The sequence below is a fragment of the Lolium rigidum genome, chromosome 5 (genome assembly GCF_022539505.1).
Source record: "Lolium rigidum isolate FL_2022 chromosome 5, APGP_CSIRO_Lrig_0.1, whole genome shotgun sequence".
Lineage (NCBI taxonomy): Eukaryota > Viridiplantae > Streptophyta > Magnoliopsida > Poales > Poaceae > Lolium > Lolium rigidum.
In genome coordinates, this window is record NC_061512.1 from 96,169,214 (window position 1) to 96,234,198 (window position 64,985).

Below are 64,985 nucleotides of genomic sequence, written 5' to 3' on the forward strand. Positions count from 1 at the left end.
CCATTCCAACCGTCCATGACCGCGGACACGGCTATTCGAATAGATTTGACTCTGCAGAGTTTGCACACTTTCCCCATAAAAACCGATAAATCCGCCGGGATCAGCCCCGGATCATCATACGAAAGTATGCGAACTCGGATAATCGGTCATAGCCTTTCGCTTGTTTCCCTTAACCTGAGCCCTTCCCTGCGGGCTTAACCCTTCTCGGCACCCCGGTAGCATACCTCCTTTTTGAGCGTATCTCCGGCGCCACGACAGAAGACCCTCAGTAATTGTCCGGCTGCAAGTTAATGCAGTGTATTGCCTCCTTCAGAGCGCAACCCGGTGTCAGAGGTCATCGTGACCCTCCTAGAGAGTGGTGAAGGTATCTCATGTTAAATTCAACAAACTACGGACTAAGCCCGTACCCACTTTGGATATTGTGGTTGCGCTAGTAAATTGTCATGGGTGAGTACTTAGGCGCCAAAGTTTTCGTAATATCCCAACCACTTTCCCATCCCCATCATTTTTACCAAATCCTTTCCTTTCTCAAATTCTCACTTGGGCATAACATTATACCCAAGGTTTTTAACAAAAACTTTTACAACGAGGTAAAACCTTGAGGGTTTTCCCAACCTATAGTTTTATGAAGGAACTAAGAGACAACAAGGGCATGATGCTAGCCATCATACCACTACGGAGGTGACAAATGAGGTGTCAAGGGGGTCATACATACTTAGGATAAGCATGTATAGGGACAATATAAATAAGATAATTCATCAAGGGTCATGATGTAAATCATCATACCACTAAGGAGATGATAATATAGGTGGTCAAGGGGCATACATGCTTAGGGTAAGCATGCATACGCTCAACAAGGGGTTCAAGATACTCGAGAGTAAGTATGCATAACATAAACAAAGGGTTCAACATACTTGAGAGTAAGTATGCATGGCATCAACAAGGGGTTTAAGATACAACAAGGGCATGATGCTAACCACCATACCACTAAGGGGTGCAAAAAGGGTGTCAAGAGGTCGACACACCAAAATAAGTGGGCGTACCCATCACATTTAGAGGGTACACCAAGATCATGGTGTTGACAACCACCATTTACAAAAAGGGGTTTGTCGGCGAGGTGCCAAAAGAGTAAACATGCTCACGGTAAGCATGCTCCGACAACAAAAGTAGAAATCACACAAGATAGATCGAGAGACAATAATAATAACAAAGTAACCACCATATGTGATTCAATATTCAGAGATCAAGAGATGGCTTTCCTTGGTTGGCTTGTTTGTCCCTGGACTTCTCCAACTCCATCAAATAAGACTTCCAACAATATAAATAAAATATTCATCCGATTCCACTTCTTCTTCTTCTCCGAAATTGTTCGCATCTAACGCCGGAAAATATAAAAGGAACACAATCAACACATTGCACCAACTAAACAAACATGCAACAATCAGAAACTAACAACTCAACCAAGGGCTAACATACTAAAAACTTATAGATACTACAAAACAACTTTAAGAGTTTTTAATTTAGAAAACTCAATTTATTCACCTAATAAAGGCATGAGAGCCTCACAAATGAGCAATTGCCTCTTTGGGTATCACCATGGCATAAATTAATTATCCCCTGGTATATAACACCACAAAGAAGACAAGTGCAATGGTTAGGTATCGAAAGCATTCATATTTCATTTTTAAACATTTTTTTTAAGTAGGAAATCATTTTCCTAGTTTATTTGGCTAATAGCCACTATACAAAAATAGGAGGTAAACAATATGCTACACTCTTTTGAAAACTTAAGCAAAGCAATAGGACTAAGGTTAGGTTGCAGAGGTTTTGTTTTGCAAGAATAAAATATAGGTTGACCATTTTTAAATAAAAAGAGTTGGTTAAAGATTTTAAATAAACAAAAGTTTTGGTACAACATTTCATGCGATACACACATTAACACAAACAGTAACAAATATGCATGAACAGAGACTAACAAATTTTTTCCTAGATGGACAGTACTAAAACAAGACTAACCCAATTGGATTCATACAAAAACATTAATTTTTAAATTTTAGGAATTAGAAATACTAAACAATAACCAGTGATCATGTTTAATACCTTAAAAATCGTACAAAAATCTTAAAAATATGGGGCCAGTGGCATTGGAAAGATAATGAAATTTCTGATCTACTGCAATTGGTTTCATTCGATTTGGGATTGTATAACTCGAGTTATTTGCATTTGAACACCTCTGGTTTTAATACAAATTAACGGAATTCAAATTTGAAAAGGGGCGGGAAAAAGCTGGGCCGAGCGAGTGTGGAGTTTTGGGCCGGCCCAGGAGGATCTCTGGGTGGAGGTAGGAGAAAAAAAAACAAAGAAGGAAAAGAAAAGGGAGTGAGGGGCCCGTGTGGGCCAGGATGCATGCCGACGTGGCCGTTCGGCCATGCAGCCGCACGAGAGGATCGGGACGTCTTCGTCCTCTCGACCACGCACGCGCGGCGGACGGGAGAAGAAGGGCGAGCGGCCAGGGCTCACCTGCGAGTGGCGGCGGTCGTCGGCGGACTCCGGCGGGTGGTGGCGGGTCGAGGGCTTCCAGGCGCGGCTCGGTGGCGTCCTCCTTGGCTGCAGCTACTCCTCCCGGCGTTCTATGCTTGCAGCACCTCCCGGATAACGGCGACGGCGGCGGCTCCGGCGGTCCTGGGCAGTGGGAAAAGGGCGTGTTAGGGCGGCAGATGGTGGCGATTGAGATGGAAAAGAGGGGGAAGGAGGCCGTCGTCGGGGGAGGGCTCCATCTGCTCGCCATCCCTCACGGTGACAATGGTGGAGGAGCTCTCTCCGGCGAGCAGCGGCCAGAGAAGGTGCTGCAGGGCTCCTGGCGAGAGGTGGTAAGAGAGAGGGTGGAGTGGGAGATTTCTGTGTGGGAGAGGAGCGACAGAGGCGGGCTTTTTATAGCCGAGTCGGGAGCGACGGGTGGTGGCCGTGGCCAATGGCAGGGCGAGGCGTGCGGTGGCGGTGGCCAATGGAGGCGTACTTGCTGACGTTGGGGCGGTGCTGGGTGATGAAGTGAGGGCGCTGGCGTCAGCAGAGGGGGAAGCAAGCGCGGGAAGGGAGGGGGAGGTCGAGCGGGAGAGGGTTCTGCCTGCGAGCGCTAGCTTCTCCCTGGACTCGCTAGGTTTCGATACGGGGGGGCTGGGCTGGCCTTCTGTTGGGCTTGGGGAAGGGGAGAGGGGAGCCCAGGTGGTCCCTGAGCTGGGCCGGAGGTCAGAGAGAAGCAACAGGGGCGGGTGGTGTGTGGCATCAAGGCTTGGCCACGTTTTTGTGAAGGAAGAAGAGAGAAGGGAGAAGAGGGGGTAGTGTACCCCTAGGGTTTGGCAAAAACCCGAGATGGAAGGAGAGGGCGTGCAAAAAGAGAGGTGTCACGTGACCCACGGCCATATATGAAAGAAAAGAGAGAGGAAAGGGGAGAATGGGAAGGAGAGGGTGCATGGTGGTGTTGAACAAGTCCCCCATGTGCAAGACAAGGATTTTCAACAATATTAGCAAAGTTGGAAATTTTCAATTCAAAGGGAGAGAGGGTGGTTGATGGTGTCGAAGAAAGGTGTTGGTCCAAAATTTGGTGTGTACAGATTTTGAATGACCTCAATTAAAAAGGAGAAGGGAGAAAAGATATTATTTATTTGAAATTATCAAAAGACCATGTTGGTCCAACAAGGTTTGGAATTTTTAAGACAAGGTGAGGGGGAGATGGTGGTGATGTGCCCAAAATTTAAAGATAAAGTGAGGAGCAGAGGTGAATCAAAGGAACATTGTTGAAGTAGATCAAGCTACTTTTGCTAGGTGAGGTGGAAGATGATATAGAGAAGGTTATCAAAATGGTTAGGCCAAGTTCAAATTTTCTGGAAGAGATAGGTATACCAATGGAGATTGATTTGTTAGTCAAAAAGTAATTTTCCAAGGTCAATACTATATGGAGGTGTGACCTTGATTGATGGATATGTGAGTTGTCTTAAGGGCAAAGGCAATGCCATGGGTATTTGATCACAGATTCAAATACCATTGAATTTGGTGTCTATGGCTTTGATTTTTATAAGATTAAACAATTTGGCTCACTTTAAACATTTTAAAAAGAGGAGAGGGTTTTAGAAGAGTAGAATAATTCATGGAGGAAATAGGAAATATGGATCATTCCATTTTGTTTGAAGAAACCAAAACTACAAATAAAAGTTTTCACAAGATTTTAGAGTCACATAGGGTAAGCCATTTGGTAAATACTTTGGGTTAAAACAGAATATCTTTAGAAACCATTTTGTGATATTATGACCTAAGTGGTCATAGCCCAATTTCAAAGGAAAAAGGTTTTTGTCAAGATCTTTTGAATTAGGACTTTTGAGCCATAGATAAAACAAAAAGAGGGTTTTGAGGTTTAGGTAAAAAGGCTTAATTATTTTTAAATAGAATAGACTAAAGTAATACAAGAGTGACCATAGCTCCTCTATTTTTCTTGAGACTAGAAATTGTGTGTTGAGGTACTTTATGGGAAAACACCAAGCATAGGGTTTATGAAAGGAAAAGAATGTTTCAGGGTAACACATGTGTTTTATTTAGTGAGTTGTTAAGTTGTTTTAACACTAGAGGTGTTGTTCATTGGGATAGCTCGAGACAAAACTCAACAAGCAATTCAAGACAATTTATCTACCAACAGGTGAAAGCACTAAACAGATAGATCAAGGCAATTCATCTTAATTAGCATTTAGAAAAAGTTTTTGTTCCCCCTGATTTTTGCACTAAGGACAATTTAACATGGTTGAAAAAGTTGGGGTGTTACAGCTCTTCCACCCTTAAAATAATCTCGTCCCGAGATTACTAAGCGTAATACTAAGGGAGGTTTTAAAGTCAACTAAAGTTAGACTCATCTTCTTGTAGACATGAAGTTGTCGAGAAGGTCGTCGCTTCATCTTCTGAGAGACAAGGTAGATTTTAGCCGAGAGTAGGCTTCACGAAGAGGTTGACTACCCTATACGGTGTTAGATATGTAGCTTCTGAAAGATACTAGAGGGGTCCATGATTCTGGGAGAGTTAGTGTATCCCTATCGGTGCTTTAGCAAGGTTGAAAACTTTTTTAGAGTTAGCTTTAAATTTTAGTGAAAGACGAAGTCTTCCACCCTTAAAATTGTTCATAGGGGGGGTTCTGAAAAACTCTAAGCTTCGGCCACGGGTCTTGAAGGGCGCTTTTGAAGAGGTCTTCGGTCTCTCGTCGGGAGTTGAAACATCTTCAGGGGGCGAGGTGTAGTCCACAGCTTCAAGGGGAGTTAGCGCATCCCAAGTTCCCAACGATGTTTTAAAAAGGTTTAAAAAGTTAGGGTTAGCTCCAATTTTTAGTGGAAGATGAAGTCTTCCACCCTTAAGATTTTTCATTGGGCTTCCGGAAAAACTCAGAGCTTTTGCCTTGTAGTTCTGTATGGGGCTTCTGAAGAAGTCATCGATCTTCCGTACTCAGTTGAAGGATCTTCGGGGGAGACGTGCAGACCACAGCTTCAATAGGTAAACACGGTGTTTACCAAACCATAGGGCGCGCGGTAAGTTAGTAAGTGGATGAAATGCCTGGTCGGTATCCATATGAAGCAGCGACAAAGGTTGTCGAAGACAATCTTCAGCTTGAGGGTTGGTGCTGACTGACACCAGTTAAGTGAGTGGGTAAACTACACCTAATCTTGAGTCTTGAGGTATCTTCATGAGCTTCACTTGATGAGGACAAGATGAACCATGTGATATAGCTTGGCTTTGACGCTCTTGTTCTCTTAGCTTGTTAGACGGTGTGTTAGAGGGTAGTTTTCAAAAATTTATCCTTGAGGTTAGCGTGATTATGCTCTAAGGTTAGACTAAGTTAGTACGTCTTCTTGCAGAGGTGCAGTTACTCTTGAAGGTAGGGCTTCTGCTTTCTTGGCGTAGTAGAGATACTTCGGCTGATCTTGAAAGTAGTTAGCGTAGATAGGGGTTCGGATTAGTTTTTCTGACGGTTGAAAATCAACGGTTAACCGGGTTAACTTATCCAATTAACTAGCGGTTAGTATTTTAACGGCGAGGTAGATGATGGTGAAAACATCTTAGGGAGGCTTCCTACGCAGGGTTATCACACTAAGATTGTTTTTCAGACCTTAGGACCAAGATAATCATACAGACAACAAACAGATAAAAACACCCAAGGCAACACACAAGGAAACTACAAGCAATCATCACACCAGACAAGGTAACATGAGTACCCATGGATGCCTAATACGCAGGGGTAGCTCAATCAACGCGATTGAGTTTGTCCTATCCATCCTATAGGTTTGGGGTTGGTTACATATATTGATGTCTTCTTCTTGCTGATATCGACTTCAACATGGATTCTCGGAGCAGTTGGTAGTGAAGCGGGCCTGGTGTTGACTCGTTGATGTTGAGTTGGAGGCAAAAACTGCGTAGAACTGAGGGTCTCATCATCCCGAGGATGTGAGGTCTTGAGAGGGGTAGCTGTTGATGTACGCCCACAGTCGACATCTTCTGGTGGCTGGCCTAAAAATTACTAGTCAAGAACTTAGAACCTGATCCTTGACGACCGCAAAAAGGTGCAAGTCCACGGAGGAACAAGGTCAGCTCATTGACAGACTTTGGTGGAAACCATAGACATGATCTTATTATCCCTTTATGCATACGGATGATTTGACGTCCAACCTTCAATAGCTGTTGTTGGAGATACATCAGTCCTCCCGAGGGATTGATCCATCGTTGAGTTCGAGCTCCGGTCTGAGTTGGGGACATCATCCAATATGTAGGTTTGAAGTGGATGAGATAATAGAGTAAGAATTTTCAACCATTTTAATAAAGCGGAGGGATAAGAATTTAGAAATTTTGAAGAAACAAGAGGAGTAGAAGCTATGCTTCCGACTAAAGAAAGAACTTGTTTCTTAAATAGTTTTTCCAAGTACTTGTTTCCTAACTAACGTCCATGCTAACTAAGGTCTCCTACAGTCAGGATAGCTCTGATACCAGCTCTGTGGGGACCCCGGACTAGCTGTCCGAAATACCCTGTTATGTATACAGTTCACGATCCCATGATCAGTGCGCCGTGAACACATAACCGAACTGATATCAAATTACACCATCCTTTACAAAATGGAATAAGAAAATTACAATAAGGTCACATGACCATCTTTACATAATAGCCTCGAAGGGCCTAATCTAATCATCAGAGTAGCGGAATCACTTCAACCAGCATAGAGCCCAAGTCATCTGCCATAACCCTACAGGCAACTGACTGGGAAGACGTTCCTAGCTCGCATAGACGTCGTCAACTCCTTCATCCATCGAACTCCTTCATGTTTGGCCAAGTAAATAGCCATGGACAAAGCCGTGAGTACATTTGGAATTGTACTCGCAAACCATCAAGAAGGTACTTTGAAAGAGTGCAAGATAAGTGCTAATCTAGATGACAAGAGCTAATTTCTCTTGTGGAAATAGCATGTAGAAGAGAAGTAGTTTCTCTTGTGGATATAGCATAAGAAAGAGAAATAGTTTCTCTAGTGGATGTAGCATGAGAAAGAGAAATAGTTTCTCTTGTGGATGTAGCATCCTAACATCACAGTTGAAGGGGGACACTAAGGAGACCCTATGACATCTCTATATCTTTGTTGAAAAAGATACTTCAAAAGAGTTCTACAACATAAAACACTAGGAAGGGAGTAACCCAGTTTATTTCCTTTCGGACCATCTCCATATGGTCATCACAATTTTCCCGTACCTTCCCGGTACTCCGAAAACAAGTTCCTTCCTTTCCTTTGTCAAACACTTTCATAAAACAAAACTCTTTAGGCTAAGCAACAGCCATTCCAACCGTCCATGACCGCGGACACGGCTATTCGAATAGATTTGACTCTGCAGAGTTTGCACACTTTCCCCACAAAAACCGATAAATCCGCCGGGATCAGCCCCGGATCGTCATACGAAAGTATGCGAACTCGGATAATCGGTCATAGCCTTTCGCTTGTTTCCCTTAACCTGAGCCCTTCCCTGCGGGCTTAACCCTTCTCGGCACCCCGCGACATACCTCCTTTTTGAGCGTATCTCCGGCGCCACGACAGAAGACCCTCGGTAATCGTCCGGCTGCAAGTTAATGCGGTGTATTGCCTCCTTCGGAGCGCAACCCGGTGTCGAGAGGTCATCGTGACCCTCCTAGAGAGTGGTGAAGGTATCTCATGTTAAATTCAACAAACTACGGACTAAGCCCGTACCCACTTTGGATATTGTGGTTGCGCTAGTAAATTGTCATGGGTGAGTACTTAGGCGCCAAAGTTTTCGTAATATCCCAACCAGTTTCCCATCCCCATCATTTTTACCAAATCCTTTCCTTTCTCAAATTCTCACTTGGGCATAACATTATACCCAAGGTTTTTAACAAAAACTTTTACAACAAGGTAAAACCTTGAGGGTTTTCCCAACCTATAGTTTTATGAAGGAACTAAGAGACAACAAGGGCATGATGCTAGCCATCATACCACTACGGAGGTGACAAATGAGGTGTCAAGGGGGTCATACATACTTAGGATAAGCATGTATAGGGACAATATAAATAAGATAATTCATCAAGGGTCATGATGTAAATCATCATACCACTAAGGAGATGATAATATAGGTGGTCAAGGGGCATACATGCTTAGGGTAAGCATGCATACGATCAACAAGGGGTTCAAGATACTCGAGAGTAAGTATGCATAACATAAACAAAGGGTTCAACATACTTGGGAGTAAGTATGCATGGCATCAACAAGGGGTTTAAGATACAACAAGGGCATGATGCTAACCACCATACCACTAAGGGGTGCAAAAAGGGTGTCAAGAGGTCGACACACCAAAATAAGTGGGCGTACCCATCACATTTAGAGGGTACACCAAGATCATGGTGTTGACAACCACCATTTACAAAAAGGGTTTGTCGGCGAGGTGCCAAAAAGAGTAAACATGCTCACGGTAAGCATGCTCCGACAACAAAAGTAGAAATCACACAAGATAGATCGAGAGACAATAATAATAACAAAGTAACCACCATATGTGATTCAATATTCAGAGATCAAGAGATGGCTTGCCTTGGTTGGCTTGTTTGTCCCTGGACTTCTCCAACTCCATCAAATAAGACTTCCAACAATATAAATAAAATATTCATCCGATTCCACTTCTTCTTCTTCTTCGAAATTGTTCGCATCTAACGCCGGAAAATATAAAAGGAACACAATCAACACATTGCACCAACTAAACAAACATGCAACAATCAGAAACTAACAACTCAACCAAGGGCTAACATACTAAAAACTTATAGATACTACAAAACAACTTTAAGAGTTTTTAATTTATAAAACTCAATTTATTCACCTAATAAAGGCATGAGAGCCTCACAAATGAGCAATTGCCTCTTTGGGTATCACCATGGCATAAATTAATTATCCCCTGGTATATAACACCACAAAGAAGACAAGTGCAATGGTTAGGTATCAAAAGCATTCATATTTCATTTTTAAACATTTTTTTTAAAGTAGGAAATCATTTTCCTAGTTTATTTGGCTAATAGCCACTATACGAAAATAGGAGGTAAACAATATGCTACACTCTTTTGAAAACTTAAGCAAAACAATAGGACTAAGGTTAGGTTGCAGAGGTTTTGTTTTGCAAGAATAAAATATAGGTTGACCATTTTTAAATAAAAAGAGTTGGTTAAAGATTTTAAATAAACAAAAGTTTTGGTACAACATTTCATGCGATACACACATTAACACAAACAGTAACAAATATGCATGAACAGAGACTAACAAAAAATTTCCTAGATGGACAGTACTAAAACAAGACTAACCCAATTGGATTCATACAAAAACATTAATTTTTAAATTTTAGGAATTAGAAATACTAAACAATAACCAGTGATCATGTTTAATACCTTAAAAATCGTACAAAAATCCTAAAAATATGGGGCCAGTGGCATTGGAAAGATAATGAAATGTCTGATCTACTGCAATTGGTTTCATTCGATTTGGGATTGTATAACTCGAGTTATTTGCATTTGAACACCTCTGGTTTTAATACAAATTAACAGGAATTCAAATTTGAAAAGGGGCGGGAAAAACTGGGCCGAGCGAGTGTGGAGTTTTGGGCCGGCCCAGGAGGATCTCTGGGTGGAGGTAGGAGAAAAAAAAAACAAAGAAGGAAAAGAAAAGGGAGAGAGGGGCCCGTGTGGGCCAGGCTGCATGGGCCGACGTGGCCGTTCGGCCATGCAGCCGCACGAGAGGATCGGGACGTCTTCGTCCTCTCGACCACGCACGCACGCGCGGCGGACGGGAGAAGAAGGGCGAGCGGCCAGGGCTCACCTGCGAGTGGCGGCGGTCGTCGGCGGACTCCGGCGGGTGGTGGCGGGTCGAGGGCTTCCAGGCGCGTCTCGGTGGCGTCCTCCTTGGCTGCAGCTGCTCCTCCCGGCGTTCTATGCTTGCAGCACCTCCCGGATAACGGCGACGGCGGCGGCTCCGGCGGTCCTGGGCAGTGGGAAAAGGGCGTGTTAGGGCGGCAGATGGTGGCGAGTGAGATGGAAAAGAGGGGGAAGGAGGCCGTCGTCGGGGGAGGGCTCCATCTGCTCGCCATCCCTCACGGTGACAATGGTGGAGGAGCTCTCTCCGGCGAGCAGCGGCCAGAGGAGGTGCTGCAGGGCTCCTGGCGAGAGGTGGTAAGAGAGAGGGGTGGAGTGGGAGGTTTCTGTGAGGGAGAGGAGCGACAGAGGCGGGCTTTTTATAGCCGAGTCGGGAGCGACGGGTGGTGGCCGTGGCCAATGGCAGGGCGAGGCGTGCGGTGGCGGTGGCCAATGGAGGCGTACTTGCTGACGTTGGGGCGGTGCTGGGTGATGACGTGAGGGCGCTGGCGTCAGCAGAGGGGGAAGCAAGCGCGGGAAGGGAGGGGGAGGTCGAGCGGGAGAGGGTTCTGCCTGCGAGCGCTAGCTTCTCCCTGGACTCGCTAGGTTTCGATACGGGGGGGCTGGGCTGGCCTGCTGTTGGGCTTGGGGAAGGGGAGAGGGGAGCCCAGGTGGTCCCTAAGCTGGGCCCGAGGTCAGAGAGAAGCAACAGGGGCGGGTGGTGTGTGGCATCAAGGCTTGGCCACGTTTTTGTGAAGGAAGAAGAGAGAAGGGAGAAGAGGGGGTAGTGTACCCCTAGGGTTTGGCAAAAACCCGAGATGGAAGGAGAGGGCGTGCAAAAAGAGAGGTGTCACATGACCCACGGCCATATGAAAGAAAAGAGAGAGAAAAGGGGAGAATGGGAAGGAGAGGGTGCATGGTGGTGTTGAACAAGTCCCCCATGTGCAAGACAAGGATTTTCAACAATATAAGCAAAGTTGGAAATTTTCAATTCAAAGGGAGAGAGGGTGGTTGATGGTGTTGAAGAAAGGTGTTGGTCCAAAATTTGGTGTGGACAGATTTTGAATGACCTCAATTAAAAAGGAGAAGGAGAAAAGATATTATTTATTTGAAATTATCAAAAGACCATGTTGGTCCAACAAGGTTTGGAATTTTTAAGACAAGGTGAGGGGGAGATGGTGGTGATGTGCCCAAAATTTAAAGATAAAGTGAGGAGCAGAGGTGAATCAAAGGAACATTGTTGAAGTAGATCAAGCTACTTTTGCTAGGTGAGGTGGAAGATGATATAGAGAAGGTTATCAAAATGGTTAGGCCAAGTTCAAATTTTACGGAAGAGATAGGTATACCAATGGAGATTGATTTGTTAGTCAAAAAGTAATTTTCCAAGGTCAATACTATATGGAGGTGTGACCTTGATTGATGGATATGTGAGTTGTCTTAAGGGCAAAGGCAATGCCATGGGTATTTGATCACAGATTCAAATACCATTGAATTTGGTGTCTATGGCTTTGATTTTTATAAGATTAAACAATTTGGCTCACTTTAAACATTTTAAAAAGAGGAGAGGGTTTTAGAAGAGTAGAATAATTCATGGAGGAAATAGGAAATATGGATCATTCCATTTTGTTTGAAGAAACCAAAACTACAAATAAAAGTTTTCACAAGATTTTAGAGTCACATAGGGTAAGCCATTTGGTAAATACTTTGGGTTAAAACAGAATATCTTTAGAAACCATTTTGTGATATTATGACCTAAGTGGTCATAGCCCAATTTCAAAGGAAAAAGGTTTTTGTCAAGATCTTTTGAATTAGGACTTTTGAGCCATAGATAAAACAAAAAGAGGGTTTTGAGGTTTAGGTAAAAAGGCTTAATTATTTTTAAATAGAATAGACTAAAGTAATACAAGAGTGACCATAGCTCCTCTATTTTTCTTGAGACTAGAAATTGTGTGTTGAGGTACTTTATGGGAAAACACCAAGCATAGGGTTTAAGAAAGGAAAAGAATGTTTCAGGGTAACACATGTGTTTTATTTAGTGAGTTGTTAAGTTGTTTTAACACTAGAGGTGTTGTTCATTGGGATAGCTTGACACAAAACTCAACAAGCAATTCAAGACAATTTATCTACCAACAGGTGAAAGCACTAAACAGACAGATCAAGGCAATTCATCTTAATTAGCATTTAGAAAAAGTTTTTGTTCCCCCTGATTTTTGCACTAAGGACAATTTAACATGGTTGAAAAAGTTGGGGTGTTACACACAACACGAAGGAAGGCCTCACCTTCTTCCTCAAGAGAGCTCCACAAAGGTGCTCCCCCTTCTCCACTAAGGCACCGGTCGAGGCGGTGATTCCTTCACAAGGTTGGGGCGAGCTCCACACCACAAGGAGGCTCCCAACAATCCATGGAGCTAGTACAACACCAAGCTAGCCTCCATGGATGCACTTTCTCCAAAGTCCCACAATAGGAACTCTACCACCAAGATCCACTAAGGACTGCCACGAATTGGTGAAATTTCTCTCGGTAGAACGATAGATCAGGGTCTCCTCCACCACTCCTCAAAGTATGGGCAAGATTGATTGGGTAGGGAGAGAGATCCACTAAGTTTGAGCTCAGAAACAATGGAGGAGAGAGAGAGAGAAGAGCTGAAGCTGGCTGGAGAAGAAGGGGCCTTTATATAGGTCCCTCCAAATCCAACCGTTACCTGCTGTTTTTGCCTAAGCGGTACTACCGCTTCTGGAAGCGGTACTACCGCTCTGAGTTCGAATCCCCACTGAACTTGTCCACGTGGACACGTTGCGGTACTACCGCTTGCGGTACCGCTCGAGGTACCGCAGCAGGGTCCAGAGCTTACTGGACTCGAAGCGGTACCGAAGCGGTACCACAGCGGTACGACCGTAACGCGGGTACGGTACTTGAGCGGTACCGTGGGCGGTACTACCGCTCTCAAGCGGTACTACCGCTCATGGTACCGTAAAGGTACCGTAACGTGTTCTGTGGGACATTTCCATGTGCAATCCTCAGAGCGGTATCTCGGGCGGTACCAGTAAGGTAGCGGTACTACCGCTGCTGGTACCGGTAGTTCCGCTATGGCTAAAACAGCTTTTTCCTCTTTTCCTCTCCTACCATGTTAGCTCACGACACACACACAAAACCAGAAAACCTAAGATCTACGCTTCAGTCTTCCGGTCATAGTGTGTTCAGCGAGGGCACCGTACACCTACAAATCCATCAAAGATAATCTTTGTGCACGGTTAGAATTGTTCGAGTGTTGTTATCAAACACACAAAACAAGAGTCGTAGATCTTGCTCTTACAATCTCCCCCTTTTTGGTGTTTGATGACAACACACAAATTTGTAATAATTCATATGATATTATGATAAGGTATATGATTTGTAAGAGTAGAAGAAGCTCCCCCTAGATGTGTGCATATTTAGAATATGCATTTGAATACAAATGCACACATCCTAGAGAGAAACTCCCCCTAGATTCTACAAACCAAGCATAAGTGCGAAGAAGAACATATGACAAGATCATATAGCACAAGCACACTATGGAGGCAAGTATAAGTGCATATAGGAGAGTTTGGGTGAAACTTTTCATACCTTCGCCTTGAGAGAAAACCCAAACTCATAATAATAATAGCCTCCATAGAATTGATGTAGCCAATCAAGGATAAATAGTGAAGACCATTAAGCTACGAACGATTAAGTCTTAATACAAACCGGGGGATCGGGAGATCCACAAATAGAGTAGCAAGCACACAAATGAATAAAGTTCCAAATAACTAGGGGAAGATTTGATGCCAAGGCCGAAAGAACCAAAACGAAGCACCAAGCCCTTGGCATCCCCATGCAAATTCCCGTCCCTAATAGATCAACTTCTCCCCCTTTGGCATCGAGACACCAAAAAGGGAGAAGAAGCATACTAACGCCCCAAGGTGGATACTCATCATCCTCTTCATCATCATCATCGTCCTCATCTTCATCCTCCTCATCACCCTCGTTCTCAACATCTTCCTCCTCTTCTTCTTCGTCTTCATCATCATCGTCTCCATCTTGAGCAAGACCCTTGCCATGAGGTGGTGGAGAAGAACGAACAATGCGCTCGGGGATGGAGTCCTCGGAACTAGACCAAGTAAGCTTGGACTTCCACTCACCGGGAGGAGTGATGTTGTCCTCGGAGCCCTCGGAGACCGGGAGTTGCATGTGCCTCATCATGGCCTTTTGGCGTTGGCGAATCTTCTTGTTGTCGTGATGAGCTTGATACATCCTATCTTCGAGATCCCTCTTGAAGCAAAAGGACTTCTTGAAGCGAGCGGTGAGCTTGGCAAAGAGGCCCTTGGTCTTGACGGAGTTGGGCACATAGTCGGAGTCATCACTGTCGTTGTCGTCTTCGTCCTTGTCCTTGGGAGCTCCCTTGCCAAACCTTGGAGGATCATGTTTCTTGACAATGGGGCTCTTCTCCTTATGGATAGTGATGTTGGGGCGGCATTGCTCAAGAATATCTCCACGCCCAACTCGATCCCACTTTAGGCAAATGAGCCTCATGATGAAGGGCGCATATTGAGGGAGCTTGCAGAGGAAGGCACAATCACGCATCTCATGCCAAATGAAGTCCATGATATCCAATTGTTTCCCCCTACCTCTCATCTCATCGGTGCGTACGAGGAGGTTTACAAGAAAGCCATGCACTTCATCATGGTTGGTGTCTTTGGGGTTGAGGGTGCTGCGATAGATGCGGTTCATGATGTCGTAGACGGGAAGGAGGTTGTAAGCACTTCCACATAACATTCTCCCGGGAATGTAGAGGTTGGCCATCTTCTCTTTGGCCATAGGCTTGGCCTGGAGATGAATCTTGAAGAAGTTGTTGTCAAACTCGGGAAGTTCATATCCAATGCCTCTAGCAAACTCTTCCCATGTGGCTTCCATCACATACTCCCAAGTCATCCACTTCAAAGAGCGGAAACCATCCTCATCCTCAAGGAACACGACAGTGGCATAGAACTGGCAGATTATCTCTTTGGAGTAGTTGTGAGAGAAGGTCATCAAAGGAATAAGACCTTGTTCTTCGCATATCTCGAGTGCTTCCCCAAAATACTCGGGCTTGGCTTGGAGCTTGTCCATGTTGATGGAGAATTGAGGGCAACACCGGAATTCCTTTGACCCATAGACATCATTGTAAATCCTCTCTTGATCAGCATGGTAGAAGAAGGTGTTGGGGCAGAGACGAGAGTTCTTTGGCACAAGGTATGGATTGGCCCCTCTGACTTGCAAGAATTGGGCTTTCTTGAGTTCTTTCATAGACTTCTGAGGACCTTGGGCGGTCCTAGTTGCTGCCTCTCTCTGACGCTTGGTGGTTCTTGCCGGTACAATCTCCTCTTGCTCTTCTTCATCTCGTTGACGACGAGAGGATGGCTTAACCTTGCCACCACGGGTCCTAGGTGCTCCTGTGAATAGCAAAGGTTTGGGAGGGAATAGAGGATAAGTGCACAAGCTGAGAAATTAAGGATCAAAGAGGACACTAACAAGCAACATTGGTGAAACTAGTCAAAGCGGTAGTACCGCAATTTCGAACCGGTAGTACCGCTTGAACCGGTAGTACCGCCTGTGGATGAGCGGTACTACCGCTCAAGCTCAGCACATCGAAATCGAGATTGAGGACATGGCAAAGTAGATCATAGTCTCACACATTGTTGCTAGCTAGTATCCCCGCACATGTAGAGCTTCCAAGAGAGCTTTTCCACCATGAATCTCCATCAAACCCTAGCCTATCCATCTAGGGAGTTCAACACACCCTAGAGACAGAGATTAGGGTTCATACCGGAGGACATGGCGGAGAAGGAGGTGGGGAAGCTTCTCCATGGAGGAGATTTGGCCGGCGGCGGCTGGAAAAGGAGATCGGGGCCGATCTCCTCGAGTTCTTGAGCTTGGGGACGTTGTTGACTTGAGGAGGAAGGGGATTTGTGGTGGTTTGGGACGAATCCCGACCCAACCGGTACCTCTAGTCAAAAGCGCAAGCGGTAGTACCACTCGTAAAAGCGGTAGTACCGCTTACCGGTACTTACCCGGTACCTCGGGCGGTAGTACCGCTCTGGGGACAAAAGTACAGTTTTGTCAGATTACTGCCCAGAGCGGTAGTACCGACCTGAGATCCGGTAGTACCGGGCCCCAAACTCAAAGATACTCAGATTTTGGTGTAGACTTGTGCTTTTAGACTGAGTTGGCTTGAGGGATAGATCATGGCTTAGGATTAGATGATGGAACTGTTTAGGTACTACTCAACCAAGCTTGCAAGAACCAAAATGAAAATCCAAGCTTAGGTGAATCTCCCATGAAGAAAATGAAGAAAAGAGAACCGAAGGCAAATGAAGAAACCTAAAAAGAAAAAGAAAAGCTCCTCAAAGAGGAGATTGGTGGACGAAGCCACCGTGTAAGAGTTTAGTAGTGTGAGATCGCGTAGATGTATCTAGGATTCACGGCTATAACTCAACATGAAGCTCATTAGTCACTTAGTTGACGAAAAACATATGTTTCGAATTTCTTTGTGCATCATGGGAGGAGGGATAGCTCAATAATTTAAACCGCACTCCCCCTATATCCATGCGTGCTCTCCATCTAGACATGTAGCATGAAGGTGGTATGATGGCCACACTCAATGTAATGTCCGGATGAAGCGCACAAAGGTAGAGAAGCAAACCTTGACGACTATCGGTAGAGAGTGAGACCATCGTCTTGTTGGACTCATTTGGAAGAATTGTGACTTGGGGTTGCTATATCATTGGACCCCCTCATATCTTGCTCTTGAGAACGTCTTGTACTTTGCTTGAATTAAGAAAGGGTCTTGACGCATTAGCACCCCGGCGAGAATGGACCAAAGGATAGTTTCTTGTGAGGTCACTCGATCTTCATCATGGTTTAGGTCCTCGTCTTGACCCCGTTGCTGTTGATGTCGAACTTGAGGTTGTCGTAGAGATGATCTAGTACTTGGTTATCCAATGAAAGAGTCTTGGCCTTGTGGTGTAGATGGTTCCACATGGGTGGAACTTCGTCCTTCCCCGGTACACATAGAAGGTAGCTTTTGAGATTGGCGTGTGCCAACACTCATCCTTCCTATGGTAATCGGGGGAATTGCATCTACTTTCTCACAAGAAGCACTTCGCATCCTCCAAAGAACTATCATATCCATTGTTGCTTCTTCTTGCAATGATCATGTTCTAGAATTTGTATTGAGATTGCTTGAGAAACTTCATCATGGTTCATTGTCCTCAACACAAACCCTACAAGAACTCGATCTCTACACCAAGAAGCAAATTCCATTAGTCCTAGGCCGTGGCCTCTTGAAGAGACTAGCTCCACAAGAGAACCACTACATGTTCATAATAGTAGGTACAAAGACTCAAGAGTGTAATGCAATGAACAAGTAAAACAAATGAAAGAGTCTTGACAAGATAGGACTTGGTCACCACCTTGTCAAGGCTCCAATACCTTTAAGCTCGCTTGTGTTGACGCCATAAGAAGATATAGAGTGAGATATCACAAAGGCGACAACAACTTCTTTGCTTCCGGTCGAGAGAAATGTGGCTTCAATCTCCACCAATGAAGCACCACCGGAAGCAAAGACCTCCATGGATCAAGCTTTGGAGATAGGGACCCATTTTACAATGGGCCCTATCTTGATGCTCCTCTTTATCTTGATCCTCCTTCTTATCTTCTCTTTTGGCCTTATAGCCACTCCTCCTTCATTGCAAGAGGCATCATTGGACTTATCTCTATTTTCAATAACTCCTTCCAAGAATTGAGCTTGAATTTGGAGTCTTTCAATTTTGGACTTCAAGCGGTTGACTTCATGAACATCTTCCGGATGAGGATGAGTGTTGTCGAATTCTTGAGCCTCTTTCTCCTTGTTTACTCGGAAATGTTCCAACAAAGCTTCTTCTTGAAGAGAATTCATGGTCAAAAGTGAGCGCTTTTGTCTTTCCAAGGTGGCAATATCGTCTTCATGATTGCGACAAATATAGTCTTTTCTAGCCCGTTTATATTCCATCAAGGCTTCCTCATACATGGTCTTGATCACCATAAGCTTGTCATTTCTTCTCTCGAGGGTAGCAATTTTGTTCTCATGGTCACAACAAGTTTCCTTTCCTTTACTCAACCGAAAGTACTCCATCAAGGACTCATTTTGCCTATCATTTACTTCAACTAGCTTGGCCTTGTGTCTCTTTAGAGCGGCAATCTCTTCTATATGGTCGCAACATGACACCTTCTCTTTGCCCAAACGAAAGTACTCATCCAAAGCTTCCTCTTGGTGAGAGATGATATCCAAGAGTCTCGCATTATGTCTTCTCAACCAACCTAGAGCATAATCTTGATCCTTGATGAGTTGGGAGACGAAGTAATTGTTCGAATCTTCAAGAACCATGGCACTAGTTTCAAGAGACATGCGCATGCACCATTCTTCCTCATAAGCTTGGGTGAGAGAGATAATTTCCAACCCCGCTTCAACACGATCTTGAGCCACTTCAAGTTGAGTTACAAGTTCTTCATCATGAGTCTCCGAAGATACCTTTGCCATAAGACAATGGAAGTTGTTGACGATGAGGTTCTCGTTTGGAGAGTCGAGGAGGGAGTTGAAGGAAGTGGAGATGGCGATGGCGGCCACTTCCCTTTCCTCCTTGTTTTTGTGCTCTTCACCTTCATTGGAGGAATATTCCTCACTGACAATGAAAGCTCTAGTCTTCTTGGTGAAGGAGGCCTTGGAGTCACCGGAGTTGAAGAAAACTTTTGAGGGAGATTTGAACTTGCCCTTACGTACAAGCTTTCCACCATTTTCTTCCCTCCTCTCAAAGATACAATCGGCAACAAAGTGGCTTGTGTCGCCACAATTGTAACAAGTTTTCCCTCTTGGACTTGTTGAGGAGTATCTTGAGGAGTCATGAGGTGAGTATCTTCTTAACCTTGAGTCCCGTGTCTTGTTCCCACTCCAAAAGTTCTTGGCGGCAAGAGCCATGTTGTGACGCCCTGGAACCGGTATCCTGAGGATTCCAGCGAACCCGCCGAAATCCGCACGATATCGATTCAGAGACGCCCTCCGACACGACGTGCGCGACATATCACACACGTGATGCCAGAGGAATTAACACGAGCGGTAACATTACAACAGGATTACAATAGAGCCCACAAGATACATATATTACAACAACGACTCCAACGAGTCAAGATACAAATATACAATACAAAGATCTGAATCATACAGAAGAGCGAATACGTCCGAGTATGGACAAGATAAAAATTGGACTAAGAGTCCTGAAGATAACCAGTGGCGTCCATAACCCTGCCCAGGCCAAGCCGGAAGGGTAACCTTGCTAACGTCGTCATCTCGTACCTGTCAAAGTCGGGCCATCGGTTGCCGACAAAAGGGAGGAAGCAAAAGAGAAAGAGAAAAGGCGAGAGTAAGTACCAAGGAACGAACTCCGGCACGTACTTAGCGAGACTAGAAATGGCTATGCTCGCCGGGCGAGTATATATATATATCGCCTGGGGCTATATGGTAGGTTTAGCGGTAGCAAAACTATAACCAATAGAGACACGCTACAACATCCGTCTACTCAGAGAAGATAAGAGAGCGCACAAGGTAACAGATTAGTACTACACAAACATAACCCAGCCGATTACACATATCCCCTCCAACAATTGCGAAGAGGCAATGTAAAAGGCACTCAACGGTGGACAAGTTTTATTAGGTATCGGTTGTAGTAATGCTATATTACTACGCAAGTTATTATCAGATTATTAACAACAAATATAAGGTGTAAGTTGTTCTATGATCAAGCTATACAATTCCAAGTCGTCCATAACCGCGGACACGGCTTATCGATAAGATGTACACCCTGCAGGGGTTGCCCAAATGTAACCATACGCATGCTCGACCCACTTACGACAGGTGGATGTCTTACAACAAGACCGTTCCCAGTTCAACAAGAAAGTCTAGGGGGGCCACCCAACTAAGCTACCCGTGACGAAGTACGGCCGTACTCCGAGACGGACTCAGGGTTTGCGTCGGCGCCTAGGCGTGCAAACCACACGCTTCGCTAAACGTCCCGCGGGGTACAGAAGTAAACACCCGAAGGCAACAGTAATAAACACCCGAAGGCAACAGTAAGTAAAGCATGGCATACATGGCATAGGCAAATAAAACCAAGGTTGTGGCCCCCTTTTCAACTGACTTGAGAAAAGGTAATGGGTGAGGGGGGCCCAATAATCGTCCCCACGCATGGGTAGAGCGCTCAATCTCGGAACGGATAACAAGAACTCGGGTCCTAGGGGACATTAGCAAGTCAAAGTTCCGATGCTTTCGCAAAGGGGCTCACAGATGCCTCTGCTTACAATTTTAGTTGTTAACAAATAAGTAAAGCATGTGTATCTCCAACAAACTAATATAGCATGTGATAACCTCCCAACAACCCAACATATCCCGATAACAGCTCGAGATAAACAACATGGCCTAAACACGCCTACGACTCGCAAGGCTCAAACATCAAACAACGGCTATGGTTAAGGAATGATACATATAGGATTATTATGGTAAACAAGTGGAATAGGATACGTGACTCGATAAAGAATCGCAACATAAGGATAGCAGTGCGAGGGAGAGAGTAAATAGGTGAAGAGGGAGGGCTCGCCTGTGAAAAGTTGCAGAAGAACTTGTCGGAGAACTCGTCGTATCTCACATCACCACTTCGTGATCCTATCCGGGAAGAAGCAAATACTGGAACAAGCAACGGATGCAAATCTTACTACTACGGATAAAGAAGATCCAGCATGATCAAGATGGTATGCATGGCATGGCAAACATGATGCGACGATGCAACTTATCCAATTTAAGCGGAATCGGAATCCCGACACACAATTATATGGTTCAAGTTATTTATCTACCCGCATATTAAATGTTGGTTAGTGATACGTCTCCGACGTATCGATAATTTCTTATGTTCTATGCCATATTATTGATGATACCTACATGTTTTATGCACACTTTATGTCATATTCGTGCATTTTCTGGAACTAACCTATTAACAAGATGCCGAAGTGCCGGTTGCTTGTTTTCTGCTGTTTTTGGTTTCGAAATCCTAGTAACGAAATATTCTCGAAATTGGACGAAACGAAGACCCGGGGGCCTATTTCACCACGAACCTTCCGGAAGACCGAAGAGCATACGAAGTGGGGCCACGAGGTGGCCGGACCACATGGCGGCGCGGCCAAGGGGGCCCGCGCCGCCCGTGGTGTGGGCCCCTCGTCGGCCCCCCGACTCGCCCTTCCGCCTACTTAAAGCCTCCGTCGCGAAACCCCCGAGGCGAAAAACCACGATACGGAAACCCTTACCGAGACGCCGCCGCCGCCGATCCCATCTCGGGGGATTCTGGAGATCTCCTCCGGCACCCTGCCGGAGAGGGGATTCATCTCCCGGAGGACTCTACACCGCCATGGTCGCCTCCGGAGTGATGAGTGAGTAGTTCACCCCTGGACTATGGGTCCATAGCGAGTAGCTAGATGGTTGTCTTCTCCTCATTGTGCTTCATTGTTGGATCTTGTGAGCTGCCTAACATGATCAAGATCATCTATCCGTAATACTCTATGTTGTGTTTGTCGGGATCCGATGGATAGAGAATACCATGTTATGTTAATTATCAAGTTATTACCTATGTGTTGTTTATGATCTTGCATGCTCTCCGTTATTAGTAGAGGCTCCGGCCAAGTTTTTGCTCTTAACTCCAAGAGGGAGTATTTATGCTCGATAGTGGGTTCATGCCTGCATTGACACCAGGACGGTGACGAAAGTTCTAAGGTTGTGTTGTCGTTGTTGCCACTAGGGATAAAACATTGGCGCTATGTCTAAGGATGTAGTTGTTGATTACATTACGCACCATACTTAATGCAATTGTCCGTTGCTTTGCAACTTAATACTGGAAGGGGTTCGGATGATAACCTGAAGGTGGACTTTTTAGGCATAGATGCGAGTTGGATGGCGGTCTATGTACTTTGTCGTAATGCCCAATTAAATCTCACTATACTTATCATGCCATGTATGTGCATTGTTATGCCCTCTCTATTTGTCAATTGCCCGACTGTAATTTGTTCACCCAACATGCTTTTATCTTATGGGAGAGACACCTCTAGTGAACTGTGGACCCCGGTCCGTTCTTTAATACTTGAAATACAAATCTGCTGCAATACTTGTTTTTACTGTTTTCTCTGCAAACAATCATCTTCCACACAATTCGGTTAATCCTTTGTTACGAGCAAGCCGGTGAGATTGACAACCTCACTGTTTCGTTGGGGCAAAGTACTTTGGTTGTGTTGTGCGGGTTCCACGTTGGCGCCGGAATCCCTGGTGTTGCGCCGCACTACATCCCGCCGCCATCAACCTTCAACGTGCTTCTTGGCTCCTCCTGGTTCGATAAACCTTGGTTTCTTTCGAGGGAAAACTTGCTGCTGTGCGCATCATACCTTCCTCTTGGGGTTGCCCAACGAACGTGTGAAATACACGCCATCAAGCTCTTTTACGGCGCCGTTGCCGGGGAGATCAAGACACGCTGCAAGGGGAGTCTCCACTTCTCAATCTCTTTACTTTGTTTTTGTCTTGCTTTATTTTATTTACTACTTTGTTTGCTGCACTTATATCAAAACACAAAAAAATTAGTTGCTAGTTTTACTTTATTTACTGTCTTGTTTGCTATATCAAAAACACACAAAAATTAGTTACTTGCATTTACTTTACTTATTTCATCATGTTTCCTTTTAATTTTACCACAAAGAACATACCGGTAGGACGCGGGTCTATCATTGGGAGAAACAATATAGAAGAATTCTTCAGTCATGTTAGTACCGTTGAAGATTTTGAAGATAGACACTTGGTAGAACTTGCTCCTACTTATGAAATTGCTGTTGCGCATTTAGTTCGCTTGTTGGAAACTAAATTTGTTAATCTCAATCCTATAATCCAACACATGTTTCTTACACTTGGAGATTTGGAAGAGGGGGAAAAGAAAGATTTTGTTTTAGAAACCCTTCTTACAGAATTTGGTGGTCTAGCAAGAGAGGCTAGAAAGGTCTTCGCTAAATTTAATATGCTTGGTTCTCATACTAATTTTGTTGGTCTCCTTGAAAAAATGGATATGGATAGAATAAGGTACACTAATAATGCTAATGATGGTGGGGAGATCAAAGCACCAATACCATGTAAACTCCTAGCTATGAATGATGCACTAGAAAATAACTATGCTTGGCTTGTTCCTGAAAATTTGTTTGATGAGAGTAGCAAGCCCAAGACTAATGAAAAGGGAGACGCTGAAACTTATGTATCCAATATACTATGCATGGTTGAGAAAACTCCAAACCCCGCTGTAGGTGCACCACCCTTCGATGTTACTTGATACACACTTTCTGTGCCTAGCTGAAAGGCGTTAAAGAAAAGCGCTTATGGGAGACAACCCATGTTTTTACTACAGTATTTTTGTTTTATATTTGTGTCATGGAAGTTGTTTACTACTGTAGCAACCTCTCCTTATCTTAATTTTATGTTTTGTTGTGCCAAGTAAAGTCTTTGATAGTAAAGTAAGTACTAGATTTGGATTACTGCGCAGTTCCAGATTTCTTTGCTGTCACGAATCTGGGTCTACCTCCCTGTAGGTAGCTCAGAAAATTAAGACAATTTACGTGCCTGATCCTCAGATATGTACGCAACTTTCATTCAATTTGAGCATTTTCATTTGAGCAAGTATGGTGGCCTAATAAAATCCATCTTTACGGACTCGTTCGTTTTGACAGATTCTGCCTTTTATTTTGCATTGCCTCTTCCGCTATGTTGGATGAATTTCTTTGATCCATTAATGTCCAGTAGATTTATGCAATGTCCAGAAGTGTTAAGAATGATTGTGTCACCTCTGAACATGTGAATTTTTATTATGCACTAACCCTCTAATGAGTTGTTTCGAGTTTGGTGTGGAGGAAGTTTTCAAGGATCAAGAGAGGAGTATGATGCAATATGATCAAGGAGAGTGAAAGCTCTAAGCTTGGGGATGCCCCGGTGGTTCACCCCTGCATATTTTAAGAAGACTCAAGCGTCTAAGCTTGGGGATGCCCAAGGCATCCCCTTCTTCATCGACAACATTATCGGGTTCCTCCCCTGAAACTATATTTTTATTCCGTCACATCTTATGCACTTTGCTTGGAGCATCGGTTTGTTTTTGTTTTTTCTTTTGTTTGAATAAAATGGATCCTAGCATTCACTTTGTGGGAGAGAGACACGCTCCGCTGTAGCATATGGACAAGTATGTCCTTAGGCTCTACTCATAGTATTCATGGCGAAGTTTCTTCTTCGTTAAATTGTTATATGGTTGGAATTGGAAAATACTACATGTAGTAATTCTAAAATGTCTTGGATAATTTGATACTTGGCAATTGTTGTGCTCATGTTTAAGCTCTTGCATCATATACTTTGCACCCATTAATGAAGAAATACTTAGAGCTTGTTAATTTGGTTTGCATATTTGGTTTCTCTAGAGTCTAGATAATATCTAGTATTGAGTTTTGAACAACAAGGAAGACGGTGTAGAGTCTTATAATGTTTACAATATGTCTTTTATGTGTGTTTTGCTGCACCATTCATCCTTGTGTTTGTTTCAAATAACCTTGCTAGCCTAAACCTTGTATCGAGAGGGAATACTTCTCATGCATCCAAAATCCTTGAGCCAACCACTATGCCATTTGTGTCCACCATACCTACCTACTACATGGTATTTATCCGCCATTCCAAAGTAAATTGCTTGAGTGCTACCTTTAAAATTCCATCATTCACCTTTACAATATATAGCTCATGGGACAAATAGCTTAAAAACTATTGTGGTATTGAATATGTACTTATGCACTTTATCTCTTATTAAGTTGCTTGTTGTGCGATAACCATGTTTCTGGGGACGCCATCAACTATTCCTTGTTGAATATCATGTGAGTTGCTATGCATGTCCGTCTTGTCTGAAGTAAGAGAGATCTACCACCTTAATGGTTGGAGCATGCATATTGTTAGAGAAGAACATTGGGCCGCTAACTTAAGCCATGATCCATGGTGGAAGTTTCAGTTTTAGACATATATCCTCAATCTCATATGAGAATAATAATTGTTGTCACATGCTTATGCATTAAAGAGGAGTCCATTATCTGTTGTCCATGTTGTCCCGGTATGGATGTCTAAGTTGAGAATAATCAAAAGCGAGAAATCCAAAATGCGAGCTTTCTCCTTAGACCTTTGTACGAGGCGGCATGGAGGTACCCCATTGTGACACTTGGTTAAAACATGTGCATTGCAAAGATCCGGTAGTCCAAGCTAATTAGGACAAGGTGCGGGCACTATTAGTATACTATGCATGAGGCTTGCAACTTGTAGGATATAACTTTCATAACTCATATGCTTTATTACTACCGTTGACAAAATTGTTTCATGTTTTCAAAATAAAAGCTCTAGCACAAATATAGCAATCGATGCTTTCCTCTTTGAAGGACCATTCTTTTTACTTTTATGTTGAGTCAGTTCACCTATCTCTCTCCACCTCAAGAAGCAAACACTTGTGTGAACTGTGCATTGATTCCTACATACTTGCATATTGTACTTTTTATATTACTCTATGTTGACAATTATCCATGAGATATACATGTTACAAGTTGAAAGCAACCGCTGAAACTTAATCTTCCTTTGTGTTGCTTCAATACCTTTACTTTGATTTATTGCTTTATGAGTTAACTCTTATGCAAGACTTATTAATACTTGTCTTGAAGTACTATTCATGAAAAGTCTTTGCTTTATGATTCACTTGTTTACTCATGTCATTACCATTGTTTTGATCGCTGCATTCATTACATATGTTTACAAATAGTATGATCAAGGTTATGATGGCATGTCACTTCAGAAATTATCTTTGTTATCGTTTTACACGCTCGGGACGAGCGGAACTAAGCTTGGGGATGCTTGATACGTCTCCGACGTATCGATAATTTCTTATGTTCTATGCCATATTATTGATGATACCTACATGTTTTATGCACACTTTATGTCATATTCGTGCATTTTCTCGGAACTAACCTATTAACAAGATGCCGATGTGCCGATTCTTGTTTTCTGCTGTTTTTGGTTTCGAAATCCTAGTAACGAAATATTCTCGGAATTGGACGAAACGAAGACCCGGGGGCCTATTTCGCCACGAACCTTCCAGAAGACCGAAGAGCATACGAAGTGGGGCCACGAGATGGCCGGACCACATGGCGGCGCGGCCAAGGGGGCCCGCGCCGCCCGTGGTGTGGGCCCCTCGTCGGCCCCCGACTCGCCCTTCCGCCTACTTAAAGCCTCCGTCGCGAAACCCCGAGGCGAAAAACCACGATACGGAAAACCTTACCGAGACGCCGCCGCCGCCGATCCCATCTCGGGGGATTCCGGAGATCTCCTCCGGCACCCTGCCGGGAGAGGGGATTCATCTCCCGAAGGACTCTACACCGCCATGGTCGCCTCCGGAGTGATGAGTGAGTAGTTCACCCCTGGACTATGGGTCCATAGCAGTAGCTAGATGGTTGTCTTCTCCTCATTGTGCTTCATTGTTGGATCTTTTGAGCTGCCTAACATGATCAAGATCATCTATCTATAATACTCTATGTTGTGTTTGTCGGGATCCGATGGATAGAGAATACCATGTTATGTTAATTATCAAGTTATTACCTATGTGTTGTTTATGATCTTGCATGCTCTCCGTTATTAGTAGAGGATCTGGCCAAATTTTGCTCTTAACTCCAAGAGGGAGTATTTATGCTCGATAGAGGGTTCATGCCTGCATTGACACACGGGACAAGTGATGAGAAAGTTCTAAGGTTGTGTTGTGTTGTTGCCACTAGGGATAAAACATTGGCGCTATGTCTAAGGATGTAGTTGTTGATTACATTACGCACCATACTTAATGCAATTGTCCGTTGCTTTGCAACTTAATATCGGAAGGGGTTCGGATGATAACCTCGAAGGTGGACTTTTTAGGCATAGATGCAGTTGGATGGCGGTCTATGTACTTTGTCGTAATGCCCAATTAAATCTCACTATACTTATCATGCCATGTATGTTCATTGTTATGCCCTCTCTATTTGTCAATTGCCCGACTGTAATTTGTTCACCCAACATGCTTTTATCTTATGGGAGAGACACCTCTAGTGAACTGTGGACCCCGGTCCATTCTTTAATACTGAAATACAAATCTGCTGCAATACTTGTTTTTACTGTTTTCTCTGCAAACAATCATCTTCCACACAATTCGGTTAATCCTTTGTTACAGCAAGCCGGTGAGATTGACAACCTCACTGTTTCGTTGGGGCAAAGTACTTTGGTTGTGTTGTGCAGGTTCCACGTTGGCGCCGGAATCCCCGGTGTTGCGCCGCACTACATCCCGCCGCCATCAACCTTCAACGTGCTTCTTGGCTCCTCCTGGTTCGATAAACCTTGGTTTCTTTCTGAGGGAAAACTTGCTGCTGTGCGCATCATACCTTCCTCTTGGGGTTGCCCAACGAACGTGTGAAATACACGCCATCAGTTAGCATGGCATAAACATGGCATGGGTGAGCTAGGCAAATTTAAATGGAACCGGGACACAATAAATAATTCCCGCACAATTCCATATTTAATATTAGGTGATTCGCTATTTAATCCGAACAACCACAAGATATATGATGCGATGCAACATGATATATAGCATATTTATAAAATAGGTATAGGTTTAGGGTCGGGGTCTCACGGTAACAAGGATGGTCGCCGGATCCGGGCTCTGGGAGGAAGAAGAAGGCGGGGTTCGGTTTTCGAATCCATGAAGGCGAACTTGGGTTCCGGCTTTAGTTGTCGGTGGCGAACTCAAATTGCCACATGTAGTCTTCCGAAGAACTTGATGGACTTGTTGATGTCGTCAACGTGAAGAGCATATGCGTTGAAGCGAGGGAAGGCCTTGATTTATTTCGTGTAGCAACTGCAGCACGACACAGGGAAGTAAACTGCAGCACGAGCTCATGCTCACAGGCAGAATGGCGAAAACGCCCAAGCAGGCCGGCACGCGGGCGGGCATAACAGGAGGAGGCGTCGGTTGTAGGGACTCAGCAGGGAAGCACTTGAACAGCTGCACGATTGAGTTGATTAGCGAGATGACACAGACAGAGACGAGGTCCTCAAGAACAACGTGTGTGAAAAATCCTGCCAGGTGCACAGCAGAATCAGAGAAAACTGAGGTAGTAATACCCACACAAAGAACCTTCAAAGAGACCGCCGTGGGGAAACGAGACGAGGTCGGGGAGCTCCGGCAACGTCGTCCTTGACAGTAAGCGAGGCCAACAGCTACGAGGGGCGGCCGGACGTGCACGAGGACAGGGAGATGGAGGCGGGGCGCGGTGGCTGCCAGCGAGGGCGAGGGGAGCGCGGCGCTGAGGAGGTGCTGCGGGGCGATGGCCGCAGCAGGAGGATGGAGGGCGCCCGGGAACGAGGACAAGGTGGCGCGCGGGCCTGCGCGTGGAGGAGCAGCGGACGGGCGGCGAACGCGCTGGGCTAGGGCATGGCGGCGCCGGCCGGAGGGGAGGGCGCGCGACCGTGGAGGGAGGAGGGAGCTCGCGCTCGCGTCTGAGAGCAGCTCGACGAGGGGAGAGGAGGCGAGAGGGGCTCGGGTTCGCTCGGGCTCGAGCCTGAGAGAGGGGAGAGGTGGAAGGACCGGGACGGAAATAGAAAGAGATAGGGGGTTTTCTGCAAGAAGGGGGGCCGGCGGCGGGGGGGGGGGGGGGTGGAGTGCAAAACTCCAGGGAACCCTAGGGTTTGCTCCACCGGTCGGGCCAGATGGGCTGGGGAGGTTGGGGCTGCCGGCTGGGCCTTTTGGGCCTGGCCGGTTGGAGGCTTCTCCCCCTTTTTTTTTATTAAAACGTTTTCCTTTTATTATTTTCCTGTTTTGTTTTAAAATCATTTTAAACAGTTTTTATATCAGAAAATATAGGAGGAAAAATAGAATATAATTTTGGGACAAGAAGGAGAGAATAATTTTTAGCAACAAAAATAAAGTTTAATAATATAATTTTACGGATAAAAATATGCATGATGACATGATTATGCACAAAAGAAAACAACAAACAATTCTAATATGGGTGCTACCCTGGGCCGTTACACATGTGCTCATGGTAGTTGGCCTTTAGATCATCCGGACCCCACCCGATGGGATCCTCATCACTCTCACTAGCTTCATGTTCCTTCATCTTCAATGCAAGATTGGGCTTGCGTGTGTTGTGGGCGCGAGCAACAAGATCCTCCGCATTCTTCTTGGAGATGTCCAAAGCGATGACTTCGCTAAGAACTTCATCGGATGTCATAGCACGGAAGGAGGCGTTTTGGCGGATGGCCGTCAACTTCACTTCCTCATAAGGGAGGAGGGCGCTGTAGAACTTGCGCTTGATCCAATGGTCATCCACGAACGTTGCTCCAAGATCTTGCATTTGTACGGCGAGAGCAATGAGGCGCCGGTACATTTCTTCGGGGGTCTCTCCTTCAATCATGACGAAATTGTCGGCCATATTGTTCACTTCATCGAAGCGAGAGCTTTGGATGCTCTCATTACCGAGGAAGAGCTTGTCAAGTTTATTCCATGCTTCCTTGGCGGTCTTTAGCGAGCGAATATGAGCATGGTCCTTGGGTGTGACGGCCAAGTGAATCATGTTGATGGCGGTGGCGTTGAGTTGATCATCCACGACCTCTCTCCTTGTCAAGTTCTTTGGGTCTCTTGGTGAATATCCTTCCTCAATGATGCGCCAAAGCTCGGTAGATGCACTGCGCACATGAGATTTCATCAAGAATTGCCAATTTTCAAAGTTATTTGATTCAAGTAGCGGTGGTGAGCCATGAGTCAAGATGCGAGGCATGGGTATTGGGACATTTAGGGAGTAATCACTTGGTGGGGGCACCGCATGATAGCCTCCTAATTGTCCCTCAACCGGTGATTCATCCTTCCCTTTTGATGAAGTGCCAATGTCCTCAAGTTCCCCTTCTCGAGGTGGTTTTGTCGATTGCGCGACAAAATCAACAAGAGGAAGAGTGTTGACTTGTGATGGAGGAACATCGACACTTGCCTTGGGGGTTGATTTGGGAGCAATCAACTCCATCATCATAGTCTTCAATTGAGATACAATAGATGTCGAGGGTGCTCCTCGGCAATGCCCTCCGATAGGGGCTTAGGGTTGATGGAATCCTGCAAGCTGACACGAGACATCGGCACACAGACAAGCGGGGAGAGCGATTTACCCAGGTTCGGGGCCCTCGATGAGGTAAAACCCTTACGTCCTGCCTGTCTGTTCTTTGATTATGATGAAAACAGGTTACAATGGGGTGCCGAATAGTTCGGCTGTGATCTCGTCGAGATGCTAGCTGCTAGGGTAATCCTAGTTCTAAGCTTCTGCTGGCTAATATTGCTAAGATTGATTGTGTCCCTCGATAGCCCCTCTCCTGGCCTTTATATAGGTGGCCAGGTCTCGAGAGGTCTAATCGAGTACGAGTAAGTTTACAGTAGATCTATCTCTAATCTTTCCTTGTTCGGCTTCTTCCGTGTCTTGTACTTCAAGTAATCTTCCGCCGCACCGTCCTAGTGGCCCATCTTGCCATCGGGTACCTTCATGGGCCTCCGAGCTGGACCGTATAGGGTAGAGAAACATTGGTTACCCGAAGGGTAATGCCCACGTCAGTAGCCCCCGAGTGTCTAGCCGAACATAGTTCGGGTAGAGACTGAAGCATGTCTTCTTCCGAAGTCCTTCTCCTTGATCATCTTTGCTTTCCTCCTGTCTTCTATCGGGTGCGCGTCAGCGCTCCCGATGGGAGTAGCCCCCGAGTCTAGGTACGGATGCTTGCAATCCGTGCGTTGGCTCAAGTTGTACCACTCGAACATCTTCTTCTGCCGAAGTCTTTCCTGCAAGTCATTGTAGACCATCTGATATATTCTCTTTATGCAAGGGATAACGAATAACGTGCCCAACTTTTGAGGGTTAACTGCCGATGGCAAAACAACGTTACCCTACACAGAATCAAGTCCCCGGGCATGATCCTGGAGTGCGAAAAAAAATTCTATCGGGTGCGCGTCCAACGCTCCCGATGGGAGTAGCCCCCGAGTCTGGGCACGGGCGATGGATTAAGTTTTTCCTTCGAGTCCTCATTCTATCGGGTGCGCGTCCAGCGCTCCCGATGGGAGTAGCCCCCGAGTCTAGGTGCGGATGCTCGCAATCCGTGCGTAGACTCAAGTTGATCACCCGATACTTTCTTATCTCTTCGTATTCAATCATTCCTCATGACGTCATTGATGACGTTTTTCTGACACCTCGATTCTGATTGATAAGACGCGATCTGCCGGCCCTTTTTTCGAGCAATTCCTGCTCCTCTTCCACGATTAACGAGGTACCTCCTCGATTTCCACAATCATTAACTGGAGAAAAGACCCACTAGCAGTACGAGGCTTTCCTTAAGTTTCCCAAGAGATAGAAATCCCTAATCTCTTCCTTCATTCATCCCTTCGTTGTTCTTCCTCTTCTCCCGTTCACAACTGCTTGCGCCGCCACCACTGCTTTCCAGCTTTTCCCGGATCTTGCGATGGTGAAGAAGAAGAACCCTAGCGCCGCCGCCAGCTCTACGAGCGGAGGCACCGCCGCCAAATCTTCCTTGATTCCTCCGAAGGAGAGCGCCCCAAGCGCTCCTCCCCCAGCTCCGGCGCCGCCGGCGCCACCAGGCTCAGTACCCAGGCCCGGAGATTGGATAGCTTCGACCGTCACCAGGCGTGACGAGAAGAGATCCCGAAGCCTGGGATTGATCTCCTCCAATGAGGGGAATGTGATCTTTCCAGGTGCGATTTCCCGACCTAATCCCCCTGCTGGTTTTACCGTGATGTTCTTATCATTCTTATATCGAGGTCTTTCGCTTCCCGTCCACGAATTCCTCCTTCATCTCTTGCGAACTTATGAAATCCAACTATGGCAACTCACTCCCAACTCAATCCTTCATGTTGCTGTGTTTATCACCCTCTGCGAAGCATATCTGGGCGTTGAACCTCATTTTGGGTTGTGGAAAAAGATCTTCTATGTAAAGAGATACATCAGTAGTAACGGATCTTTTGTCACCGGAGGAGTGGGATTTGTAGCTCGTTCGGATGTCAACTATTTCAATTTCCCAATGAGAGAGTCCGTGCAAGGGTGGAGATTGAAGTGGTTTTACGCTAAGGATTCCTTGTCACCCGAATCTCAGCTTCCTCGCTTTGTCGATGTCCTTGAAGCCAAGCCTAAGAATTCCTGGAAAAATATTCTCTGTCCCGACGAAAAAGTACCAGCCGATGAGTTATTCGCCAGATTTCTTCGGATCAAAGAAGCTGATGGCCAAACCATGGTCGGCACTGAAGTGGCGGCAGTGTTTCTGAAATGTCGAGTCCAACCAGTTATGGCTAGAACTCGCCCAATGTGGTTGTATTCGGGTCCGAAAGATGAGACCAGAATTAACGCTGCCGAACTGTCGGAAAAAGAACTGCTCGATGAAGTCCATCGCCTCACTTTCTTCAGCCAAGAAGACTTGATCCCATTGATGTCTCCGTATACTCCTTTCGATGCCGATCATCCACCACCAGAGGTAACTTCCCTTTTCAAATTCTTACTATGCTACTATTTTCCTAGTCGACATAATTACTGTTGTTCTCATCTGTCTTTTCTTCAACAGACCCTCGTAGCCTCCAGGGACCCGCATAACTCGCCAAATGATATTTCCGAGGGAAGAGGCTCTTCAGAACCTGTTGACTTTCATACTGTTGAGCATACAAGCCCAACAAGCGATCACGATGACCCGATAGATTCTGAAACCGTTCATACCAATCTCCCTCCATCAGCCGATGACACTTGTGACACAGAGGGATCAGTGCGCGATGATGACGCTGATCACGGTGCCTTTGTTAATGCAGCTGCGGAGGAGACCAGGGCTCCGCCTATGAAGAGATCAATCGGCGGCTTTGCCGATGAAGATGATCTTCTTGACATGTAAGTGTTTTCCTTCTTTTTACTATATTCAGCTCCTTGGTCTTCTTGCATTTTTCTCATACTTTGGACGATCAAATCCTTCTTGTAGTGACGAAGCTTTCGCTGAGCCTCCGCCTAAGAGGGTCAGGTCTGATGCTGTTTCGCCGGCCGTAGCAGCTTCCGAAGCTTCGGCTCCTAAAGCGGCTCCCGCGGCGCAAGCATCGACTGCCTCCTCCCTTTCCAAAGGGAAAGATGCTCCTGCTGCCACCACAGCTCCTCCTTCTGTAAGTCCTTCTCAAGTATAACAGGAATCTTTTGGAATGTGTCTTGCCTAATGATCTTTGTAAAACATTCCCTTTCTTCAAGGATCTACGAGGTGTGATATCCTCTTTAGAAGCCTTCGCCTCTCAGTTTACCTCTCTGGAGGCGGATAAAGTTCGGCTGCAGGAGGAAGCTAAGTCTTCCTCTTCAAAGTTAGACGACGCCATCAAAAAGGCCGCCATAGCTTGCCAGGAAGTCGACTCCTTGAAAGAAGAGCTGAGCAAGTTGAAAGAGAGGCTGAAGGAGGAGGAAGCTCGGGCAGCAGAAAAGGATGAACTCCTTCCTCAATCTGCCTTGGCCCTACTTGGTAAGCTTTTTCATACATCTCTTGTAGATTATTACTTTTCATGGATCCGTTCCTTCATCATTGATTTCCTCCAATTGAATTTCTTGCAGAAGCCGCCAGCATCCCTGCTACTACCTTTGACAAAGTTCCAAGCAATTCTCCGGCAAATGGTGTGTCGATGGTTCTCGCCACCCACCAGCTTACCCGGGAGCTTCTTGACAAGGGAAAGGGTGCTCTGGCGCGGATGCATTCGATGATATTCCCCAAGGTCAAGCAGGAGAAGACTCTAGGGCAGCTGATTGATGCCTTCGCAGTCGACACCAAGGAAGTTATTGAGGTATTCAAGCGTACCTCGCGTACCTATGGTGCCCTCCTTGCCTTCCAACTTATGATGGGTTACGGCTTTAAGGCTGATATCGAAGAAATGACTAAGGAGCTGCCGAAAGAGAAAGATGGGCGATTTGTCGATTTAAGCGCCTTTACAGTGTCTGCCCGTACTTGTGCTCGCCAGCTCCTTGAACTAGTTTCGTCAGGAAAGGCATCGTCTGGCCCCAGCCTGTCGACTCAGACTCAGGCTCCTTGACTGTTGTAACAAGGTTACCCTTGGGCCAGTATAAAACATTATTCTGTTGCGAGAACTTAAGTTTGTAATGAACATTGTGCTGGCAATGTTGCCAGCACACTTTTGTCATAATATCTTCACTTATATTTCTCCTGATAGAAATTGCTTGTACTTCTCCCGATGGGAGTTACGTTGGATGCTTAATTTGACCATATCCATCATCCTTTTAACGCTGTTGCCTGCAGGTTTTCCCGGTGCCCTCGTTTGTTGATGACTCTTCGGGCGTTCTTCCCGAAGGTGATCGGGTCCAACGGATGAAGGATCGGATCACCCAGATGGAAAAGGACCTGCGCAGCACTTATGCCTTAGCTGCAATTGTCAACAAGAAGAGCGAGATTGCAGCTGACGTGGAGCGGTACGCTCTTACTGAGCTACATAAAGCTACCGAGAGCTTGAACTGTGAGTTTCTTGATCTCTGCGCCCTTTTGTCGATAGCGTCTTAGCTGATCCTTTGTTTGTTTCTATGCCAGTCATAGCTCTGAACCGTGCAGAAGAAAACAGACGGATTCACGAGCGTGTGAATGCATTAACTCAGCTGTCCTCAGCCGAAGAGATTTTCTGGCGGGAGCACTCGAAGGCTTCGGCTGTCGCGCTATTTCAGGATCGGGTTCAGCAGGTCCACCACTTTTTTGACAAGTGCTACAAAGCTATGAGGGTGGTTTGGAAGACAATGTTCCCTTTGAACGCAGTTCCCCCAACGCTCCTTGCTTTGATGTCTGAATTTGGTAATGCCAAGAAGATCCGAGATTTGGTACGTGCGCAAGTTTTTGCAGGGGCCAGGTTTACACTTGCCCTTGTACTTGCCCGTTATCCTTCGGCAGGTTTGCTGTCGATTGCCAACACGACTGGAGACTTGGAGGCACTGTATCCAAAGGTATTGTTGCCTGCCAACATAATTGTCGACAGACTCGAGGAGGACTCAAAGGTACCTGAAGAAAGAGGAACTCCGCAAGGGTGATTTCAGGGATTTAATGTTTGTTTTGTAAATAGATAATTTGGCTACTTCATCCAAGTATTTGGATTATGTAATGATGCCTTCTCATTCGGTAGATACATGCATATGTAGTTTTACCATATTATTGCCGTTGGCAAGTTTTGACTTGAGCGAATCTGAGTTGCTCGTATAAATGTATGTATGTTGGTTGGTTTGTAAATCTTTTGAGTGATCAGCTCATGTTGCAGGTTTTGCTAAACCTGTTGCATGCGCAACTTTGCCTTCAACCGTTTTATGTTTCGACAGGCACTCCCGAATATTTCGGGTGTAGTGGTTCTGCCGATGAGCCCGTTGTTCCTTGATATTTCCATAAGTAAAATATCGAACGTGGGTTGTGTTTATATGTATTTCCGAACTCTTGCTATTTACGGCACTCGTAGAGGCATCTGTAGCAGAGGGAAAGGTGAACGTCTTTTAGCACTCGTAAAGGCTTTTTGAAGCACGATCTTCTGCCTCGTACTATGTTTGCATAGTGATGGGGCTTAGAAGTTTGTAGTTACTGCAATGCTTAAGAGAGAATTGAAGCTTAAGTTCTCATAATAAGGGAAGCACGAGGCTAAAGGGCGAAAAGAGGAAGGCCCTGTTTAAAATAAAGGAAAAAGGGAAATAAAGGCTGATAACTTGCTTAAGCAAGGAAGGGGTTCTTCTCTTCTTCTGGCTTTTTCACCACGTTAGTGGTTGCTGCAGCGTTGCTGGTTTCATCAGGGGTTTGGGCAGTGGTTGTCAATGTCTTGCTGTCTCCTTCTATGCCATCAACTGCCGAAGCTTTCGCTGCCGAGGCTTCTGCTGCCGAAGCTTCCGCTGCCGAAGCTTTAAGGGCAAGAGCGGCTGGCTTCTTCTTGGTTTCCCTGATATCTTTTTCCTCCTTGATTTCACGTAATGACAGCTTGGGTTAGGGGTCGACGATTTCTTGCTGTGACCCGAACTTTGCAGCAATCCTCTGAAAGTCGCGATCACAATTGTCCGAGCGTGAAAAACTTCCATAGACTCGTGATGTTTGTCCCGTTGTTCCCGGGCATTTTCAGCTTGAGGTATGCATAATGCGGCACGGTGATGTCTACGGGTGCTTCTATTCTTGTAGACGAGTGTTGGGCCTCCAAGACCGGAGGTTTGTAGAACAGCAGCAAGTTTCCCTTAAGTGGATCACCCAAGGTTTATCGAACTCGGGGAGGAAGAGGTCAAAGATATCCCTCTCATGCAACCCCGCAACCACAAAGCAAGAAGTCTCTTGTGTCCCCAACACACCTAATAGGTGCACTAGTTCGGCGAAGAGATAGTGAAATACAGGTGGTATGAATGAATATGAGCAAGTAGTAACGGCGCCGAGAAAATAGCTTGCCGGCGTGTAGTTGATGGTGGTAATATGGTAGCAGTAGTAACGCAATGAAACGAGTAAACAAGCAGCGATAGCGATATTTAGGAACAAGGCCTAGGGAATAGACTTTCACTAGTGGACACTCTCAACTTTGATCACATAACAGAATAGATAGATGCATACTCTACACTCTTTTGTTGGATGATGAACACCATTGCGTAGGATTACACGAACCCTCAATGCCGGAGTTAACAAGCTCCACAATTCAATGTTCATATTTAAATAACCTTAGAGTGCATGAAAGATCAACACGACTAAACCAAGTACTAACACATCATGCACACTCGTCACCTTCACACTATGTAGGAGGAATAGATCACATCAATACCATCATAGCAATAGTTAACTTCATAATCTACAAGAGATCACAATCATAGCCTACACCAAGTACTAACACGGATGCACACACTCGTCACCATTGCACCGTGCGGGAGGAATAAAACTACTTTAATAACATCACTAGAGTAGCACATAGATAAATTGTGATACAAAACACATTGCAATCATAAAGAGATATAAATAAGCACTTCACTACGCCATTCAACGGTGAATAAGTATTCTGTGAAATATAGCCTAAGAGACCCACACGGTGCACACACTCGTCACCTTTACACACGTGGGACAAGGAGTCTCCGGAGATCACATAAGTAAAACTCACTTGACTAGCATAATGACATCTAGATTACAAGCATCATCATATGAATCTCAATCATGTAAGGCAGCTCATGAGATTATTGTATTGAAGCACATAGGAGAGAGATTAACCACATAGCTACCGGTGCAGCCCCGAGCCTCGATGGAGAACTACTCCCTCCTCATGGGAGACAGCAGCGTTGATGAAGATGGCGGTGGTGTCGATGGAGAAGCCTTCCGGGGGCACTTCCCCGCCCCGGCGGCGTGCCGGAACAGAGACTCATGTCCCCCAGATCTTGGCTTCGCGATGGCGGCGGCTCTGGAAGGTTTCTCGTACCGTGGCTTTTTTCGTATCGAGGTTTTAGGTCTGGGACCTTTATATAGGCGAAGAGGCGGAGTCGGAGGGTCAATGAGGCGGCGACACCATAGGGGGGCGCGGGCCACCCCCAGGCCGCGCCGGCCAATGGTCTCGTGGGCCTGTGCCCCCTCTCTGGCGGTTCTCGTGTGTTCTGGATGCTTCCGGGCAAAATAGGAACCTGGGCGTTGATTTCGTCCAATTCCGAGAATATTTCGTTACTAGGATTTCTGAAACCAAAAACAGCAGAAAACGGGAACTGGCACTTCGGCATCTTGTTAATAGGTTAGTTCCAGAAAATGCATAAATATGACATATAATGTGTATAAAACATGTAGATATCATCAATAATGTGGCATGGAACACAAGAAATTATCGATACGTCGGAGACGTATCAGCATCCCCAAGCTTAGTTCTGCTCGTCCCGAGCAGTAAACGATAACACGGATAATTTCTGGAGTGACATGCCATCATAAACTTGATCATATTGTAAACATATGTAATGAATGCAGCGATCAAAACAATGGTAATGACATGAGTAAACAAGTGAATCATAAAGCAAAGACTTTTCATGAATAGTACTTCATGACAAGCATCAATAAGTCTTGCATAAGAGTTAACTCATAAAGCAATAAATCAAAGTAAAGGTATTGAAGCAACACAAAAGAAGATTAAGTTTCAGCGGTTGCTTTCAACTTATAACATGTATATCTCATAGATAATTGTCAACATAGAGTAATATAACAAGTGCAATATGCAAGTATGTAAGAATCAATGCACAGTTCACACAAGTGTTTGCTTCTTGAGGTGGAGAGAAATAGGTGAACTGACTCAACATAAAAGTAAAAAGAATGGTCCTTCAAAGAGGAAAGCATCGATTGCTATATTGTGCTAGAGCTTTTATTTTGAAAACATGAAACAATTTTGTCAACGGTAGTAATAAAGCATATGAGTTATGTAAATTATATCTTACAAGTTGCAAGCCTCATGCATAATGTACTAATAGTGCCCGCACCTTGTCCTAATTAGCTTGGACTACCGGATCATCACAATACACATGTTTTAACCAAGTGTCACAATGGGGTACCTCCATGCCGCCTGTACAAAGGTCTAAGGAGAAAGCTCGCATTTTGGATTTCTCGCTTTTGATTATTCTCAACTTAGACATCCATACCGGGACAACATGGACAACAGATAATGGACTCCTCTTTAATGCATAAGCATGTGGCAACAATTATTATTCTCATATGAGATTGAGGATATATGTCCAAAATCGAAACTTCCACCATAATTCATGGCTTTAGTTAGCGGCCCAATGTTCTTCTCTAACAATATGTATGCTCCAACCATTAAGGTGGTAGATCTCTCTTACTTCAGACAAGACGGACATGCATAGCAACTCACATGATATTCAACAAAGGGTAGTTGATGGCGTCCCAGAAACATGGTTATCGCACAACAAGCAACTTAATAAGAGATAAAGTGCATAAGTACATATTCAATACCATAATAGTTTTTAAGCTATTTGTCCCATGAGCTATATATTGTAAAGGTGAAGGATAGCAATTTTAAAGGTAGCACTCAAGCAATTTACTTTCGAATGGCGGAGAAATACCATGTAGTAGGTAGGTATGGTGGACACAAATGGCATAGTGGTGGGCTCAAGGATTTTGGATGCATGAGAAGTATTCCCTCTCGATACAAGGTTTAGGCTAGCAAGGTTATTTGAAATAAACACAAGGATGAACCGGTGCAGCAAAACTCACATAAAAGACATATTGTAAACATTATAAGACTCTACACCGTCTTCCTTGTTGTTCAAACTCAATACTAGAAATTATCTAGACTTTAGAGAGACCAATTATGCAAACCAAATTTTAGCAAGCTCTATGTATTTCTTCATTAATGGGTGCAAAGTATATGATGCAAGAGCTTAAACAGGAGCACAACAATTGCCAAGTATCACATTATCCAAGACATTTTACCAATTACTACATGTAGCATTTTCCGTTTCCAACCATATAACAATTAACGAAGCAGTTTTAACCTTCGCCATGAACACTAAAAGATAAAGCGAAGAACACATGTGTTCATATGAACCAGCGGAGAGTGTCTCTCTCCCACACAAGCATGTATTTATTCAGAGAATGAAAATAACAAAACAAAAATAAAAGCACACAGACGCTCCAAGTAAAGTACATAAGATGTGACCGAATAAAAATATAGTTTCAAGAGAAGGAACTCGATAAGTTGTCGATGAAGAAGGGGATGCCTTGGGCATCCCCAAGCTTAGACGCTTGAGTCTTCTTAGAATATGCAGGGGTGAACCACCGGGGCATCCCCTAGCTTAGAGCTTTCACTCTCCTTGATCATATTGCATCATACTCCTCTCTTGATCCTTGAAAACTTCCTCCACACCAAACTCGAAACAACTCATTAGAGGGTTAGTGCACAATAAAAATTAACATGTTCAGAGGTGACACAATCATTCTTAACACTTCTGTACATTGCATAAAGCTACTGGACATTAATGGATCAAAGAAATTCATCCAACATAGCAAATGAGGCAATGCGAAATAAAAGGCAGAATCTGTCAAAACAGAACAGTCCGTAAAGATGGATTTTACTGAGGCACCAGACTTGCTCAAATGAAAATTCCCAAATTGAATGAAAGTTGCGTACATATCTGAGGATCACTCACGTAAATTGGCATAATTTTCTGAGTTACCTACAGAGAATTAGACCAAGATTCGTGACAGCAAAGAAATCTGTTTCTGCGCAGTAATCCAAATCTAGTATTTACTTTACTATCAAAGACTTTACTTGGCACAACAAATGCAATAAAATTAAGATAAGGAGAGGTTGCTACAGTAGTAACAACTTCCAAGACACAAATATAAAATAGAGGTACTGTAGCAAAATAAACACATGGGTTATCTCCCAAGAAGTTCTTTCTTTATAGCCATTAAGATGGGCTCAGCAGTTTTAATGATGCACTCGCAAGAAATAGTATTTGAAGCAAAAGAGTGCATCAAGAGGCAAATTCAAAACACATTTAAGTCTAACATGCTTCCTATGCATAGGAATCTTGTAAATAAACAAGTTCATGAAGAGCAAAGTGACAAGCATAGGAAGATAGAACAAGTGTAGCTTCAAAAATTTCAGCATATAGAGAGGTGTTTTAGTAACATGAAAATTTCTACAACCATATTTTCCTCTCTCATAATAACTTTCAGTAGCAACATGAGCAAACTCAACAATATAACTATCACATAAAGCATTCTTATCATGAGTCTCATGCATAAAATTATTACTACTCCCAACATAAGCATAATCAATTTTACTAGTAATAGTGGGAGAAAATTCAACAAAGTAGCTATCATTATTATTCTCATCATCAAATATAGGAGGCATATTGTAATCATAATCAAATTTATCCTCCATAACAAAGTGGTACTAAAAGACTAATATCATTATAATCATCATAAATAGGAGGCAAAGTATCGTCAAAGTAAATTTTCTCCTCAATGCTTGGGGGACTAAAAATATCATGCTCATCAAAACCAGCTTCCCCAAGCTTAGAATTTTCCATATCATTAGCAACAATGGTGTTCAAAGCGTTCATACTAATATGTTCCATAGGTTTTTTAATTTTCGCATCAAACCATCCATGTCTTAAATCAGGAAATAGAATAAGAAGCTCATTTTTGTCCATTATGCCAAACTAGTGTAAACAAGAAACAAAAAGATGCAATTGCAGGATCTAAAGGAAATAGCTTCGAGTACTTACAACGGCGAAAATAGCTTAGTAGCCGAGATCCGGAGTGTGAGTACCTTTTACCTTTCCTCCCTGTGCAACGGCGCCGTAAAATAGCTTGATGTCTACTGGGTGCTTCTATTCTCGTAGACAGTGTTGGGCCTCCAAGAGCAGAGGTTTGTAGAACGAGCAGCAAGTTTCCCTTAAGTGGATCACCCAAGGTTTATCGAACTCGGGGAGGAAGAGGTCAAAGATATCCCTCTCATGCAACCCCGCAACCACAAAGCAAGAAGTCTCTTGTGTCCCCAACACACCTAATAGGTCCACTAGTTCGGCGAAGAGATAGTGAAATACAGGTGGTATGAATGAATATGAGCAAGTAGTAACGGCGCCGTAAAATAGCTTGCCGGCGTGTAGTTGATGGTGGTAATATGGTAGCAGTAGTAACGCAATGAAACAAGAAACAAGCAGCGATAGCAGATATTTAGGAACAAGGCCTAGGGAATAGACTTTCACTAGTGGACACTCTCAACTTTGATCACATAACGTAATAGATAGATGCATACTCTACACTCTTTTGTTGGATGATGAACACCATTGCGTAGGATTACACGAACCCTCAATGCCGGAGTTAACAAGCTCCACAATTCAATGTTCATATTTAAATAACCTTAGAGTGCATGAAAGATCAACACGACTAAACCAAGTACTAACACAAGCATGCACACTGTCACCTTCACACTATGTAGGAGGAATAGATCACATCAATGCCATCATAGCAATAGTTAACTTCATAATCTACAAGAGATCACAATCATAGCCTACACCAAGTACTAACACGGATGCACACACTGTCACCATTGCACCGTGCAGGAGGAATAAAACTACTTTAATAACATCACTAGAGTAGCACATAGATAAATTGTGATACAAAAAACATTGCAATCATAAAGAGATATAAATAAGCACTTCGCTACGCCATTCAACAGTTGAATAAGTATTCTCGTGAAATATAGCCTAAGAGACCCACACGGTGCACACACTCGTCACCTTTACACACGTGGGACAAGGAGTCTCCGGAGATCACATAAGTAAAACTCACTTGACTAGCATAATGACATCTAGATTACAAGCATCATCATATGAATCTCAATCATGTAAGGCAACTCATGAGATTATTGTATTGAAGCACATAGGAGAGAGATTAACCACATAGCTACCGGTGCAGCCCCGAGCCTCGATGGAGAACTACTCCCTCCTCATGGGAGACAAGCAGCGTTGATGAAGATGGCGGTGGTGTCGATGGAGAAGCCTTCCGGGGCACTTCCCCGCCTCGGCGGCGTGCCGGAACAGAGACTCCCGTCCCCTGCATCTTGGCTTCGCGATGGCGGCGGCTCTGGAAGGTTTCTCGTACCGTGGCTTTTTCGTATCGAGGTTTTAGGTCTGGGACCTTTATATAGGCGAAGAGGCGGAGTCGGAGGGTCAACGAGGCGGCGACACCATAGGGGGGCGCGGGCCACCCCCAGGCCGCGCCGGCCTATGGTCTCGTGGGCCTGTGCCACCTCTCTGGCGGTTCTCGTGTGTTCTGGATGCTTCCGGGCAAAATAGGAACCTGGGCGTTGATTTCGTCCAATTCCGAGAATATTTCGTTACTAGGATTTTTGAAACCAAAAACAGCAGAAAACAGGAACTGGCACTTCGGCATCTTGTTAATAGGTTAGTTCCAGAAAATGCATAAATATGACATATAATGTGTATAAAACATGTAGATATCATCAATAATGTGGCATGGAACACAAGAAATTATCGATACGTCGGAGACGTATCACACAGCCATGAACTTGGCGTACGCTGGTCTCCCGAGTATAGCGTGATACTGTGACTCCCAGTTCACCACTTCAAACTCGATCTTTTCCTTCCTGAAGTTGTCGGCTCTGCCGAAGATAACATTCAGGTAGACTTTGCCAAGAGAGTGGCCCGATGCGGTTGGAAGGATCCCATGGAAGCAGGTGTCTGTTTCTTCCAGCATCCTCATGGTGATCCCCATACTTCTGATTGTATTGACGAATATCAGATTTAGCCCGCTTCCACCGTCCATGAAGACTTTACTCATCTTGTACCCCCCAATTTGTGCTTCGACTACCAAGGCGGTGTGTCCTGGTTTTGGTATGGTCGTCGGGTGATCCGCTCGACTGAACATAATATTCTGAGAAGACCACTCGACATACTCGGGGATGTTTGCCATGATGCTTTCTGCTAGGTTGCTCTCTCGGGTGAGCTTTTTCATCTCCCTTTTCGAAACACCTGTCCTGTGGATCATGCTCATCTGCCCACGTGGTGGTGGGAATGCCTCGTTGGGTTGATGAGGTTGAGCTCGTTGGACTTGATGCTCGCGGTGGAGGTGGGGGTGGCGGTGGTAGCCGTTGCCGGCCCGATCGCTGGATGAGTTTGTGCATGTCTAGGAACCGCCGACGGCCCCCGAGCAGGGTGACTCGACTTCGTTTTGCCGTCCTTGGAATCGACATACGAATGCAGGTAACAGGGGGCGTTGATCTCGCTCAGCGTAGGGTAATTCAGGAGTCCTCTGCTGTCGTGGTTTATAGCTGCCACGGTTCCCAGAGTTGTTCCGATTGCCGTCGTGTCGATCATCTCGATCGTCCTGTCGATCGGAATATCCTGCAGCTACCAGATTGTTGTCATCGTAGTTGCGGTTCTTCCTTCTTTTGTGACGATCCCTTCGGCCGCCCGATTCGTGCTTCGGCTGGTCATCGTCTTCGTCGTCACTGCGCTGTCGTGGCCTTCGTACATTGTCCTCGCCATCAGCCCAACTGTTGGCGATTTCCATTAACTTGGTTATAGTTTTTGGCTTTTTGCGCCCAAGTTCTTCTATGTAGCTCTCCCGCCGAACGCCATCGCCGAAAGCGTCGATTGCTCTGTCGACAGATACGTCTTCGGCAGCATTCAGGAGTTTTGTGAATCTCCCGATGTACGAACGCATCGACTCCTTCTGCTTCTGTCGGCAATTCCGCAACTCTTCGATCCCAACGGGCCTCTTGTATGTTGCCTGGAAATTGGCAACGAAGGCATCTACTAGGCCGTCCCATGATTTAACGAAACCTTTCGGCAGCCCCCTTAGCCAGGCTCGCGCTGAATCCTTCAAGTAGAGCTGTAAGCATTGCATTGCTGCTATCTGGTTTCCCTTGTGCAGGATCACGATCCGCAGGTAGTCGTCTATCCAGGATCTTGGTTCTTGCTGCCCATCGTACTTGGCAGCGTCGGTAGGGGTAGGCTTAAACTTTTTGGGCGGCATCGTTTCGCGGATCTTGTAACTTAGACGAGCCGGCTCCCCTGAGCTCGCCGTCGTACTCCTGATCTTCATCCGAAGAATCGTTGTCGTTGTCCTTCCTAGCGGCGCGTCGTCGCCTTGCTTTGTCGATCTTGCTCTGGGTAATTTCGTCCCGAGCATCTCTCGCATGATGTTTCGACCCACTGCCTTGTACAGTTATCTTTTCCTTTGGCGGGACTAGGTTGTTCCCCAATATCGCGAGACTCTCCAGGGCACCTCGATGAGCTTGAGCCATGATCCTTCAGGGCGCTGGTTGATGAGGTATGCGGCGAGGTTGGCCGTTGCTCCTGCAACGGTTTTCGGCCGTGGCATGCCGGCGGTATCCATAGTCATAAAGGATTTGGTCAGATTCGACGTTATTTCTCCGGCGTCATCTTCCGAAAGCCTCGGATAGTCTCGACCGGTGCTTGCCTCGTTCCCCGAGTGTTTCGGGAGGCACTCCCTTGCGAGCCCCTTCGCCGTTCGCTGGATCGATCCGCCGCGGATAGGCGTCTCTCGAGGGTGGCTTGCTCTTTCGACGAGTGCTCCCGGTTTTTCTCTAGTATAGAGCGATAAGCATTGAGGGTTCCAACCGAGTTCCCGCGGGGAGCGGTGTGTTGTTGAGTATCGTTGCCCTTGCCGCTGCCCACTCCTCATCCGTGATGGTGTAATCGCTATCGCGGTTGCTGGCACTGTTTTCAAAACTTGCCCTTCTATTGGAACGGGGAGTATGGTCCTCGTCTCCTCTGCGCCTTGTGTTTCCCGTGTTATTGGCGACATAAACCTGATGGTGTGCCGTTCTTCGGGTGGTTCCCCGGATGATGCCGTCGATACTCGTCCTCTCCCGATGAATACCGGGCGTTGCGGATGAACGGCGTGTCGCTCGATCCCGCACCGTGCCTCGGTGTCGCAGTTCGAGCGAGAGTACGAAGTTAATTCCGAAGATGTGGGATCATCGGACCCTACCGACATGGAGGACACCGAGCGGGGAGTCGAGGGCATGGGTGAGCACGTCGATCCCGTCGGACCAGCCCGATAGGTCGAGTGACGATGGCGCGCTTGAACTCGTCGATCCGGAAGTGGGGGTTCCGAGCAATCGAAGGATTCCTTCGCGTTGACGTTGTAGTGGACGCTGCCGAAGGTCATCTCCATGTTCCCTTGTAGATCTGAAAAGTTCGAGCGGGAGGAATCGCTGTGTGGAGTAAACTCGTAGGAGCCGAATCGAATCGGGCTTCCCAGGGTTGGTGATGATGGTGTCGACGAAGTTGCTGATGAAGTTGCGGCGAAGCCACCGGTGTTATGATTGAATCTGCCGATGCCCTGCCTTGTGCCGACAGGGTTCCCACAGACGGCGCCAATTTTCGAGGGTGCTCCTCGGCAATGCCCTCCGATAGGGGCTTAGGGTTGATGGAATCCTGCAAGCTGACACGAGACATCGGTACACGTACAAGCGGGGAAAGCGATTTACCCGGGTTCGGGGCCCTCGATGAGGTAAAACCCTTACGTCCTGCCCGTCCGTTCTTTGATTATGATGAAAACAAAGTTACAATGGGGTGCCGAATAGTTCGGCTGTGATCTCGTCGAGATGCTAGCTGCTAGGGTAATCCTAGTTCTAAACTTCTGCTGGCTAATATTGCTAAGATTGATTGTGTCCCTCGATAGCCCCTCTCCTAGCCTTTATATAGGTGGCCAGGTCTCGAGAGGTCTAATCGAGTACGAGTAAGTTTACAGTAGATCTATCTCTAATCTTTCCTTGTTCGGCTTCTTCCGTGTCTTGTACTTCAAGTAATCTTCCGCCGCACCGTCCTAGTGGCCCATCTTGCCATCGGGTACCTTCATGGGCCTCCAGCTGGACCGTATAGGGTAGAGCAACATTGGTTACCCGAAGGGTAATGCCCACGTCAATGGATGACTCCAATTTCTTGAGGTCATCCAAGGTAGCCGGAGTGCTATCGACAATTGACGGTGGAGGTGATTGCTCACCGGGAAGGAACCCATTCTCTCCATTCTCTTGTTCGGCCATTTCTTAGGCGGTAAAGCCCGAGCAAGAAAACCTTGCTCCGATACCAATTGAATGGATCGTAGCGAACAAGAGGGGGGTGAATGGGCGCTACGTCAAGTTTTAACCTTTTTCAATTTTTAGTGCAACGGAAGATAAATATGATAGCTTTAGCGATGGTGGTGTTCCTACAATGATCCTAGACAAGCACAACAAGCAAAGGAACAATCACAAGATAGTAAGAGTAAGGAGCGGGACAACCGGAGGGCGCGGAGACGAGGCGAGGTTTGTTTCCCGCAGCTTCCTCCCACAAAAGGGAGTACGTCCGCGTTGAGGAGGTGCTAGCCTCACACAAGAGACTAGACGGCCACACCACGAAGGAAGGCCTCACCTTCTTCCTCGAGAGAGCTCCACAAAGGTGCTCCCCCTTGTCCACTAAGGCACCGGTCGAGGCGGTGATTCCTTCACAAGGTTGGGGCGAGCTCCACACCACAAGGAGGCTCCCAACAATCCATGGAGCTAGTACAACACCAAGCTAACCTCCATGGATGCACTTTCTCCAAAGTCCCACAATAGGAACTCTACCACCAAGATCCACTAAGGACTACCACGAATTAGTGAAATTTCTCTCGGTAGAACGATAGATCGGGGTCTCCTCCACCACTCCTCAAAGTATGGGCAAGATTGATTGGGTAGGGAGAGAGATCCACTAAGTTTGAGCTCAGCAACAATGGAGGAGAGAGAGAGAGAGAAGAGCTGAAGTCGGGCCGGAGAAGAAGGGGCCTTTATATAGGTCCCTCCAAATCCAACCGTTACCTGCTGTTTTTGCCTAAGCGGTACTACCGCTTCCTGGAAGCGGTACTACCGCTCTGAGTTCGAATCCCCACTGAACTTGTCCACGTGGACACGTTGCGGTACTACCGCTTGCGGTACCGCTCGAGGTACCGCAGCAGGGTCCAGAGCTTACTAGACTCGAAACGGGTACCGAAGCGGTACCACAGCGGTACGACCGTAACGCGTTACGGTACTTGAGTGGTACCATGGGCGGTACTACCGCTCTCAAGCGGTACTACCGCTCATGGTACCGTAAAGGTACCGTAACGTGTTCTGTGGGACATTTCCATGTGCAATCCTCAGAGCGGTATCTCGGGCGGTACCAGTAGGGTAGCGGTACTACCGCTGCTGGTACCGGTAGTACCGCTATGGCTAAAACAGCTTTTTCCTCTTTTCCTCTCCTACCATGTTACCTCACGACACACACACAAAACCAGTAAAACCTAAGATCTACGCTTCAGTCTTCCGATCATAGTGTGTTAAGCGAGGGCACCGTACACCTACAAATCCATCAAAGATAATCTTTGTGCACGGTTAGAATTGTTCGAGTGTTGTTATCAAACACACAAAACAAGAGTCATAGATCTTGCTCTTACAACTCCCTAACAATCTTATGGCTATTACATGAACAATCTCATCCAATCCCTACCATCCCCTTCATCCTACAGCGGGGATTTACTCACACATGGATGGGGGAAACATGGATGGTCGATGGAGAGGCGTCGGTGGCGATGATGGCGATGATCTCCTCCAATTCCCCGTCCCGGCAGGGTGCCAGAATGGAGTTTCTGATCCCGAAAATAGGGTTTTCGATGGCGGCGGAGTTCTGGATGTCTTCTGAAAAATTGGTCGAACCCCCGTGCATTTTTAGGTCAAGGGCTTTAAGTAGTCCAGAGGGGAGCGCCGGGGGCTGGCCGAGGTGGCGTCCCCATGTGGCGGCGCAGCCATGGGCCCACCGCGCCGCCACGTGGTGTGCGCGCCTCGTGGCCCCCCTCTGTCACGTCTTCTGGCTCCGTGGGTCTTCTGTAAAAATAGGCTCATTGCAATTATTTCCGGGGATTTTCCCGAAAGTTGATTTTCTCGCACAAAAATAAGACACCAGGGCAATTCTGCTGAAAACAGCGTTAGTCCGTGTTAGTTGTATCCAAAATACACAAATTAGAGGCAAAACAATAGCAAAAGTGTTCGGGAAAGTAGATATGTTTTGGACGTATCACCGCCGCACCTCCGTCCTCGCCTGCAGCCGCCGCCCATGCGTCGTCCGCAGCCGCCTCACCTCCATCCTGGCCTGTGGCCATGGACCTGCGCCCTCACCCGCGGTTGGCCGAACCTCCATCCTCGCCCGCAGCCACCGCCCCTGCATTGTCCGCGGCCGCCGCACGTCCATCCTCGCCCGCGGCTGTCGACCTGCGTCGTCGCCCGCGGCCGTCGACCTGCATCATCGTCCTCGTCCGTCGAACTACGTCACCCGCGGCCAGCCGCACCTCCGCCCTCGCCCACAGTCGCTATCGTCCTCCGTCGCCCACGGGCGCTGTCTTGGCCTTCGTCGAATCCTCGCTGCGGAGGGATCTCGTCCACGCCGTCGTCAAGGCAGAGAAGTACGTTGGCTTTTTTACTTCTCTGTTGTTTACCTGTACAGTTCTAAATGAATTTCTATAATCATTAGATTTTCTTCTGTGTGTAGACAATTAAATACTTGATAACTTGATCGCTGCTTCTTTGCTTCATAGTCAGATGACTTAGATCTAATATTTCTTAACATTTTTGGCAGATGGAGAACGAGAATCAAAATCAAGTCTCCGTTTGGCAGCACTACACCCGAGTGGAAATCACTACTACAAAGGATGGTGTCATTGTAATAGAACCTTAGGCAAGATGCAATTTGTGTAGCTACACTTGCATAGCGAACCCACGGAATGGGACCTCGATGCTTTACAGACATCTTCAACATAGGCATAATATGTGATGATCTGTAGGTTCTACCAGAGTTTTATTCTGTGAAGTGTGACATTTTGTTGTATTTCTGTTAATTGCTGCTATTGTAAACGATAAAAACAACCGTATTTATGCTGGTAAGATCACTAGGATAATATCAGTGTCGAGCCATCGGGCCGGGCTTTGGGCCATCGGGCTATTCATCAGGCCAGGCTCGGGCCTGCAAAATCATGAATCCCGTCGGGCCAGGCCGGGCCTGGGCCTGAACTTTAGGCGTGGGGCTTTCCTTGGCCCGGCCTGGCCCAAGATATGCCCAGGTATTCTAAAATAGATTAAGGCCGTTGTAATCCCTGGCTTCTCAGAGGTTTGACGGTGGGTATCGCTGTGTGGGGCCCGCCACCGAACAACATCTTCTTTTCTTTCCGCGTACAATCTCACTTCGCCCTGATCCCATCCGTGTTTTGCCGCAATTGAGAGAGAGAGAGAGGGGGCTGTAGCCGGAGCATCGCCGTCCACCTCGCCGGAGCGGGCGACGCTGTGGCTCTCCGCGGCGGAGGTGGAGCTTTGGGGAGGGTAAGGCGGACGCGGGTGGTGGTGGCTGGTGGTCCGGCCGGTGGAGGTCGCGGGGGAATGGAGGTGTTCGTAGCGGCGCGGCGGAGGCGGCGGCGCTCTTCGTCTTCTCCGGCAGTGGCGGTCTCGGACCTCTCCTCTAACAGCTCTTCTTCTCCTTCAGATGGCACGGGAGGAGGGATGTGAGGCCACCACCCGAGGTTCCCGGCCCGATCTGTATTGCTGCCTCCGCTTCGGCCCTCTACCGCCGGCATCTCTACGCCAACTATGTGCGGCGTCTCGCGTCGCCTGTATTCACAGGCTCATCGCTACCTAGGGTTTGGCCGCCACCGTCCGCTGCCACACACCCGCCCGCAGGCTGCCGCCAAATCTCAAACGAAATCTCCCGGCCACAGTCCCGCCGCCAACACGCCTCCTCCCGCGACCAGGTCGCCTCCCGACGCTAGGTCGCTCCCCAACGAGTTGCGGTTCCTGTAGCTCGATGGAGGCGTGGACTGAGCCATCAGGCTGCCTCCTCCCACAGGCAGCTCTCTGCCACTCGCCGACGGGTGCCATGGCCAACGAAGATGGGGTTAATTCGATTTTTAGACGGAGGGTGTCTCCTGCGGAGGAGCGACGTGCCTCACGGACAAAGACACGCAACCTGCTGGTCCGTTTGTTTGATTCCCGCAGTCTAGGTGCCGGCAGCTCGCCCCCGCCCCTTTGAGCCACCTCACAACTCGGGGGTTCACGGCGGCGCAGCGTATTCCGGCAGGCACAAGGGCGCAGTCGTACGGTGGCAACAGCAGTGAGTGCATGCTCGCACCTGATTTTCCTCAATTGATATGTACATGGCTTCAGGCATTAGGCTGTGCAAGTGCAGAACTGCAAAGTGCTCTTATTTTTAATTTATGATGTCCGAGTTGACATTAGCTCATACAACTGTTCCTGTTTGTATTGCTAATCTGGGTTGAAGTGCTGCCTTCCTCCATCGTCGATGTCAAGGGGACTTCTGTGGTTTCAGCGTTTGGCTGCAGGAGCCGGGCTACAAGTGCGAGCGGCTTGGTAGCCACTGCCCCTGACGTTATGGCCTCATGGGGCTCATAGCTGCAGGTGAACGATTCCTATTCTCCTAATTTTGCTTACATATGTTGCGCTTCCTATTCTCTTTATTTTTCTTACATCTATGTATACCTGTTTGTAGTGCTAATCTGGGATGTAAGCAATTGGTCTGGTCATTCGGTTTTATGGGTCTCTGAATACCATATCCCAAACAACTACTACAGATTGATCATGTTGAGTCGGACAATGCTCTTCTCCCTCTGTTGTCGGCACCGCGTGCATCGTCTGCAGCGGCCTCTCCGAGCACACATTTTAAGGTTTTCCTCTGTTTGAAATACTCGTGTGGAACAGGAGATTTGTTTCAAATTTGTCCCGGTATTGGATTCATCTGCAGCTATAATTTTGGGTTTGTTTCTCTGAACAAATAGTTTTATATTTCCGGGTTAACATTTTTTGGTAGTCCCATGTTGCAAAAAAAGATTAGCACCCCCACTTTATAACATATCTGTAATGTACATCCCTTAATTCTCATATGTTCAAAAGCTCTCAAAGCATCCACTTGCCATCAACTAATTTCAGATCTTGAAAAAACCACACCTTGCGCATGCCAACAATGTTGCATATGTTGCTGGAGATTACCAGGGTATCTACATGCACTTGTGATGGGTGAAATTCACAGTATATCGTTTCTGATATCTAAATACCTGTAAGCTCCTATGTAATCTATTTAAACTATCCTTCTATTATTTGTGCCGATTATTTATGTCTATATACCTGAGATTCACACCACACCTTTGCATTGCTTTCTTGAGTAGTGAAAATAAGTTCTAATGTAAGTATTAGTGTCAGTTATTTGTGCTTCTGTGAATTATCATTAGTGTTTGTTTAGTGGACCAAATAAATTAAGTTTTGGATACTCAATGTACAAACTGCACTATCTGCAGATATAGAACAATGCATTCGAACATACCACTGGTTTTAGGTTGCAATTAGGCAACTTTCTGTTGGAATAGCTCATAATAAATTTTAGGTTGTTCTAAATTATAACGACAATTAATGTGCCAGCAATTATACATGTGAAGTAGTTGAACTAGGTAAACACCAACGTCGAGTGCAAAATTAAGCTAGCCCTAGACCTGAGGTTGTTGTCACGGTGGCCTTCATTATAGTACCATGTGCAATTATGAAGTTCATGTGAGTTTTAGATAAGTGATTTACCTTTATATTCTCATTCTTAGTGATTTTTGTTTAGAAGATGATAGCGGGATGGTGATGCATAATAAGCCAAATTATATGTTCGCAAGTTGCGGGATTTTACGGCAGCGACTGCTACCACAACCCACGTGTGAAACATTTAGGAGGATTCATCACCAGGCCCGCACGGACAGTCGTGAACGCGAGCAGCCGATTGTCACGGACAGCCACGATGCCTATTAATTCCCCTGGCCGCAGTGCATACGTGGCACAGACTATCGACTAACATGTCAGTTTTCATCTTGAATGCGCTGCCCATATCCTTATGTGGCGAGACCACTCACCTTGGCTGCCGGACGGATGCAGGCACTACCGCGTGCCCATGGTAGATGGTGGCGAGCTCTCAGCCAAAGCATGTGGCATCGTGAAGAGGCGAGCAAAGGGCGAAGTCAGCGGTTCCTAGAGCTCGCACCGGCGTCAACCTATAGCTTGCTCGGCGCCCTTGCACACCCTCAAACTCAGGCGACCATGGTAGCTGCTCCATCATCTATTCTGGTCGCATGTTTGTGTTGCTATCTCTGCTCATTTTTGCATCCAGGCCCCGTCCCGCCTAACCATCGAGACCACCATGATTGATTCAAGGTTGAAGGCATCGCCCTCTCTGGTGTCCCATGCCAAGAACCTTTTTTTGTACTATGTTTGGGTGTTTCAATTCAGACTGCCTAATTAACATTGATCACATGCTATTTAATTCCAGTTATCATTCCTTGACGACTAATTCTTGATCCTTTGATTGATAACATAAAATAGACAATACATTATACATGGATTGATTCCTGTCAAGATTTAGCATTGGACCGTGTTGGCTACATATACATGCAACCTGTAGGACAACATAATATACAAACTCACTCTATGGATGCAATGTTATTTATGTTACATGCGTCATTCCAATTTATGCCTATTAACTCAGCATGTTCCTTATATTAGCCCCTTCATTACTTTGATGGAAGTTGTGCTTAGTGCATTACCGGTGCTTGCTTGACCTGTCTTAGTATTCTTGAGCTGGACACATAGTGTTGCTATTCTTGTGTGGCTTGCATTGAAGACAAAATGATTTGATTAGATTTCTTGTGAACAATAAAACTTTGAGATAGTAAAACATAAGGGGTCAGTTGAAATAAAAAAAATTACCAAAATTATTTCTTATTTGATAATATATTGATGTTTTTTTCTATGTTCTGTTATGCATAGTAGAACAACTAATATGACTTATGCTGTATTTTTATCCAAAGATTTGATTGGATATCCATGTATACTATGAGAATGTCCAGACTTGAGCTATCTGAGGTAAGTATCGGTAGCTTTCTACATGATGGGTTGCTATGGTGTACTATTAAGTGGTTTGTTAATGGGAAATTAACAATGGTATGGATAATCATGTTTGTTGGGATAGTGGTATATTGTGTTCCAGTAAGTAGGCATGTTTTCCCCAACGCTTATGCTGTTCTGTTTGTATTTCTGCAGCTGGAAGAAGACATGTATTGTGTGGTGTTACAGAAGAAACTATTATGGTGCTGATGATATACCCAGAGCTTGGTGCTATGTACTCCTCCAATTATTTTGGTGCAGACTACCATTTATGTTCTGCATGCGCATGTTTTCCAGTTTTGCTTCTGGCTAGAAACCAACCTTTGATGTAGGAAACTCGTGAGAGGACACAAACCATATCTCTGAACAATCATGGAAGTGTTAGTTGCGCGATCACTCCAAAACTCGAAGTGTATGATCCTTCCAAGAGATCGAAAGGCACCACATCATCCAACTGTTGTTCTTGCTTATTGAAGAACAGTGGCTAATATTGGTGAAGATCTTTGTATTGTGTCTTGATGTATGACACAACCAAAGGTTCTAAAAGTTACATGGTAGTGCCATCGCTTTCCTGTGTTACGTACTAACTTTCTATAATGTGTCGTTTCATGTGATATATATTATAATGCCCTTGCTTTGTTATCCAACTTAAGCAATGTATAATTTAGATTTGTATTAATTTCTATGCTTAGTGATCGAAAGGTTGACCTCTACATTGATCAAATAATGTATGTTTCAATTCTGTATTGATCAATGCCTGTCTGAACTTAATCGAGATATAAGGCCATATGATATTTCCCATATCCATGTTTCCCTATTTATTTATGCCAAATTGTTGGTGTTTCTGAAGGTTTCCGATTCAACTAATATTGTTGTAATTCGTTTAAATTGTATGCGGGCTAGCTGAGAGACGGCCTAGCAATTCAGATCTATGTGTGACGTTAACAAAAAAATGTCTAAAAACCTAAACACATGGTATACATGGCAGCCGCATAGATGAAAAACTTGAAATTCATGCTATGTCATAATAAATGTAGGCTATGTCATAACAAATGTAGGCGGCGCAGCGAAGCGCGCATATTCATCTAGTATTCTTGACACCCGAAAAGATTGACCGTCTGCAGGTCCTTTACCCGTCCGCGCCGCGAAAATATCACGCACGGTCTATAATACAGAACGTATGTCATAAAGCGCAAACGTTTTCCTTCAGTAAATTGTGTGATTATTTTCTCTTTGCAGACCATTTATTTTAGGAAAATGATTAGATTCCCCCGGGGGACGGACGTCCCGCAGCCTCCTGCTCCTGCGTGCGACGCGTGTCGCTGGGCCCCACCAAACTGGTCATCCCCTACCTCCGGATTTCCTCCCCGAAATTCCCCAACGCCCTCGCCCGCACATTTACCCCAGAATTACTCCCTCGCGCGCCAACCCAACCCAATCCCACACCCTCACCACACGCGCGCGGGGGCCGGAGCCACCGACCACGCGCTCCTCCGCCCGCCTGCCTATGCGGCACGCGCCCGCCAGGCACCACCCCCACCGGCGCCGCGCGCGACTTCCATGAAGAAGGGCGACCGCGAGCGCGAGAGGCGACCGTCGTCCCCGAGATCAGGCCGGGACAGCAAGGAGCGGCCGCGGTGGCCGGACGGAGGGATGCGCATCGTGGTGCCGCTGCAGGGGGTGGTGCAGGGCCGGGGCGGCCTCGTGCTCGGCTCCCTCATCCCCTGCGCGCTCTTCTACTTCCTCCAGCTCTACATCAAGCGCAACCGTCCGCCGCCCACCTCGCCGGGATCCCCCTCCTCCGCGGAGGCGACCTCCTCCAACTCCAACCCCGCCGCCGCGGCGATCCACCGCACCCTCTCGCGCGGCCTCCCGGCCCTCTCCGCCCGCGGCGCCGTCGCGCGCGCCGGGGACGACGACTCGCTCTACTACGCTGGCCTACGCCGCTGCGGCGACGACCCCTACCACCCGGCCTCCAACCCTTTCGGCGTCATCCAGCGGAGCTTGGAGGAGATCCCGTCGATGGGCGAGGTGCTACGGCGCTGGCGTTACCATCTCTGCTAGGGGCTGTGATATAATAAAAACACCGATGCTAAGATTATACAATTTTTCGGCTACAATTGTTTTGCTGTTTTGCTAATTTGGTACTGAAAATTTGCTACTATGTCTCCGGCGAGTTCTAGATCATTTTTGCTATAATACCTTATAATTTGTGCTACAAACATTGTGTGATTTTTGCTTTAATAGTAAATTATTTTTGCTATGTTATCCCCGGCGATGTCTCCGGTGAGGTCACCGGCAAATTCTCTATCAATGTCTCCAGTGAGGTTGACTTGTAAAAAATGCTGTCTGCTATCTTTTTTTTTTTGCTATAATTATTTTGTTGTTTTGCTACTTTAGTATAGAAATTTTGCTTCGAGGTCTCCGGCGAGGGTCTCCGGCGAAGTCTTCGTTAATTTTTCCGATGATATTGGGTTTTGCTACATTAGCATTTTTCTGCTACAATAGCATATTTTTTTGCTACGAGGTCTCCGGCGAGGTCTCCGGCGAGCTCAGCCTTTTTATTTGATTTTCGTGACTGAACCGTTTTTTGCTACAATGTAGCAAAAGCGGATTATTTTTTGCTGCCGGGAGGTGTTTTTTTGCTACATTCAGTAAAACCAGATCTGGCCGTCCAAGATGGCCGATCCGACGGCTGGCGACCCGGGGGCTGGGAAATCAGATCCCCCGGGGGACGCCCAGCAGTTTCCTTTATTTTATCCAAAGCATGTGGGATGTTTCCTGTGTCCCACCGCTTACCTGCCTTCTCGCCACCCCTGGCTGTCTATAAATTCATTGAGCGCTGCCTATTGTGGGTATACTTTATGGGTATATCAACGGCAGTGCCTAGATCCGGCAAGCCCGGGTGGCCCATAGACGGTGATGTGGCATGTGGCCCATCGGGCGGCCCAGTTGCTGTAGATCCTGAAGGATGAAGTCCAGCCCATGAACAGGAAGCCGGATCCCAACCGACCTACAAAGGAGGCCGGATCCGTGAAGGCCCATGAAGTATCCGGATCCTGCACGGCCCTGATGGAAGGCGGATCCTTGACGTACATGGCAAGACATTGTACCGTAGTTAGGCAACTTGTATTCCGGCTAGGACTCTCCATGTAAACCCTAGATCTGTGCGCCTATATAAGCCGGATCCCGGGAGCCCTAGAGACACGACCACAACTTATTGTAACAACGCGAAAGCGCCCAGATAATTCCAGATAAGCAGCAGTAGGCCTTGCCACCGTGCAGGTGTTCCGAAGCTAGGTAAATCGCGTACCACCGTCCCGAGGACTCTCCGCCCAATGGCCTCTACTTCTTCTCCCCTCCATGAGGATCCCTCCTCTGGAGTACCGTCGAATAGGCAACGACAGTTGGCGCCCACCGTGGGGCCAGCGGCGTCTGGAGGCCGGAACCGGGAGGGTTCTACCTTCGGAGGCATCGGCGACACCATCGCCGTGGGGCGCGTCAAGTATGCCGGAAACTTCCCGATCGTCCCTGAGGACGAGTGCTGGATTCCGGCTAAGACAAACCCCGTCAAACTCTCCATCATCCCTATCGGCGGGATACACATCTTCATCGGTGAGACCATCGATTCCGACGGAAACGCACTTGTAAGTAACGCCGACGCGACCGCCGCTGAGCAGGACGCAGTCGCGAAGATCATATCTGAGTCGCAGGAACTTCCTAAGGAAGATTCCGCCTTAGATCTGGAAAAATCAAAGCCCACCCAATCCGCCCCTGAGCAGGAAATAGAGGTGGAGGACCAACACAGATCCGCCTGGGTCTCCCAGGTGTTAGAGAAGCAAAGTTGTCAATTCGTGCACTTCATAGCCCATACCGCAGGAGCCGCCCCTCAAGAAGCCGGAGCTGGCCCCGTGCATGTTGAGGCATCGGAAAACGGCAACGCTCCGGATCAGCAGGGGGCTGTCGGAGAAAGCGACGCCCCGGGTGAAGAATCGATCCTGGGCAACCTCAGCCCAACCTCCGACGATACCTCCTCCATGGACACTGAAGAGTACGATCGCAAGTTGAAGGAACTACGGAGATGGTGAGCAACTCGAAGTTGAATCCGCCCAGCCTAAACAGGTCCTCGCAACCTTAGCGGCGCTGGATCAACGCGAATCGGCGGATGAGCAACACCTACTTCCGACCCACAGCCATCCCATGCGGGATCTCCGCTATCGCGGGAGCGTCCGCGCAAGGAAGTGCTTGTCCCCGAAGAGCTGGTTGAACAAGCAGGCATGGACGCAATAGCACACTCGGCGATCCTCAATAAACCCATAACTCCTGAGGAAGTTGCAGATCCGGAGGCTCTAGAGGCCAAGAGGCAGGAGATGCTGGCAACAGCCCAGAAAATCACTAGAACCGCAGCAGCAATGCTGGATGAAAGGAAAGAAGCCGCGCACTTCGTGGAAAATTTCCACCAACGAGAGCTTGAGGTTGACGAACAACTGGTAAAAGTCAAGGAGCTCCAACAACACTAGAAAGACAAGGTCACCGAGCTTCAGCAGGAGGTCGATCAAATCAGGCGGGAAGCTATACCCCCTCTCAAGATGACCTTCGCGACCCCCACTGAGCAACAGCCATTCACAACTCTGAAGGATAACATGAAGAAGGCTGCGGAGATCTTGAAGAAGAAGGACCGAGGAGATTGACATCGACTACGTTCGTACGCTCGTTGCCTCAGCAATGAAGCAACAGAGCAAGGCAGACACTTCAGCGCAGGTCGGAATCCAACCCGGAGCATTGCGTCTCTACCGCGCGAAGCACGCCTACGACAATCGCCATCGCGATGATGAGTCGCGTACCGGATCCTCGGAGCGCAGAAGGAAAACAAGAGAACACCCAAATCCAATCCCCGTACCATCAAAGACGCCTCCGTCAGATCCGAGAAAGGGAAAGGATGCGATGTACACCGGTAGGAACAAGTACCGGAATCCGTCACCTCCACCCAACGGGCACCCGCGTCCTCCACTCCTCGCCGTCGTAGTCCAGCCGGAAACACCAGGCCTCATGGGTCCGGTGGAATCAACATCCGCGACAACGTGCCGCCTCCGAGAACCAGAGCGTACGCCGAACCCGCCGGACCGGAACAACGATCGAGAACCCGAGCCTAGGAGGAGTCGGAACGAGGAGCGCGACCCGAGTCTCGCAAGCCGAACGATGAAGGCAGCCAGCACCATGGTGAAGGCAGCCATCGAGCCGGAGTCAACACCGCGAAGGACGGGGAGATTCGGATGGCGGAAGCAAGAGGTCACATCGGCCCCTCGCAGGTCTCCCTCACCACCACCAGCAGTGGAGGCGGAGGTGGAGGCGGAGGCGGCGGCCGGAGATCTCGCTCCCGCTCAAAATCCCCCGCACGGCGGCCCGCGTGACGCGCGGGAACGTCTCAACAAATACATAACTGATTGCATAGGCCCAAAGTGCTTCAGCAGGATGATTCAAGAGGAACCAACGCCAAGGATGAACCTCAAGCTACCCGGAAACCTGAAGAGCTATGATGGCACCGAAAGGCCGGATACCTGGATTGAGGATTACTACAATGCAGTAACCTTCGCCGGAGGAACCCCTAATATCGCCCGCCGCATGCTTCAGCTTGTACCTTGTAGGTCCAGCCCGGATCTGGCTCAGTGACCTCGAGAAGAATTCCATCTTTTGCTGGTTTGACCTGAAGACCGCCTTCGAAAAGCACTTCAGGGGCACCTACAAAAGACCTGCCACGACAAGCGACTTACAGGCATGTATCCAGAAGAAGGGTGAAACATCAAGGAACTTCCTCACCCGATGGTTGGCATGCGAGAACGAGTGCGAGAACGTCGATCAACCGCACAGCAATGCACGCCTTTATTGGTGGTTTGCAGAGAGGAGGATTGCTGCGACACAAGCTCACTTGCTTGGTCAATGCAAACAAACCGACTTTGGATGACATGATCACCATCGCCGACGATCACACCGCCGCCGATGACGACGCAGGCGGAGATCTAGCAGCTACGACGAATTCCCCCGCATCAGCAAAAGAAGAACCGTGATAACGGTAACACCAGCCGGCACTAAGCGGAAAAATCCACCTGATGACCAGAAGAGTGGCGGATCCGAGATGGTCGCCATGGCTTTCCAACGCGGAAGTCAAGGAGGCGGAAGAGGCCGCGGCCGCGGAGGCGGAGCCGGCAGGGGCCAGACAGCGTGGTGACGAGGTCACCGCCGCCGGAACCCGCGCCCCCAAACATACGAGGAGTACGAGACATGCCCTGCCCGGCCCACCCGGATCCGGCTACGGGGAAGTCCACTCACACTAACCGCAACCGCAAGTGGGTCAATGATCTGAAAACGACCCGGAAGCGTGGATACAAGCGAGCCCGGAAGCACCGCCCACGCGGCAAAGGAGGCAAGGGCAAGAACAAGGACAAGGAGGAAGACAGTTCTGAAGCGATGGATGAGGATGACGCTTCGCCGGACCCCAAAGTTGGAACCGCAGCTAAATCCAACCCCTTCGACAAAAAGAGTGTGGGCGCGTACCACACCTTCCTCGGAACCCCAACAGTCCGCGCAAGCAAGTCAGCTCTCCGGATCCTGAACGCCACAGTTCCGGCTGTGCCGCAGTATGTCAGGTGGTCGGAAGTCCCGTGCACGTTTGATAGGCAGGATCACCCTACCATCGTGCCAAAAGAATGCTACCCCTTGGTTGTAAGTCCCCGCATTGACGGGTATGACTTCTCCAAGTGCCTCATGGATGGCGGAGCCAGCTTGAACATCATGTACCTGGAGACTCTGGAGCGGATGAACCTTACCAAGGAGCAGCTTAAGCATAGCACCACCGAATTTCATGGTGTGGTTCCGGTAAAAAGGCAAATTCCTTGGCAGCATCGTACTTCCCGTGGCCTTCGGCGATATTAATAATTTTTGCGAAGAGATGATCACGTTTGAGGTCGTGCCCTTCAAGAGCTCCTACCACGTCATCTTTGGCAGGCCCACCTACCACAAGTTCCACGCAAGAGCGTGCTACATCTACAACAAGCTCAAGATTCCGGGTCCAAATGGTATGATTACCGTATCCGGAGACTACAAGAAGGCTCATGAGTGCGAGTTGGGCGAAGCCGCCTTCGCAGAGTCTGTGATATCTGGAGAGGAGCTGAAAGGCTACAGAGCCGCGGTGGATCCGACTGAGATGCAGACCACCAAGAAGCAGATCTCCGAACGTAAAAACTCCTTCAAGGCCGCGATAGAGACCAAGAAAGTCAACTTCAAGGAAGATGACGCTACCAAGCAGGTCTCGGTCGGAGCCAACATGGACCCCAAATAGGAAGACGCGCTCGTCGAGTTCCTCCGCGCTAACATGGATATCTTCGCATGGCAACCTTCTCGACATGTCCGGAGTACCAAGGGAACTCGCCGAGCACTACCTCAACATAAACCCGGGGGCTAAACCGGTGAAGCAAGCTATGCGACGCTTTGGAGATAAGAAGCGCCGCGCCATAGGAATGGAATTAGCAAAGTTACTAGAGGCAGGTTTTGTAATAGAAGTTATCCATACCGATTGGGTCGCAAATCCCGTCCTTGTACCCAAAAAGAATTCTGAAATACTAAGAATGTGCATCGATTACTCCGGCTTGAACAAGCATTGTCCGAAGGATCCGTTTCCCCTGCCGCGCATTGACCAAGTCATTGATTCGACGACAGGGGCGGAACTTCTGTGTTTTCTTGACGCATATTCCGGGTATCATCAGATCCGGATGAAGAAGTCCGACCAAAAGGCGACCTCGTTCATCACCCCATTTGGCACTTACTGCTATGTTACTATGCCCTTTAGCTTGAAAAATGCAGGTGCCACCTACCAACGTACGATGCAGCGGTGCTTGAAGGACCAAATTGGCCGAAACGTACTCGCCTACGTCGACGACATCGCGGTAATGACCCGGAAAGGATCCGACTTGATCAGCGACCTTACAAAAACCTTTGAGAATCTCCGACGGTACAAGATGATGTTAAATCCGCTGAAGTGCGTCTTTGGCGTTCCAGCTGGAAAACTCCTTGGCTTCATCGTCTCTAATAGGGGCATTGAAGTTAACCCGGAGAAAATCAAGGCAATCTTGTGCATCAAAAGGCCAACTTGTCTCAAAGATGTGCAACGACTAACTGGTTGTGTTGCAGCAATCAGCAGGTTTGTTAGCCGTCTTGGCGAGAAGGCGCTACCCCTGTACAAGCTATTGAAGAAGACAGACAAATTTGTCTGGGACGAGGCAGCAGATGCAGCGCTTCAAGGGTTGAAGGAAATACTCACCTCCCCACCTATCCTAGCAGCGCCAGGAGAGTCAGAGCCTATGCTCCTTTACCTGGCGGCTACCAACAGAGTCATCAGCCTCGTCATCGTGGTGGAGCGACAGGAAGAAGGACACGAGTATGGAGTCCAAAGACCAGTCTATTACATCAGCGAAGTGCTGACGGAATCCAAACAAAGATACCCTCACTTTCAGAAGCTAGCCTATGGAGTATTCCTGGGTAGCAGGAAGCTGAGACACTACTTCCAGGAGCATCCAAGAACAGTCGTGAGAAAAGCTCCGCTGTCAACGATTCTCAATAACGCTGACGCAACAGGACGCACAACAAAATGGGGCATTGAATTATCCGCCTTCGACATCAACTACAAAGCCAGGACTGCGGTTAAATCCCAAATCTTGGCGGATTTTGTTGCAGATTGGACAGAAGCTCCGGATATAAATCTGGAGCCGGAACCAGAGACATGGGTTATGCACTTCGATGGATCCAAGCAGCATCAAGGCTCAGGAGCCGGAGTCACCCTGAAGTCCCCTACCGGAGAAGAACTGCAGTACGTTCTGCAGATCCACTTCGAAGCTACAAACAACATGGCGGAATACGAGGCTCTACTACACGGTCTGCGCATCGCTAAGGAGATAGGGATCAAGCACATTATTTGCTGCGGAGATTCCGACCTGGTGGCACAACAAGTAGCCGGAACTCGGAACGCCGAAACTCCGTCATGGCGGCTTACGAGAGATGAAGTTGACGAGATCGCCAAGTGCTTCCTCGGATACGAAGTCAAGTACGTCGAGAGAGACGACAACGCAGCGGCAGACATGCTATCCAAGCTCGGATCCGGCAGGAAACCAATTCCGCCTGGTATTTTCCTGGAGCATCTACGGATACCCTCGGTGAAGGGCGCTAACCCGGAAAACCCAGATGTGGCAGTATCTCCGGCTAGAGAAGTGATGGCTATCATTCCGGCCTGGACGCAGCCTTTCCTGGACTACCTCATCGATCAGAAGTTGCCAGAGGACGAGGTCCTCGCACGACAGATTATCAGACGGGCAAGATCCTACACAATCGTTGATGGACAGCTCTACAAACGAAGTGCAACAGGAGTATTTCTCAAATGCGTCTCTAATCAAGATGGTATTGAGATACTCAGAGAGATCCACGCAGGGGATTGCGGGCATCATGCCGCTCCCAGGTCACTCGTTGCAAAAGCTTTTCGGCTTGGGTTCTACTGGCTCACAGCTAAAGAAGATGCTGATAAGTTGGTAAAAACCTGCCGAGGTTGTCAGTACTACGCTACTCAACCAAACGCCCCAGCCCAAGAGCTGAAGACCATCCCTATCACCTGGCCGTTTGCGGTCTGGGGGCTTGATATGGTTGGTAAGCTAAAGAAATCATCTCCTGGCGGTTTTGAGTACCTCCTGGTCGCTATTGACAAGTTCAAGAAATGGATCGAGGCAAAGCCGATGAGAAAAGCCGATGGTGCTACGGCACTCAAATTCTGTCTGCAGCCTCGTGACGAGATTCGGCATCCCGCACAGCATAATCACAGATAATGGCACGAACTTCGCTCAAGGAGAATTGAAGGATTATTGCCATGACGTTGGGATCCGGCTAGACCTGGCATCCGTGGCTCATCCACAGTCCAATGGTCAGGTCGAAAGAGCCAATGGACTCCTCTTATCCGGAATAAAACCACGCCTTGAAGAACCGCTGCGCCGCGCAGCCGGAGCTTGGGCTGAGGAGTTAGACTCCGTCTTGTGGAGTTTACGAACTACCCCCAACAGGTCAACAGGATTCACTCCGTTCTTCCTGGTATACGGATCCGAAGCTGTGCTCCCCTCCGACATCATCCATGATTCACCGCGAGTCTCCGCCTATAATGAAGAAACTGCTGACGAGGCCAGACAGCTATCTGTGGACCTGATCGAAGAAGCTCGGAACTTAGCAGACCAACGTTCCACCATTTACCAGCAGAAGCTCCGACGCTACCATAGTCGTCGAGTTCGGAATCGCTCGTTCATGGCCGGAGACTTGGTCCTCCGCCTTCGCCAGGTGAAAGATCATAAGTTGCAATCTCCATGGGAAGGACCCTTCGTCGTTAGCAAAGTGCTTCACAACGGATCGTACTACCTTGTCGATTTCCGAGAGCTAAAGGACAGACCTGCTAATTGGTACCGGAAACGCAAGCGGGAGGATCCGGATGACATTTACGATGAAACAGAACGTCCTTGGAATATTGCACAACTACGTCCTTTCCACACTTAGCATAGAATTACATACTTTGTAACAATATTATACATGATCAATGAAATAAAGCTTTTGGTTCACTCTATGAGTCATTTACCTCCTTTACTTGTTCATTTTTAGATCGTGTATGTTTTCCGACTAAAACCGCAGAGCTGGATATTTCCGCCTAGGCGTGTATGAAAGTTGTGATTTTCAAAAATCGTCCCTTAGGACGTAAGCTTAAGTTTTCTGGTGGAAATATTTTCTGTTGCGAATTCGTGGATTCCTAGTAGCGATTTCTGGCACCTTGGCTGGGGGCTTGTTTCCGCGGTTATTGACGGATTGCCATTGGGCT

General features: G+C 46.9%; 1 long non-coding RNA gene across 3 annotated transcripts; it reads left to right on the top strand.

The window, feature by feature from the left end:
- Positions 1–50,396: 50,396 nt before the first annotated feature.
- LOC124652873 lies at positions 50,397–54,895 on the top strand. Of its 3 annotated transcripts, none has more exons than XR_006987769.1 (3): positions 50,415–51,275; positions 51,444–51,580; positions 51,672–54,895. It is a non-coding gene; the product is annotated as an uncharacterized LOC124652873 (long non-coding RNA). The 3 variants fall into 3 exon arrangements; XR_006987770.1 differs by having other exon boundaries at positions 50,447–51,580; positions 51,672–53,012; positions 53,090–54,895; XR_006987768.1 differs by having other exon boundaries at positions 50,397–51,580.
- The last annotated feature ends 10,090 nt before the right edge of the window (positions 54,896–64,985 follow it).